This window comes from Tympanuchus pallidicinctus, unplaced genomic scaffold (genome assembly GCF_026119805.1).
Source record: "Tympanuchus pallidicinctus isolate F22 unplaced genomic scaffold, pur_lepc_1.0 scaffold22, whole genome shotgun sequence".
NCBI classification, from domain to species: Eukaryota; Metazoa; Chordata; class Aves; order Galliformes; family Phasianidae; genus Tympanuchus; species Tympanuchus pallidicinctus.
This window is the reverse complement of record NW_026294739.1, coordinates 40,135,232-40,189,323: the sequence shown is the minus strand read 5'-3', so window position 1 is coordinate 40,189,323 and position 54,092 is coordinate 40,135,232. Positions and strand designations below refer to the sequence as shown.

The following is a 54,092-nucleotide window of genomic DNA, read 5'->3' as shown; positions in this document are numbered from 1 at the left end:
CCGGCATCACCACCCCATCCCGGCATCATCACCCCATCCCGGCATCACCACTCCATCCCGGCATCACCACCCCCTCCCGTCCCAGCATCATCACCCCATCCGTTCCAGGCAGCAGCCCGTACCGACCTGCTTTACCGGGACCGGCTCCGGGTCCCGCTCATCCCTCGGAAGGAGCGCCCAGACGGAACGGAGGCACTTCCAGGCCGGGCTCAGCGGGCGGCGAACAGCTTCTCGCCCGGGGCTCCCCGCAGCCCGAGCCCACCGCCGGGCCCGCCCCGCCCGCGGCCCGCCGCCCCCATGGGCCGCCCCGAGGCCCCGCGGACGCGCGGGGGGCAACTTCCCGCCGGCCCGAGGCCCGCACAAAGGGCCCTCACCTGCGGCGGGAGGCCCCGCTCAGCCCGCTCCCTACCCGCGGGCGGGGCCGCGGCCTGCTCGCTCCGCCCGATCCCCGCGCTCGCTTGGCGGCGGCGGCGGGCGGCGGGGCGGGGAGGGCCGGGCCGGGCGGCGGAGCGGAGCGGAGCGCAGGAGGCGGAGCGCAGGAGGCGCACGGCGCCCCCTGTCGGGCGGAGCGCGCAGCGCAGCGCCGCCATGAGCGCGACGCTCGTGGGGTACAGCAGCTCCGAGGATGAGGAGGAAGGAGGGGGGGGGACGCGGGGCAGGTGGGTGCCGTGCTGCCGTGCGGCGCCGAGCCCGGCGCGGGGGGAAACCGACGCGCTTCTTTCTGTCTTGCAGCCGCCGCCTGCCCGTCCCCGAGTGCGTGCTGGCCATGTTCAGCGAGGAGGAGCGGGAGGAGAAGCGGGACGACAGCTCTCGGCACGGCGGCCGCGTGCGGTGCTTCCCACACGAGCGGGGCAGCTGGGCCACGCACGTGTACCTGCCCTGTGCGTGAGCCGGGGCGCGGGGCCGGGCCTGGGGCTGCGGGGCGGCGTGCGGGGCATCGCTGACGCCTCGCCGTGGGAGGGCGGTGCGGCCAGGCGCCGCTGCCCGGAGCTGTGGGTGCCCCGGCGCTGGAGGTGCCCCAGGACGCGGGCGGGCTCTGGGGGGCCGGCTGCCTACGGCAGGGCTTGGAGCTCAACACGCTGTACGGTCCCCTGCAACCTCTGCCGTTCTTTGTGCCCCACAGACCAGGCCCAGGAGGAGTTCCTGGAGCTGCTGGAGCTGCTGGCGTCCCACGCTCGCACCTACGTCCCGTCCCTCACTGCCATGGAGGAGTTCCACGTCAGCCTGTCGCAGAGCGTGGTGCTGCGCTACCACTGGATCAACCCGTTCATGCAGAGCCTCAAGGAGCGCCTGGCCTCCTTCCACAGGTGGGGACAGCTGAGTCCCTGGGCAGCTGCTGTGGGCCTCTCATCCCACTCTTTAACAGGGCCTGTTGTGATAGAATCATAGAACCATAGAACGGCCTGGATTGCAAAGCACCACAGTGCTCATCCGGTTCCAACCCCCTGCTGTGTGCAGGTCACCAACCAGCAGCCCAGGCTGCCCAGAGCCACATCCAGCCTGGCCTTGAATGCCTGCAGGGATGGGGCATCCACAGCCTCCTTGGGCAACCTGTGCCAGTGCCTCACCGCCCTCTGGGTGAAAAACTTCCTCCTAACATCCAACTTAAACCTGCCCTGTCTCAGTTTAGGATGAGAGGAAATGGTTTCAAACTAAAACAAGGGAGATGTAGACTGGATATAAGAAAGAAGTTCTTTACACTAAGATTGGTGAGGCAGTGGCACAGTGGTGCCCCATCCCAAGGTCAGGCTGGAGGGGCTTTGAGCACTGATGGAGCTGTGGGTTGTCCCTCCTCATTGCAGGAAGTGGGACCAGATGGCCTTTAGGTGTCCCTTCAACTCAAACAATTCTATGATTCTATGAAATTCCATCCCTTCTCCGTCTTCTGTTTGTGTTTGGGGTTTTTTTTTCCCTGGCTGAAACAGTTTCTATCTCACTTCAGGTTCTTCTGTGTGGCTGACCGAGTGAAGGTGTACACCAACCAGAACAAAACCAGGTGAGCGAGCAAAGAGGAACAGGGCCAGGCAGGTGAGAGCGGAGAGCTGCCCGTGCCATCCCACACCATGGCAGGGAAGTCCACGGAGGGGCAGACCCTGAAGTTTCAGATCTTTGTCCAGCCCCTTCCAGCAGCGCCCTGGGGTGGGTGTGTTTTTAGTTTCTCCATCAGTTCTCTGCAAGCTGTTATTGTCTTGTGGGGACTGAACCTCGGGCTGCAGAATTTCAGCCTTCTGAAGTTAGGAGGAGGGATGTGTTCCCAACGTGGCCTGAGGCAGCCTTTCTGCTGGGGTTGGGTGATGCTGCAGCTTCACATCCGCTCTGCCAGAGAGACAGCCCTGCACATTGCTGTGCTGATCTCGTTGGCTCTGTGGTTGCACAGATCCCCGTGCCAGCTGGGAGAGTGGGTGAGGGAATGAGCAGCCTGGGGCCAGCGGAGTGGAGGCCACCTCCTTTGGCAGCACTGCCAGCTTCTGCTGATGGTGAAATTGCATTGTGAGTCTTCAAAGGGCTGGAGACAAACAGCTCTGGCAGCGCTAACTCACCTGGGCGCCAGCTCAGAAGCCTGATGGTGCTGCTTCCAGTTTAACAAAATGAAGCAATTTAAATGCCAAAGCACATTAAAGAGAAAGGTGATTAAAATTATGAAAAGCTGCTGAATCTAATGGGAATGGAAAACCACATCAGCCATGGGCAGGAGGAAGCAGGTCTTTGAGGAAGACTTGTCCACCCTCCCGTCGTGCGGTCAGACGCAGGCGTATGAGAAGTGTCACCACGACGGTCCTCATGAGGAACCTCTTTGTCACAGCACTTCCCCATCCACACTGTTCTCAGCTGGTGCTTTGCAGCCGCTTCCTCTCCATTGTACAACTCCTGTAGCAACCTCCATCCTCTCAAAGCCATACGGCTCTTGCGCAGGGCTCCGCTGAGATACTCACGTGTGTTCTGGTCTTTGTTTAGGACCTTTGTAGGTTTGGAAGTCTCTACTGGACATTTCCAGCTGCTGGAATTGGTCTCAGAGGTGGACAGGGTTATGGAGGAATATGACCTCCCCGTATTTTACAAGGTGAGACCTTTCCCTGCTGGTCTGGAGGTGCTGTCTGGTTCCCTGTGACGGGTTGGGGCCTGACTGTTCTGTGCAGTGTTCAACGTTAAATAAACAGGAGTGGAGAAATTGGGCTCTGAAATGGTTTTCCACAGGCCAATCAGTGGCATTCACAGCTGACACCCTGAACAGGATCTTGCTGAGAGTGGGACTTGCACAAGTATGACTTCTGTTTTGTGCCCTGGATGGGAGAGTAAGGATGTTAACTAACTGGTGCCCTCTGGGAGTGGGGCAGAGCTGGGGAGGACCCTCATTTCCAGCACTGTCACATTTCAGCTCTGCAACCACAGATTTGGCTTTGGGGGCTCCCTGCTTTGCAATCCTCCTGCCCATGAATGCAGAGCACTCCACAGGGCAGCACCGCACCGAATCTCCCACTGCAGTGAGCAAAGCCTCCTTTCATCCTTGTGATCCAATCCCTGCTTTATCTTCAGGACCCATCGTTCCACATCAGCATGGCCTGGTGCGTGGGGGACCTGAGTGGCAGCCTGGAGGGGCAGTGTCTGCAGGAGCTCCAGGTGTGTCCCCACATGGGCACGGGGGAGAGCCAAGCAGAGGGAGTTTGCTTCTGTGAGGCAAACTCAGCTTGGCTGAAAGAATGGAGGCTTTGGGCGGGGGGGACAGAGGGAGGTCAGCGAGTTGAGTCACCTTGCCAAAGAACAGCCACAAACCAGTCTCTGACTCGGTTCTGGGATGGAGCAGCCGACTTCCCCCTCCAGCAGCCGGCCCACCCAGCCTCCTTGTGCTCAGTCCTGTCCCTGCTTGTGTTTTTCAGGACATTGTGGACAGGTTTGAGGACTCGGCGCGCATTCTGCGTGTCCAATGGGAGCAAATCCGCTGCAAGTCAGGCAACAAGTTCTTCTCCTTCCCCTTGAGGTAGGACCTGATGGGGCTGTGCGTCTCAGAGCCCAAAGAAAGACCTGCTGTTCAACAAAGAGCCGTTCTCCAGCACAGCTCCAAACACTGGGGGCTGCCACACGCCTCCCACGCTCTTCTTGTCTGCTCAGCAGCTCTGGGAAGTTTGTGGTCTCAAGCCACGCAACTTCCAAGTCTGAGTTGCTGGCTAAAGAAATGTGTGTTTGCAGATTTCTTACAGCGGCGTGCTGTCAGCAGCCAGGATGTGCTGCCGTCAGCATTGGTGGCTCCAGTCAGAGCTGCTAATTTTGCTGATTTTAAAGAAGAAAAAAACCCAACCCTCTCTAAAAGCCGTGGATGCCTTATGTTTAGGAGAAGGGAGGTCGCGTGGGAAGCGGTTGCTGAAGGCAGCTTGTCTCGCGCAGTTGGAAGTGGCACTGTCATTGTCTGGAGGCTCAGGGCTGACAGCTGAGCTCAGTTGTAGCTCTGAAAAACAAGAAGGCAGGGATGCAGCAGGGCATCTCCCTACCGTAACGCAGCCCACAGAAACTCCTGGGTCACATCTGCGGCCCTCTCACGCTGCTGCTGCTGCCTCTGCAAATTGCAGTGTGAGATCCCGTCGCCAAGACTGAATCGTGGCGATTGCATCTTGACGGAGAGGCTTTACAACGACGACTTTGAGGTTATTTGAGTCAGAAGGCCGTGTTCGCAGGGCTGTCCCTGCCGTCGCGTTACGGCGAGCCCAAGAGAGGGCACTGTCGGCTCTCGCACCGCGGCCCGGTGGGCGTTCTCGCTCGGTCGGGGGGTGGCACGGGGGCTTCTCCATAAAGCGGCACCCACCGCGCTGGGCTGTCCCTGCGCTGCCCGTGGGCGGACTTTTGTCCTCGGGAAAAGGCCCCTTCTGTCCTTTGTTCCTGCTGCGCTGCCCTCCATCTTTCGTCCCGCGTTTATTGATGAAAGACTGCCAGAGTCCTTCCGGGCAGTAAAACGCGCCTCACAGCGTTGTTTCTGTGCTACATCTGAGCCGCTCCGCTTCTGATGCGCCGTCGGCTCCGAACGAGGCGATGCCCGCGGCGCTCCTGGGAGCGGAGTGCGCGAAGAGCATCGCCGCGCGGCGCGGCCCGCAGCCCTCACGGCCACGGGGCGCATCTCCCCGTGCCTGCCAGCCGCCCCGCAACTGCGGGTTTTACATTAACCGAACTCCCCGGGGGCAGCGGGAGGGGGAAGCGGCAAAAGCGGCGCGTCGGCTGGTTACAAACAACCCCGTCCTCGCCGCTGTTTGCTTGGAGCGCCGACCCTGACGGCCCCCTCCTCCCCCGCCGTGGCTGCGCGCACCCGGAGGGACGCAGCGCGGCCCTTTCCCGGCCCGTCCCCCTCCTCGCCGCGCGGAGGAGGCGGCGCTCGCGGCGCGGGCACCTGCCGGGAACGCGGCCTGCCTTCCCCCGCCCCGCCCCGCCGACCGCCCCGCCCCGCGCCGCCACCGCCCCGCGTCTCTCCGCCGGGGCAGCGCCGAGCCGAGCCTCGCCGAGCGGCCCTCGGAGCACATGGGCCGCGCCCCGCCGGCCTGAGCCGCACACAAAGGCGGGCGGGCGGGCGCCGAGGGGCAGCGCCGCCCATGCTCCGCTCGCAGCCCCCGCGGCGGCGGCCCGGGCCCGGGCCATGAGGGCGGCGTAGATCGGGATGGCGGGCGGCGGGGCGCGACGTGAGGGCGCCCCCTGCCGGGCGGGCGGAACCCTGGTGGCGGCCGTGCTGCTGGCGCTGCCGGCGCTGCTGGGGGCGGCGGGCGGAGAGCTGAACGCCGAGGTGAGAGCGGGGAGCGGGGAGCGGGGCTCGGGCCGGGCCGCCGTGCCCCCGGGAGAGGCTGCGGGGCCGCGCGGAACCGTCGGCCCGGTCCCCGCCCGCTGACCGCCGCGTGCCCTTAGGCATGGCTGCGGCTGTACGGGTACCTGCCGCCGGGCAGCCGGCAGATGTCCACCATGCGCTCCGCCCAGATCCTCTCCTCGGCCCTCTCCGAGATGCAGAAGTTCTACGGGATCCCCGTCACCGGCGTGCTGGACGAGGAGACCAAAACGTGAGCTCGCCCCCGTGCCTCCCCTCGCTCTGCCCCCCGGCCCTCCTCTCCCCGAAGCGGGCTCTGCCCCTGACCCACGCGCGGGGCCCCGTTCTTTCCCGGCGCGGTGGAAGCGCTCCGGCGCTGCCCTGCGGGGTTCACCAGCCCTGCCCGCTCCCAGGAGCGCGGCCGCCCCCCCCGGTGCTGTAAGCCCTCGGGGTGCCGTGCCCTGAGCCCCGTCGCCCCCCGCCAGGTGGATGAAGCGGCCCCGCTGCGGGGTCCCGGACCAGTTTGGGGTGCGGATGAAGTCCAACATGCGGCGGAAGCGGTACGCGCTGACCGGGCGGCGCTGGAGCCAGAACCACCTCACCTTCAGGTACGCGGCCTCCAGCGTCGCTTGCCCTCGGGCGCAGACCCTGCAAGCCACGGGCGCAGCCCTGAGCCGGCACCGCTCTGTGCCCGCAGCATCCAGAACTACACGGAGAAGCTGGGCCGCTACCACTCGTATGAGGCCATCCGCCAGGCGTTCCGCGTGTGGGAGCAGGCCACGCCGCTGGCCTTCCAGGAGGTGCCCTACGAAGACATCCGCCAGAAGCGAAAGAAGGAGGCTGACATCATGGTGCTCTTCGCCTCCGGCTTCCACGGGGACAGCTCCCCTTTCGATGGCGTCGGGGGGTTCTTGGCTCACGCTTATTTCCCCGGCCCGGGGATGGGGGGGGACACTCACTTTGACTCGGATGAGCCCTGGACGCTGGAAAACACGGATGTGTCGGGTGAGCTGGGGCTGAGGGCTGAGTCGGGTGGTGCTGGGGACAGCCTGAGGGCAGGATGGTGTCCCTGGCGCATGAAGAGTGTGGCCCGAGGCAGTGATAGTGTGTGGGCAGGAGTGCTGGGAGAAGAGATCGTCTGAGGGCAGCATGGATGGCTGTGGCTCCCTGCAGAACATCACAGGGTGCAGGGTGTTGGAGCAGGGAACGCCCTGTGCTAGGTGCTGTGCTGACGGTGCCTTTCCCCATAGGGAACAACCTCTTCCTGGTGGCTGTGCACGAGCTGGGGCACTCACTGGGCCTGGAGCACTCTAGCAACCCCAGTGCTATCATGGCCCCCTTCTACCAGTGGATGGACACGGAGAACTTCCAGCTCCCTGAGGACGACCTGAAGGGCATACAGCAGCTGTACGGTGAGGAGCTGCGCTGGAACGTGGGCTGGCAGGGGGACATGGGTGCTCCACCAACCTTGGCGCTGGGTGCTGGGTCTTGGAGCCTCTGAATGGGGAGGAGAAGCACTGTGGGTTGACAAGTGCTCAATCCACCCTCTCCTGTTCTGTGCAGGTACCGCGGATGGGCACCCTCAGCCCACCAAGCCCTTGCCCACTGTGACACCTCGGAGACCTGGCAGGCCGGACCACAGACCCCCCAAACCACCTCCGCCAGGGAAACCAGAGCGGCCCCCAAAACCTGGCAGCCCAGACCGACCCGACCAGTACGGCCCTGACATCTGTGACGGGAACTTTGACACAGTGGCGGTGCTGCGGGGAGAGATGTTTGTGTTCAAGGTACCAGCCAGGACACCTCCCCTCCCTTCTGAGCCTACATCCACCCCAGGTTCTCTGGGTGGAAGGGGTACTCCAGCACTTTGCCCATCCCCGGGGCTCTGACCCTGTGTATGCCTGTGCTGTGCTGATGCTTTGCTTCCCACCAGGGCAAGTGGTTCTGGCGGGTCCGGCACAATCGGGTGCTGGACAACTACCCCATGCCCATCGGGCACTTCTGGCGGGGACTGCCTGGGGACATCGATGCTGCCTATGAGAGGCACGACGGGAGATTTGTCTTCTTTAAAGGTGAGCAGGGCAGCTGGAGCTGGGGGGGATGGGGCAGGGGTGCCCCCACATCATGGCCAGACCGTGCACAGCTGGGCAACGCAGCCTCACCTGCTTTCTCCATTTCCTTCCAATCAGGCAACCGGTACTGGCTCTTCCGTGAAGCCAACCTGGAAGCTGGGTACCCCCAGCCCCTGTCCACCTACGGGCAGGGCATCCCCTACGACAGCATCGACACTGCAGTCTGGTGGGAGCCAACAGGGCACACCTTCTTCTTCCGTGGAGACAGGTGGGTGCTTGTGTTCCCCCGGCTGGAGTGGGGGCAGTGTGGGGTGCATGGAGGTGGGATGATGAGTTGTTGGCAAATGGCTTTCTGGACCAAGGGCTGATGGAAAAGCTGGAGCTGTCAGGGGGCAGCGTGTCTGTGCCCCCCCTGCTCACCATGTCCCGCTGCCTCCCACAGATACTGGCGCTTCAATGAGGACACACGCTCAGTGGACCCCGGCTACCCCAAGCCCATCTCGGTCTGGGTGGGCATCCCCCCCTCGCCCAAGGGTGCCTTCCTCAGCTCAGATGCCTGTAAGTAGAGAAGGGTGGGCAGGAGGGGTGGGCAAAGGAAATGCAGTCACCCTGCCAGCAGCTGCCTGTGACCATTGTGGGCCGCAATGGGATGCTGCAGGATGCGATGGAGGCAGAGCCTGCCGTGCTTGGCACTTTCTGCTCTCCATCGTGTGGGAGCTGTGCCTCGATGCAGCCGCTCACCCCTCTCCCCCGTCTCTCCCCCCCGTCCTTCTCCCCAGCCTCCACTTACTTCTACAGAGGCACAAAGTACTGGAAGTTTGACAACGAGCGGCTCAGGACGGAGCCGGGCTATCCCAAATCCATCCTGCGGGACTTCATGGGCTGCAATGTGGAGCTGGTCCCGGAGCCCAGCCCGCCGCGCTGGCCCGACGTGGACCGACCGCCTTTCAACCCTGACGGCGACGAAACACCACGGGATGATGGCGACGAGGAGGAGGAGCAGGAGGACGAGGAGGATTATGGCGAAGGCGGCCGCGAGAAGGGCGGTGACGTGGACGTGGTGGTGCAGATCGATGAGTACACGCGCACCATGAGTGTGGTGATGGTGCTGGTGCTGCTGGTGCTGCTGCTCTGCATCCTCGGCCTCATCTATGTCATCGTGCAGATGCAGAGGAAGGGCACACCCCGAATGCTCTTGTACTGCAAGCGCTCCTTGCAGGAGTGGGTCTGACCCCCGCCTTCCTCCCCCCTCCCCACCACCATGGTGCTAACAATGAGCCCGCCCCACCCTGCCCTCCCCAGCGGCATATTTATATGCAGAGGTTGGTCCCGTTCCCCTCGGTCCCTGTGCACTCTGCCACCCTCTGGTCTGGCTCCAGAAAGGAAGGACGCTGCATGCCCCAGCCCTGGGCTCAGGGCTTCTCAGAGCCCCTGGCCTGAGTGCAGCCAGGTGCCGCAGCACCAGGGCTGGGGTGTTGGTGAGGAGCTGGGGAGAGTCGAAGTCCCTCAGGCTGGAGGTGCCCCTCTGTCTCTTGGCATCCCCGGTCACCTTGTCTTGCGTGCCCCAGCCCGGCTGCATTCTTTGGTCTGAACTGTGGACACTGCTTGTGCGTGCAGGGCAGAGAGGTTCTGTGCTGCCCACCCATGCCCCCAGCCGGCAGCAGGTGGACATACGGAGCTGTGGGCACCTGAAGTGCGAGGCAAGTGGGGGCTGAGCGTGGCTGGCGATAGGGCTGGTGCATGTGGGAGACAAAGCGCCTAGCAATGGCGCCAAGCTTGCAAACCCCATCAGAAAAGCAGGCGAGGGGCCAAGCCCCTTCCCCAAACCCTCACAGGGCCTTTGGTTGGCGTTGGGTGTGAAGCTGCATCCATACCCCCTGCTCAGCTCAGCCCCCTCTTCCCGCTTTGTCTGCCAGCACAGGCACCTGCTGCAGCTGTCGAAGCCCTGCAGGAGCATTTCCCTTCGCAGAGCGTTGCCTCCCCCGGCCCCGCGGGCAGGGCAGTGGGCACGGGCGCCTTGTGCTTCTATTAAACGGGTCGGGTGCGTGGAGCTGTGGTGCCATCCTTTGTGCAGCGATGGGCTGGCTGCCGTTGTGCGGGTGGACGCGTACTCAGTGGGTGTCAGTGGGGTGGGGGGATGCAGCGGGAGCTGTGCACAAGGCTGGGAGGGGGGCTGTGGGGATTGGGGCTGCTGCTGGGGCCGCTGCCTCCAGGCTGCCGTTCTGGGGGGTCAGCGGAGGCAGCCCGGCAGCGGCAGCAGACAGAGCTGCCTTTCAGGGGCTCCCGCGGGAACACAGCGTGCCTTGTTCTGTGCACGGCTGAGCAGTGTGGCACGCTGGGGGCTGCGTGGTTCCCCAGCAGGGCTGGGGCTGGGTTTGGCTGTCTGCGTGCTTTACCCCCTGCCCCATGCGGCGTGGTGGCCGTCCTGGAGGAGCAAGGCCACAACTTGTGAGGGAAGGTGAAAGCTGGAGAAGCTGTAACTGCTACAGATGGGAGAAAATCTTGGGACTGGGAGAGATTAGATCCAAGAGCAGGAAATTGGCTTTATCCAGGGAAAAACGCCGCTCAGCCCACAGTGGGAAGGAAAGCTGGCAAGGCAGCAGACACGGCTCTGCCAGCAAAGCCTAGGCATGGGTCGGGCGGCTCCAGTGGGGCTCAGCATCCCCACACTTCCCTGGCCCAGGTCACCCCTCAGTGGGGGCATGGACTCCTCTGGTGGTGCTGCCAGCTCCTGGGAGCTGTGCTGCTGGGAAGGGCCCCGCCTCCCATGCAGGCTGCCACGGACTGAGCGGATGCAGAGGCCATCAGCATGACGTGCAGTGAGCGCTCGAGGGGGGAGCATGACTGGCGCAGGGCCGAGTTCCTGCAGGGACCAAGGCGGAAGCAGCCTGGCCTGACCCTATGGAGCGTGAGGGTCTGGGCTGCCGCACAGGGAACAGACCCCAATCCTTATCCTCTTTTCACCTTGTGCCCTCCATCCTGCCCAGCTCCCCAGCAGGATGAGACCAGGAGCAGTGGAGCAGGCACTGTCCCTGACCTGCTCCCCTCACTGACCCCAGCCCTGCCAACCGCAGAGGGAGGGGACTCCCCCAGTTCAGAGGGGTTGGTGCCTTGATGCCTGTGGCCAAGCAGGAGGGATGAGGCCCCCTCCACCATCTTGGGCTCAGGGCTGCTGGCACAGTGCCGAAGACAGAGCTGCAGCCAATTCCCAGCAGTTGCCCCGCGCTTCCATATCTCTAATTACATTAAAAGGGGAGGGGTACCAGCACTCACCTCCTCCCTGGCTGCCACCCACAGCACTGGAGAGCCCCATGGTAGAGGACACCCTACCCCTGACCCCATCCCTGCCTACTGGAGCTGGGCAGTGCCACCCGAGCACACGCTCTATTCCCTGGAACTCAGTGCAACACTGCAGCCCCAGGAGACGACAGCACTGGGAACAAAGAAACATTGGGAAAAGTGTCCCAGGTGAATCCACTGCCTTGATTTCCACCTGCCTGGCCCCGCCGGGTCACTGCTTGTGGGGTTTGCTCTTTATTTCCCCCATATTCGAGGGGGGCTGTGCTGGGAGGCAGTGATGGCAGCTCTCCGAGGTCAGGCCTCCTGATTTAGCTGTTATGGCTCCGGCCCAGGAAACTGAAACAAACAAACGAAACAAACCCCGCAGCAGTTCCCTTGCAACCAAACGTGTTTCTCCCACCGCTCTGGGGCCCGGTGCCAGAGCCGAGGACACCCCCAGGCAGACCCTGCAGGCAGCTCATATTCCCCAGCACGGTGGGACCCCAAGGGATGACCCCAGCCAAAGGGCGCGCAGGCGGCGGCAGGACATGCGGCTGGGAGTTGCTGTTTCCCATGGTGGATGCCTTTCCCACAGCAGCTGTGTTTCTCCTCTCTCCTGGTGGGGCTCGGTGGGGTGCAGGGCAGACACCAGAGCCCGGTGCCCAGAGTCGCTGCGGAGCCGCCCAAGGATGTGCGGCATCTCCTTCCTGGGGCAACATCTCACTCCTGCTTTGGGGCTGGGAGTGGCCTGGGGGAACCAGGGCCCTGGCCGCCCCGCTCGCTCTGCAGGGATGTCACTGCCCACCCCCAGCTTTTCCCCGGATGCTGCAGCAGAGCTGGTGCCAGGAGCCCGGGGCCATCTGGAAACACTCACTGACAGCAGCCGGGGACCCTGCCAGAGACAAAGGCTTTGGCAGAGCCCAGGCTCTTCGCTGCTGGCTCCGCACGGCCTCTGGGCACCGCGCATGAGACCCTGGGGAGCGCGGGGATGGACCCCAGCAGGAGCCCCGCTCCTCGCCCCTCCCAGCACCTTTCCGTGCCTGGGGAGCACGCGTCCTGCTCAGCTGCACCCTGCCAGGATCCACCTCCCGGGCAGCCCCAGATTCCCAAAATAGGCTGGAGGACGCCCAGAGCTCAGTGTCTTGCTGGGATGGGGCCACTGGCAGCCCCCGCTCTGCCCTGCAGACCCAGGGCTGGCACAAAGCGCAGCCCCAGCCATCCTGCATCCACATCCCCCTGCCGCAGTGGGGGCAGCACCTGTGGCTTCTGGACACATGGCAAGGCCGCACTGCCCCTTCCCAACGTGCTGGCAGCCAGTTCAGCAGACAATGGTGGTGAGCCCAGGGGCAGCACCCAGGGAAGGGCAAGGTATAAATAGCTGCAGCTGATAAGCAGAGCCTGAAGGGCGCTGAGAGTTACAAGGCAGAGAGGCAGCAGCAGCACACACAGGGAAATGAGTGCCTGTGCCCCTTTTCTCTGCCTCAGTTTCCCATGCTGTTCTAAGGGCAATGAGCTCCATCTGCAGGGAGAACCCCAGCCATGAACAGAGCATCCCTTCTCCTGGGGGTGATGCTAGCAGAGATTCACTGCTGCCCGCTCAGCACTGTGACCCTGCTCTGCTACAAGCAGAAGGGAAGGAATAGGGCCCACGTGCCCCACAGCAGGACCAGGAGGAGCCTCCGCCCTCCTCTTCCTCTGCAGGACACAGAGCAGGGCACAGACCCCTGCATGCTGCGGGGAGAGGACCCGGAAAGCAGAGAGGAAGCCAGAGAGGAAGAGCTGGGGCCAGGCCCCGCCAAGCCCCGTTGACGGCCGCCTCAAGGCCAGAGGAAACGCTGCTGGGGGAGGACAGAAGGAAGAGCCACGAGGCCATGGGGCTCCTGAAAAGCAGCTCGCTGCAGCCATGGGAGGCAATGAACTCATTGCCTGTTGTCACATCCATGGCTTTTCCCATCCTGTGCCAGGGGCAGCAGTCAGGGCGCGCAGCTGTTCCCTCATCCTAATAAAACCTTGCTTGGGTGGTCCTGCAGCACAGGGTGCCAAGGGAAGCCCTCACCCCTGGCACCATTTTCCCGCAGCGCAGAAGTGGCCAAAGTCCTCAGCACGGTCCTTCACTTTTCCTGGGCAGTGGCCAATAGCAAAACTCAAAACAAATATTTCCCTCGCCTCCAGCACCGCCCTCCCCACGCTGGAAAACAGCTGCAGAGGATTAGCATTGCCCCAGAGGTGTAACCCCCCCATCGAGAGGGCAATGTTTAGCCCGTGACATCCAGGGAGATGAAGAAACAGAGGCAAAAAGGGCAAGAAGCTGAGCTTGGCTCAGATGTTAATTCCTGGATATAGCATCCATGGTTGGATCAGAAGTAAACGGGACAGCTCTCTGCAAGGCAAGGTGTTGGGATGGCACAACACAGCCCAGCGCTGCTCAGCTCTGCTCCTGCTCACTGCCAGCACTTCTGCTCCCTCACTCAGCTCCCCAGATTCGCTCTCAGGTGCAGCAACACATGCATTTGGCATCCTTCAGCAGTCAAGATTACAAGGGAAGGAAGGCTTAGGAAGAAGGCTTGGGGTGCTCACATCATGCTCAAAGTGCTCGCTCACATGACCTTGCCCCAACCAGTAGAGGAAGGAGGGAAGCTTGCAGAGATGAGGGAAGCTCTTCTCTGGACCTCATCAGCACCCGCTCCACCCCAGGTTGAAACTTTCCAAGGGCTCCCTGTGAAGAGAGATTCCTTTCTCTCCCACCATAGAAAACAGTATGGGTTCAGGCAGGAAGGAAGGAGCAGGCCACCCACAGAAAGGTGAAGGAGCAGGAGATAGTTCAGAGCTGCTCTCTGCAGGGTCCCCCGCCCCCCTGCCCACTCCCTGCACTGAGCTGGGGCTGCCTCGCAGCGGCCATCCTGGGCTCCTGGCTGAGGCTCTGCACTCCTCCTGCTTCCACCCCTCCCACGTTGGAGCACGCTGCTGCATCCAGGTTGGCCAAAGCTGTTTGCAAAGCAGCAAAAAGCTGGGCCCTTCATCACAGGAGTTTTGCTAGTGCATGTTCACTCTAGAAAATGACTGAAACAGTTCCTGGGATATTCCTGCCCATCTGCCAGCAGCATCCTCTTCTCCTGTGGGCAGAGCATCCCCATTTCACCTGCTTTCATGTCAGTGACATAGTTAAAGTTTTGATGGGAGAGCAGGATTAAAATAGAATAGCTTTGAACTCCACTCTGTAAACTCATCACCATCTGCCTGTACAGGAAAGAGCCAGTATCTGATGATGCTCCACTTTGTGCACTGTATAAACAGGAAGATTCCCTATTTGGCTTCATCTTAAAAATGACACAGAGAGCCCACAGAGCTGTGAGGGTCTGGAAGGGAGCTGGCACAGCTCCTGGAGCCGGGCAGGAATTGGCAGCAGGGCCCAGCGCATCCCTGACAGACAGCCACAGGGATGCCTGCGTTAACACCCCAAGGTCACTCACCCAGCGCCATCCCAAATCCCTGGTGGATGAGGGACGATGAGCGGCGTGGACCCAGCAGGGCTGGCAATGGCAACTCCTGGAAATGCGCTCGTGAGTAGGGCTGGTGGGCTGGGGTGCTTCATGGGGTGCTTCACTTGCCAGGGTTTGATGGATTCCCTGGGCAGCCGAGGCTGGCCTGCTCCCCCATGCCTGGCAAGTGCTGAAATCCTGTCAGGAGAGCCTGGCCATAGACTTCATCAAGGCCAATCCTTGGCACATGATACAGCATGACTCCACTTAACGAATCTTATGCCCAGCCAAACCTTGACAAACATCTGAGCAAGATGGATGGTGCCTTCCCGTGTGGGCTTCCTTGGAACCACCAAGCTGTTTAGCTGCTACGGAAATCAGGAAGACTTCCACCAGAAAGCTTTCTACAGGTGCCATGTAGCACCAAGCAGCAGCACAGGGTCAGCACCTCCCTTTCCAATCACAAGGTGCACAAAGCAGCTGCATGGGAGGTGACACAAGAACCACAAGTGGGGCCCTCATACAGGACTGAAGATAAATGGTCATTCCAAGTCCCGAAACCAGGACTAAACACTGAACGTGCTGTCCTCCAGGGGACACCAGCTTTGTTTCACAGGACAATAACCCAACTAAACCCCAGTTCACACACAGCCCAACACCATGGACTGACCCCTGCGGTGGGCAAACACCGCCTGCACGGCTGCTGCGGCCCGGCCCCAGGGAGGAAAGGCATCAGCGCCCCCAGACTTTCTCCATTACTGGTGGAGGTTTGCAGCCTCCTCTCTGCACGCCACTCCACAACAAAGGCGAATCGGCTCGAGGCAGGGAAGGGCAGGCTCAGAACAGGAAAAGACTTCCGCTCCGCTGCTTCGCTGCTATTATGCTTCTTTGCTAAACCTCCTCTTTGATCCCCGGGGAAGGGGACAATTTGGCAGTCGGAAGGCTATTGTGAGCTTTCTGCTGTAAGTAGCTGCTAAAGGCTTGGCTGAGAGCAGGAGTTGTTTAAATACACAGCTATCAGAACTGTGCCAGTTGAACAGGCAGGTAAGACCAATTTGTCACTGCTGAGAAAATGGCTTCAAGTAGGCAGGGAATGAAAAATCCATTTCCGTGTACCAGAAGAGAACAGCATGGGTTTTGTCACAGGTCAATTAACACCAGCTCATGAACTGGAATAAGCCTCGGCACACAGATCCCATCTCCTCTACTGAAATCTTCCTGCTTTTCCTCTCTCCACACCACTGCTGTCCGCAACCCTTAAAAAGCAAGGCTGCCAAAATCAAATTCAGAGGCAAATCTTAACATCTGGGTTCCTATGGAAACTCAGCACTCTCTGGAGTGCAAACTCATATGAGCTGAAGAGCCCATCAAAGGAGGAAAATGACAGGAGCAGACTTACAAACAGTCCAATGTTTAATAACTTTCCAAGAATGAGTATTACATCCATATTTAGAGTGTATATAAAATAAGAGATGGAAAACAAGGAAAGGAAGATAAAATTGGTATCTTCAAGGGGGCACGCTTAACTGCAATTCCTGCCAAATCCTCTGTTCAGAGGGGCAGTGGCCACTTTGAGCAACACCAGATCAGAATCCACGCCACTTGCAGTGTTTAGGCTCAGCACTTTAGGAACAGTTAGTAGGAAAACTTTGATTCTGTAGGATGTGCACACCAACAACACAGTCCCAGACCTGCTATGTGGTCAACTGTGTCCTGTCCAGAAGGATACTGGATGAATCAAAGTTACCCTAGGCAAGGTGAGCTGACAGAAAACTTGGTCTCAGCATGACTTTCTCCTTCACCTGCTTTTGCCGACTCGAAACGTTTCTCGTGTCTCTTCTCAATACAGTGTTATTGCTGGACAGAGCAGGGAGAAGAAAGGAGACACTTAGTACACACACACAGCATTCAGATGGCACCAAGAAGACTGTCTGGGAAGGCACTGAGATCCCTGAACACCTCTGCGAGGCCGCTTCATCCCAGAAGGATGTGACAGATTCCTCAGAGGTGTGGCCTCCTGTTCACACTGCCTCCCACTTCCCACAAAGATCAGGACTTCCCACCTCAGATCCTTGAAACTGTATCCAGGAATATTCCCTGTTAAAACCAGGTATTTGCACAGGGAAAGCCTGGCCCTGACACAGAAGGTGCAGCTAGCTGCAAACAGCAAAGTCACGGTGCTGAGTCATGGGCAAGAGCTCCCACAAGATGCCAGAAAGCTGCTGCTCTGCCCAGCACCCTCCAGCACAAATGGGAAGGGAGAGGGGAACAGCTGCACAGCTCTCCCTGCTCCCAAGTGGGAATGGCAACTTCCATGTGCTTTGGCAGGAAAGCCACTCAGCAAGCCACCAGACAAACTGCTCATCCTGGAAACAGAGAGGGTGCTCCCTAGCTGCAGGTCAAAGCTGGAGAGAACTCTGCTCCCAGAAGAAACTCTGGATTGTAAAGACAGCAGGAGAAGGAGAAATGCTTGCCTGGCCCCAGTTCTGCTATCCGCCTTCTCCCCTCACAGCTGGCTCACCTTGGCCTTGTTCTGGACAGGCAGGTACAGCTTGAACTCAGCTGGGAGCTCATCCTCAGAGTACAGCCGGTCAGAGAAGTACACCCGCCGGATGCGACAGTTGGCGTGGATCTGTGAGTCACAACAGACAGTCAGCTCCTTTTTCCACTTGCTGTCCCCACATCCAGCTTTGCCATCACGCAGCAGTTTGGATTCCCCAGCTCAGCAGCCTGCATGAGCCCTTCCAGCCTGATCACTGCTGCTGAGTGGTCTCCCTCCTGCCGCAGCACCATCTGTTGCAGGTTTGGAGGCAAGGTGCCACAGCACACCGGCTATTCAAAGAACTAAGCAGTCAGCAAACACCCTTGTTTGTTTTGCAAGGAAGGAGACATTCTGGCTGCCCCTATAGAAGAGTTTTGGCCTCAGTCTTTCCAGGAGACCTCATGAACTTTCTGAATCTAATGGACAGCAGAGAAAAGACAACAGCCCTCTGCTTTCTTAGCTGCTCTCTCCATTGACACAGGCTGTCTCAGGAAGCATGGCCAAACTCTGCCATCTCCACAAAACAGAGATCCATCTTATTTGCTTGGTAGCAGAGTGTTCTTGGCTGTGAACCCGTTTCTACTTCTCCACTGGTATCAGCATTAGCCAGAAGGACACTCAGCCTGCTGCACTTGAAGCACTCCCTCTGTAGGGCTTCCTGAAGTTGGTAATCACACTGTCCAGGCTGCGCTGCCTCTGCTACCAGCTGAAGGAATCGCTGCAGTCCCCTCGTGGGTACGTGAGAAACCTGACATTTCCCAGGTCAGCAGTTTGCTGATCTGAGGGCAACCCCACGAGGCACTGCAGCAGTCGTACTAAGGAAAGGCACACTCAGAATAACACATGCCACTCAATACAGAAAATGTGATTTGCCAGCATAAGAACCAAGCTACGCATCCTCAGCGAGAAAAGGCACTGCAGAGGAACCAAATGTGGCTCTGCTTGGATTCCTGCCTCCCAGCAAGGCTGTGCCAACCAGCAGGAAGCCTGCCGCGTCGCTGTCTGCGTGCAGGACGTGAGTGCTTCTTACCTGAACTCTCAGAGTCTCAATGTAATTTGTCCCGTAAGCCCTGCGCGTGAAGTCCGAGAGGTTGAACTGGATTTGGTTCCAGCCGTCGTCCAGCCGCATGGGCATGGTGCAGATGAAGGGCTTCACTCGCGTTGTGCTCTGGTAGTTACTCGCCCGGAAGCGCCGCCGTACGTTCTTGTCATCCAGCACCTGGGGCAAGGAAGGCAGGCTGCTGACACCGAGGTCGGGCTGTCGGCCCCCTCACGCCCACCTCACTGGTCTCTGGACCCTGCCCTCCTCACCTGCACTTCAAAAGTGAAATACTTCTTCAGGTTCTTGATGATCATCACTAGGAAAGGCAGCTTGATGCCCAGGGTCTTCTTTGGGTCAGCAGGGCACGTGATGTACGTGGTACTGAGAAAGGCAGAAAGAGGCTTTAGGATCTCGCACGGCACAAAGCACGCAGTCCGAGTCCCCAGCCTTTCACTTGATCTAATCCCGGAGGACAGGTAGGAAGAGATGGCTGTGACCATAAGATCTCAACAACCAGCAGGGCTTCCTGTATCAAGGGGGAGAGTTTCAGACAAAGCTTCAGGGGGAACAAGCTGAAAGGCCCAAAGAAGGCTTTTCAAATCCCACTTTTCCCACCTAGGGCATGAAACACCTTCCTGAATGAAACACCTTCCTGTTTCAAGGCTACATCAGCACTGTCTCTTAACACAAGCTCTTTAAATGAACAGGTAGAGCCCTCCGGAGCATGGCAGAAGGCCTGCGTGCTGTATATGGCTGGAAAGACAAAGGTCATTAGCCCTAAAAGCACACGTCATGTCTGGCAAGTTCTATATCAACACATCGTGGGAGGAAGAGCAGTGCTGGCACAGCCTGTCTGCAGGAGAGGAGACTCCACTGCCCTTATAAGGAGCACCCTGCTCCAAACCACACCGCAGCAGCGTGGCTGTGGGGATGCCGAGCCTGCAGCCACAGGAGCCCACGTCTCCTCTTCCAGCTGACAGGGAAAATGTGATTAAGTGAAGCACCATAAGCAATTCCCCTCATAAATCTCTCTCTCCTGCCTCCTGTCTGCTGTCAGAATAGCTGTCACGTGGGCAGAGCAGCAGAGCAGGCCTAAGACATGAAAGATGCAGAAGGCAGAGGGCTGCTTCCTCAATAGCCAGCAGTTACACCTACACTCAGCTCCAGGACAAGCTCTCAGGACACACCAAGGGCCGAAGCAGCCTTCCCCTACCTGACATTTGTTCCTTCAATCTCCAGCACCAGTGACTGGATGTCATTGTCGGTGATCCGCTTGATGTGGCCATTGCGCACCTGGAAGAGAAGCAGGCAGAGAGCACAGCTGTTAATGGAGAGGGAAACGAGACACCCACAGCTCCACAAGCAAGGGGAAAAAGACCCCGAGAGGATCATCTGCATTTACTTGGCCGCTATTGCTCCGGACATCTCTGCTTCCAAGACTTTAATCCTCGCCCCAGAGCGCCAAGGCTCTAAGCAAGTGTCCGTGGCCAAGCATGCTGCACAGACTTGGATTTATCCAAACGCTCTCCAGAGAACAGGGGTGACTCAAGCTTCGTGTAAGGCGCCCAAATAAACAAACAGAAAAACGTCAGAGCAAGAGCAACCCGGAGTGCGATAAGAGGTGCAAGCATGAGCAACAGAGATGTAAGCAAATGAAGCCAGCAGCCAAAGGGTGTAGGGCTCTACTGCTGGGCACAGCTGGCCGCCTCTGTGGCAGAGCAGGACCAGGTGGGAGCTTGGTTCAGACTCTTCCATTACAGAGCACACAAGCTCAAAGCCCAGGTCTGCTCTGCTAAGGGGGACGGCCTCCCAGAGCTCAGGGAGGTCACGCAGCAACCAGCAGCCAACACAAACTCAGCTCTCTCCCTAAGCAACACAGCTGAATCCCAGGGTCTGAAGATTTATGTCTTTAATGAAGCAGCTCACATCCCATCAAATTTATCTCAATTTAAAAGGCACTTTTGCTAATTAAGCCTTCCGCTCTTCTCCATCGCTAAATCAGCAAATTGCAATGCTCCTTCCGACTTCATAAATTAATTTCCTCACCACCTATCACTGCTGCTGATATCCAGGATACATCCAGCTCCTAAAGGGATGGTTGTGATCGGGAACTCCAAAATGACTGACAAATTCATCAGTTCACCTTCAAGGTTCGTATCTCCACAGGGACCTGCCCTAGGCAACGCCGCAGGGGTTTGCAGGAAGGAAGAGGAGCCGTGCCAGCAGCCCACCGCTCTGCCCCATCTCTGCGTGAAACCCCCGTCCGCATCACCCAACCACTGCTGGGAAGTGCTGGGTGGCAGCCTGCCCTGCCAGACTGCTCGTAGCTCTGCTAATTCCAGGAAGCATTAAGCTCAAAGAGGGGATCCTTATGAGACAACCCTATCTCTCCTTTGTATTAAATGCAGCTCTCATGGCCTTACAGGTCACTTGGGAAAAACCAATCACATAAAGGCTGCAATCACTTGGTTTTTAGTTTTTCCCCAGTGACATTTTTTTTTCCCCTCTAAATCATCAGCCCAGCAGAAACCCCACGTGCCTCTATTAAAGCAGCAGCTGGCATAAAGGAAATTAAAGCCAGGAGCCCACAAGGGCAGAGCATGCTGACTTAACACTGGGAAATCACCCTGCAGCAGGTGACAGCAGCAGTAACCAAACCTCCACAGCAGCACTCCCTAGGAGTGGTTTACAGCTCTATACAGAAAAGCCCAGGTGTGGCCCCTCCAGAGAGGTCAGTAACAAAGCAGGCAGCTAAGCGTGCTTGGAACCGATCACTCAGCATTTTCTGCCTGCAACCAGGTCACCTTCCACCTGAGCTGGAAGGCTTTCCTTCTCCAGATTAAAGCTACAACAAAAAGAAGAAACTTGTCTTCCTCAGCACTATCAGGAAGAGGATGAAAGACACCAGAAAAGAGGCTGGTTGGTAGAAATGCAGGCAGGCAGAGGCCCTCCTCCCAGCCCTACCCAGCACAGCATAAACTGTGAGCTGCACCCAGCTGCAGATAACACAGGCGGGCCCACGCTCGTCACCAGCTCCTGCAGGACAGACAGAAAGAGCTGCAAGTGTAACGGCAGCCTGAGGCTTAATCCTAAGCAGGCAGACTTCTGGAGCTGTAAGACAGGGTAACGGCCTTCTCAGAAAACAGAATTCCTTCTAATGCCCTATGGATCAAGCAGGAAACTATCTGCTTGATGATTTGAAGGATGAAATGAAGGATGAATTGAAAAAGCTCATTTTGCAGTTGCGTACCCCAAAGCCCCGAGGGGGAGGCAGCTTCACAGAGAATTATTTCTGAACAGACGTTATTCCTTAAGGCTGCGGTTGCTGCTGGCAACGCTCTGGCATAACAAAGCCCAGAGGAAAGCGAGCCAGGACGGCGCGAGGCCGACCTCTGGAGGATCGCTGCTGAATCGGTGCTGGCACCAAGGGCCAAAGAAACGCTCACAGCAGGCCTGGGGACGCACGGGGCACCAGGATGCGCGGGGCTTGTCACAATGTAGTGGTGAGGCGCAGCCAAGCACGAGCTCCTTGTGCCACCTTCCTCGTCCAGAGGCGAGTGGGAAGAGGGAACCGCAGGAGCTGATGAGCTCCCGCAGACACGAGTAAGCGCATCCCCACGTTGTGCCAAGGGGCCTCGGATGCTGCTGGGGCAGGCCGAGAGCTCCGAGCAACCATACGCAAAAAGAAGCGGCCCCCAGCCCGGGGCGCACACCTCCTTCCCGGCTGCAGGGGCCGGGCTGTGCGGGCGGCCGTCGGCGCTGCAGCAGCTGCGGATGCCCCGCGGCCGTTACCGGGCGCCAATAACGCGTTCAGCCGGCCCGAGGCAGCCCCGAACAACCCCCCGCCGCAAACACGGCTGCGCAGCCCTGGGACGGCTTATCAGGGCATCGCGCTACGGAGATGCCGGAAGGGATCCGGGGACCCGCGGGATCACCGAGTCCGAGCCGCGGCTCCACACGGGGCCACCCGGACTCGGAGCCGGGTTGCGGTGCCCGCCCCGCAGCGGCCCGCGCACACGGCGCTGCTCTCGGCACCGCCCCGCTCCTCGCGGCCCTCCCGGTGACGTTCTGCCCGCCCCGCTCCGCCGCGCACCTTCTTGTCCCAGATCTGCAGCGGCTTGCTGCCGATGCTGTACAGCACCGAGAGGAACCCGCTCTGGAATGTGTTCTTGAACATGGCGGCTGCGGGAGCAGCGCGCCGCCACCACGGCCGGTGGCGGAAGAACACAGTGGTGGCGGAAGAACACAACAGAACTGGTGAACCCCTCCGCGCCGCCCCGCTGTCGTCGCCGCCGCCGCCAGGCACTTCCGGTAACCGCGGCGCCGTCACCAAGGAACTACTTTCCACGCGGACGATCTACTTCCGGGGCCGCTGCTGATCTACTTCCGGGGGCGCTGCCATGGCAACGGCGCCGCAGGCCGGGCCTGCTGCTGGCACGCGGGCCTCGCCCAGGTTGGCCGCGTCTGTGAGCAGCGTGAGCGTTCACACTGCCTCCACTCACCGTTTTAATATCGCGTTTTGCTGCAAGCGGCACGTGTGGAAAGGTGTTGTAATTTCAATCTGTCTTCATATCTCAGTGTGCGTTAAGGAAGTCGAATACCCGCTGTAGGAACACACTCTCCTCCCAGCGAGGCAGCAGCACAGCTGCACTGAGAGGTGTGGGAGGCACCGTCCCTGCAGGTGACCCAGAGCCGTGGGGATGTGGCACTGAGGGATGTGGGCAGTGGGCCCGGGGGGACCCCAGCCCTCATCCCCGAGGTACAGAGGAGCTGGGTTTTGGGGAGCATGCAGAGAAGGCCCATTACAAGAGGATTATCCAGTCCTAGACGTGAGCAGAGGTGCCTGCTCCAAAAATAGCCGTCTGCTGAAGCATTTCCTGCCTTCCGAGTTCCCAGCAATCCGATGCCTTCAGAGGAATGAGATCTTCAGGAAACTCCTGAAATGTTGCTCCTCTGAAGTTTCACACGGCTGCGTGCAGTTACCAGAGCCAAACACAGCAGCTCTCTTTAGCGTCAGCAGGTCTGTGCTTGCCTTGGAGCACATGCTCTGTGTTCGCAGCCTGGGAAACCATAACACAGACCATCATCCTCTCAGCACAGTTGATCACTGTGGAGCACAGAATCTCATTCGTGCTGCACGTCCCAGCGGAAGGGACAGCGCTTGGACTGGAAAACCAGAATCAAGTTCAGTCAGTATCTCTGTGAGCCAAAAACATTGAAATGCACGGCAAAATGAGAGCAAAGCGACGACTGCTGCAAGGAGTGTGGGACCCTGGCCCTTGTCCAGATGGCTCCACACATCTCCCATAGTCTGGATTTTCCCACGGAAGCACAGCTGGGTGAAGGTCTGTTGTAAAAGGAAACTAAAAAGGGAATTAGGAAGGAAATGCATAGCCACAACACATGGGAAGGCAACGTGTGAACGTGGCTCTGGGTGCTGAGGAAAACTGGATGAAGACTGTTGGAGAAGACAGGCAGAGAAAGATGGGCAGCTGATAAGCAGAAATGAGGGTGTGTGCAGGAGGCAGTGCCAGCATGTGCTGGAGACCTTTGGAAGAGAAGGGTCAGGTCAGTGCAGCGGTCCCATGCCACCCTGACCCAAACTCACATTCAGCAGTGCAGACTGGTCTGTCTTTCAGAGAGCCTGGTCTCAGAGGTGCCCTCGACAGCTTCTGTAACTGGGGCATGGAGGAAAAACCACATGGGCTGTAAAGGAGATGAGCAAATGAAGATAAACGACCGTGTGTGGTCGTACAGCCCAGTCAGAAGACTTGAGACAAGAGCTTCAAGTACTGCAGAGTTCAAGTTAACATCTTTCCCCTCAACACTGGCTTGGAAATGAAGGCTGCCTGCACTGAGAGGAGGAGAGCTCAGGGCAGAGAAAGAGAAGGGAGCTCCTGCTGAGAGAGCCATGAGCAAGGCCCATGGGTTGGAAGAATCAGGTACCAGCATTAGCACCCAGCCTGCCACCTTCAGAAGAGCACGTGGGTCTAAAGAGAGGTGTCCCTAAAGATGGCAAATGGCTCCTTTTCCTTTGCTCATGGTGACTGTACAACTAGCTGCTCTTGCTCTCCTCATAAAGCCCATCCTGGCAGGCCACAGGGAAAGGCTGTGCACCCTGCAGCATGGCCAGCCCTGCCCACAGCTCCCTCCTCACTGAATATTCTTCCTTAAATGTTTCTTTCCCAACTTTTATTTAACAATATAGAATTATTTCAATTATAACATAGAAATGTCCATTGTGATGCTACATCCCCTGCTGCTCCCAGACTCTGGCAGGGGCAAGCTGGCTAACCATGGTCTGCCAAAAGCTGGAAGAGTCAGAAGAGCAGAGGAACAACAAACCAATAACTGTTAGCACAGCCCTCACATTTCCACGTTTTCTGAGTCAGGAAGAGGTCAATGGGGAACCAAAGGCAGAACTTTTTACAGAAGAGCTGTGTTCATTAGAAGGTGGGTGCCATCCAGCCAGGCACTCAGCCCTGCCCGTGCTGCACAGTCTGCCCGCTGCCATTCTATGCACGCTGATAACGATTTCATTCTGCTTATGGAAAATTGGGAGCAACAGCATCGGGACCTGGGGAGAGACAGGAGGAGTGAAGTGAGCGTTTCAGGATGCTGCCTGCACACTGCTTTGCTCTCCTCCAGTTCTGGTGGTAAGGAAACACCTGGGCCCTTTACCACGCTGCCCATTCCCACCAGGCTCAGCCATGCCCTGCACCAGCGCTGCACAGCATGATCACTGTAGCCAAATCCAAGAGCAAGCCTACAAAGATTTGCTCCCTCGCCTCCTCCCTTCCTAAGGCTGACTTCTTCAGCTCCTGACTGCCCCCACAGGCAGGATGACACTTGTCCACGTCCAGAACACTGGGCTGATGAACGCAGATAGGAATCAGTCTGAGCAGCAACCAAGTGTATGCACCACGGCCTCACTGTGCTCTGGGATGAACCTGCCACAGCTTATCCTGCCCCAGGAACGGTGTAGGGACGCACAGAGATGTAGAGCAGGTTGTTGTGGTGTCTCAGGTCATCAGGACCAGGGAAAGCCATCCCCCATTTCAGACCACCTGCTAGGAGGAGCATATTTTTTTCCTCTGCTTCAATGTACTCAGAAAGCATTTCTGACAGAATTGTCACTTCCTTAATCAGAACCTCAACAGGTTTGGACATTGTCAAGCACTGTATTAATGTCTTTCACCTACAGAACTTCCTCCAGCAAACTCTGTCTTCTCCTCATGCATCTTCTGCACTGGTAAACATGAGAGCTAGAAAACAGGCAAGTTTTTCCCACTGCAGGTTGGACAAACCACAAGAAATACCCTTTTCTGACTTCAAGAGAGCAATTCAACAGTTTTTTCTTTTAAAACAGTTCTGAAATCAACGTCAAAATCCCCAAACCAACCCTACTGTTGTTAGCAGAGCATGACAGCCCCACACCCCTCAGGCCAGGCAGCCTGGAGCAGGGCAGGTGGACAGAGAGCTGGAAACACACGACAGCCAACTCCCACGTTGTACCAACAGCTCACACGTCCTCCGCAGCCCCAGGAGTGCAGTGTGAGCATCAGGGCTGAGGGCAGGAAAACCTGAAACCAGCGACTAAGGGATCCCAAAACATTCAGAGAAGGGGGTGGAAAAACCAACTTGACCTCCACGAGGAAGCAGTCCCTTCAACTCTTTGCTCTCTGGCTATCCCACAGATCAGAGGCAGCAGACGTTCAGACGTATAGATATTTATTGGTTTCAGTGAATTATACAAATGGATTGACCTGCTATCGATGCCAATAGAACTTTATTGGAATATGGAATGTAAACAGATGTTTCAAATAGAAACATTGCAACCTTATAAAAAATTAACTATTTCGACAATGCCGCAGAAGGAAATTCTGTGTTTAGGTGCTGGTGGGAAAACACTATCTCCAGCTTGTAGGTTTGAGCATCACCAGAACCACTTGATGAAACCACACACAGAACAAGTAGAGGAGGCAACTGTGAATTGTGGGGCTATAAAGCCATCCAGGGATCTGATGAAAGAACCCGCGAGACAAACCCCCCACCCCCCGCGACAGGATCGGCACCCCGGAGTTCAACAAGTGGCTGACTTCGTTAGAACACTACGTGGGATCCCGAGTCCCGGATCAGTAGTTGCACAGCCCCCTCCCCGACAGACCACGCCGCTGTTTGCTGATCCTTCCCCACCCCACGCTCTCCTCCCAGGCCCCCGTTCCGCTCCCCTGCCCTGCGGCGCTGGATTGAACCGCTCCAGAGCTGCGCTCCGGCACAAGTCTGCGTCTGGCACGAATTCTCATGGGAGCCACGTCATGAGGTACGTGGTTGCACACCTATCACAAGAAGTCTTGCAGTTCTGACTCTCCTGAGCTCGGTGGGAAAGTCTGGATAGTCCCTCCCCTCTCCTGCCACAAAAGCAGCCCTCACATTCACAAGTTTCCAAAGCAGGTCTATTGAGCTTCTCCTCAGAGGGAGCCTTTGTCAAACACACCTAGAGGGGGGAATCTCACCTTTCCCCTGCAACTCAAATCAGTGCCTTATTTTTAATGCTCCAGCCCAATCCCGAGGTGCTGCTGGGTTTGTGAGCTATGTTTTCTCGAACCTCCCCCCACCCCCCAACGCCCTGGCATTTGCAATTAAAACTGGGATTCAAAGGCCAAATTCAAGCCCAGAGTGAGCAGTAGGACTTGGAGCTCAAAGCAGAGTTGCACCTGCTGACCCCCAGCCTGAATTTGGTTCACCCAGAGTCTACAAGTCAGAAAGGCATGTTAAGAAAGAGGCATGCTAAGGACTGATGGTGGAACGGCCAATTTGTCCCCACCAGCACAGTGGGGAAGGCTGGACAGAGAAGGAAGAGAAGGATCCATAGAGATGTGAACCAGAATCAGTTGTGTTGAGCCCTGGGGATATCACTACATGTTTAACTCTTGCAAGACCATTTGCCCAGGGCTTTGGTACCACAGGGTTAGAGTTACATTAACCACAACCACCAGAGAGGAACTGAGGTTTATGACCCCCCCCCAAAGGTTAGATTTCTGCCGAGTATAAAGGGGAGGGAAAGGGGGGGGGTCCTTGGTTCATTTCCCTTCACTGTGTGACCGAAGGTTTTGCTTTTATTTGTAAACATCTTGAGTTACCCGTCGTTTTCCAGTCTTCATCGTGCTGTTGTCAGGCCACTGGAGAGCACAGCATTTTCCGAGCTGGGCTGGGACTGCTCCTTCACCACTGGATCTGCAGGAGACAGACCAGGGAGGAAGAGGAAACAGCATTTAATGAAGAGGAAGCTCCACCCCGGCAAACCCTTTCAGAGAAACCGCCTCAAAACTCACAGACCTGCTAAGTCTTTGGCAGGATGGGGAGCCAAAACTTCCCCCAGACCCTCTCTCCATCCCAGCTGGCCCCACTGTTGCACAGACTCACAGAAATAGGGGTGCTCCATCGCCTCCTTGGCCGTCAGCCTCTGTTGATGGTCGTATCGCAGGAGCTTGTCCAGGAGGTCTAGGACTTCAGGGCTGACGAGGTGTCTGTTCTCACTGTGGATGAAGTTCTCCCAGCGCTTCCGAGAATGCCTGCAAAGGGACCTGTTGTTACTACCCAGCTCTGATCAGCACAGCAGAACCACTCTGCACTTCTGGGAACAAACTGCTACGGCAGAGCCAGCCTCCCTGCTGCTTAGCAAGCATTTGCCAAAGAGAGAAAAGCCCTCTTATTTAGGCACGTGATTGCATGGATGTCCAGAGTCTGAGAAAGGCACCGTAGTGCAGAGCCTCTTCTGTCTACAGGAAGTAGACACACAGACCCTCGGGCCCAGAAGTGCTCTGTCTTGCCAGCCAGCTTCACGCAGGCTGTGCTCACTATCCATCCCATCTGCCTCTGGTCCTTTTAGGAAACATCATCGGAGATTTTGAGCCCCTCAACCCACACTCAACTCCAGTGTTCACATCTCCATTTCTAGGATGTCAACAAGCAAGAAAAGCAGGGGAAGGCTCGTGGGTCACGGAAGAGGCAAAAAGAAAGAGCCTGCCTTTCAGTGACCTGCTAGGAGGCCAGCGAGCAGCACTGCGATACAGATCAAAGCAGGCTTTGGATAAGAGTCCTCCAGATGGAAATTCAGTTCATCTCTCTCTGTGCTACAAGGAAAGAAAAGGCTGCATTTCACTTGTCCACTTACTGGCCCAGGATATCATTGAAGTGCGGGTCCAGTTCTATGTGGTACTTCTTGAGATACCCATACAGCTCATCTGTGCCCAGGACCTTTGCGATGCGAACCAGCTGGAACAAAAGGTAGGTTGAGAGAGAGCAAAAGAGTAAACCATCACAGCTCGAACAAGGAACAGATTCTGCTGAAGCAACTGCTATTAAACTTGTGTCTTCTTTCTGGTTTGAAGTCTAGGACTAGGTACTGTCCTGCAGAGACAGAGCTGCCCAAATTGTAACAGCTCTTCTTTGGGAAGCCTCACAGAAAGAATGTCTTCCTTGAACATTGCTTTTGCAACACGCACAGAAAACTGTGTCCTACATAAGGCAGTGCTGCTCAAGCCCAGATGGCTCAAGTAGGCATGCAGCAACATCCTCCCAGCCTGGTGCTCCCATTCCCAGAATCTCCCCTCTGAACACATGCAGATGAGCTGGTGACAGATGCCTCTTTAGATAAACCAGGTACCAAAGTCCTTACCTGATCGTAATTGTCCTGTCCATGGAAGAAAGGCTCCTTTCGGAAGATCATGCTTGCCAGCATACAGCCTAAACTCCACATGTCTAAGCTGTAGTCATACATCTGAGGGGAAAAAGGAGAAGCCATCACAAGAGAAAGGCATGCTCCCCACGGCCTGGCTCCCCAACAACAGCAGACAACCTCAGGCCTTTCACTTCACAGCAAGCCTCTTTCCAACCCAGGCAATGCCCTGACAGGCAAAACCAGACAACCCAACAGTGGCCAAAGTGCAAGCACAAGCAGTATCACTGGCTTGCAAGGAGGAGGCAGACTCTTACTTGGTAGTCCACAAGGAGCTCCGGTCCTTTGAAGTACCTAGAGGCCACACGGACATTGTATTCCTGAGCTGGATGGTAGAATTCTGCCAGACCCCAGTCTATGAGCCGCAGCTGAACATGTGATAAAGAGACACAGAGTCAGGAGCCTCAGTACGAGCAAGTTAGGCAAAGCTGTGTCTGCCAAAGCCTCTCAATCCCATGCTACAAGCATGGAGGCCGGGGCGGTGGCAGGGAGGCACTCTGAGGACAGGAGATGCTCTCAGCAGTGCTCTTCCCTTCCCCTTGTCACCACGCGGTGCTGGCAGGACAGACCCCAGCTTAGAGAGCTCCTCTGCCTCCCACATCCAAACACCACCACCACTGCTGGGTGACTGGCTCCGTCCCAGTGCCACAAGCCACAGCAGGCAGGACGCTGCACACTAGGGAACAGGCAAAGCCCAGCTGTTTTGTCCCGCTGTTAAGAGGGGCCAGGCCAAAGGCAGTGTTGATTTTAACTGGGGGCTGGCAGCAGGAAAGGAGATGGGAGATGGCACACCACATCTTGCAAGGCAGACTGTCTCCTCCGTGGCCACAGAGATACAGGACCAGTTGCATTACTGAAGGACAGCAGATCTAGTAAGAGATTCCCCCTCCTTACAAACCTCAGCTGGTAACCACTGCTGATTCACACAGTGAGATCCCGTGAACCAGCAACTCATTCGCTGCTGGAAATCCCAAGTCCCTCCAGACGTACACACAACGCCCAGAGAGGCACAGGCACCACAGCAGGGAGGGGAGCTCCCTGTGCTGCCCACTCCCATGGCAGTAAGCCTGGTGCAAACATTTCCTTTTATCTAACAAGCAGGTCCCAGAAGTAAGGGGGGGGCAGGCTGCACTGCAAGAGGAGCTCATCTAATCCTAGATAAAGTTACCCACACGTGCTTCATACAAGGCCACTATTCCTCTGTCTACAGTCTCTGCACCCCACCACTACACCTCCCCAGGCAGATTAACAGCCCAGATCTGTTCCCCTCAGCAAAGACACGCAGCATGGCTGGCTGGGGAGGAGAGCAACCTTAAACCATGGCCTCCAACCGTAGTGCTCCCCAACGGGACTCTGGCCACCTCCTGACATGGATGTAAATGGATGGGAGCAGATAAAAAGGGTTGAGGGGTAAGCACAGCTGGGCTGGCTATGAGTACAGAGGCAGCAGTGTTGAGCTCCACTGGAAAAGCCCTGCTTGTAAGCCCTGGTGCCATCATACCTTTTTCTGCTGGTGGTCTATCATGACGTTGTGGGGTTTGACATCCCTGTGCATGATCCCCATGCTGTGACAGTAATCCAGGGCCTGGCAGACATACACAGAGATTAGATACGGCCATGCAGCCACAGCACAGCATTAACAATTTAAGACAGTTCTTGTCAAGGAGCAAAACTGTCCAGTCCATGAAGAAGGAGGAACTGGCATTTTCAGTTCTTACACTGCACATGGCAAGCTGGCAATGAAACAGTATTGATCTCCTGTCCTACAGCATTCCTGGACCCATACTGCATGCGTGGTCTAGGGAGAGCACAATCCTGAGTGGTGTCCCACCTGGAAGCAGGCCCAGAGCTCCAACCTGGGCAGCCCTGTGCTTCCTAGGGCACAAGAGAAGAACTCTTCTTCCCAGAAGGGGACAATTCTTATGTGCATACAGTTTTATAGCCTTCCAGTGAAGCTTTCCATTGGTGCCCCAAAAAGCACTTAAGCTAGATAATCACCTCTACCCTGCTCATTTAAGCCAGAACTCACAAAAAGGCAGGTGATGGCACACAAGGAAAACTGACACCGCTCTTAAAGTCTGAAGGCACGAAAGCACAAAAGCTCTTCAGTTCCATGCACCACGCACTCCTCCCATGCAGCTGTTCCTTCAAGCAAGGAGTTTAGAATGTTTTGTTGACCACAGGGGGAAGGAAGACCCATCCATTAGGTGCACTGAAACCTCCAGAGCCACGGGAAGAGGGCACAGCCTGCAGTCATTCAATATGCAAGACATACTGCCAGGGAGTAACGCTGTCCTTGTGTCCCTGCCACAGCAGGAAGCAACAGCTTCAATCTCAGCAAGGCCACAAGGAATATACTTGCAATGTGTTGTGGCCTCACAACCAACAGGGCAGTTAGAGCCCTGGAATCTGCAGCAGTGGAGATCCTCTACAGGTTGGACAAAGTACTTTCCTCTCAGTGCTTGTACTGGCTCTGTCTGGGAGGGAGCAGCCTGTCCTCACTGCAACCCACCAGTGCTAAAGACACAGGAAGGGGAAGGCCAGCCCCACCTGGCCACCAGCAGTCACAAATGCTTCACAGGGAAAGAACAATCCCCAGGGAATCAGACACTTCAGAGGTGGCTCGCGATCCCCAGTTTGGCTCTAATGCCTGATAGCAACAAGCCAGGCAATCAGATCACTTCCAAAACCTTCTCTGGATATAAAATATGGATTCTGTGCTGGATACAAGAGAGGTAAGTGCTTAATAGTAGTGTCCCAGTAACTTGGCTACTGCCTTTCTCATTCCTGGCTTCTGTGTCAGCTGTCACATGCAATGCCACTCACCTTCAGCAGCTCATACATATAAAACCGAATATCAAAGTCTGTCAGGATCTGGTACAGTTGCTGAAATAGATTTTGGGAGGGAGAAAAAAAAAAAAAAGAGAGAAATAAAATTAAATACTCCAGATTTGTATTAGTGTCATTTCCTGCACCCCACCTGCCTCCAATAAACAACACTTTCCATGTCCCAGTCAACACTGCCATTCCCAAGGGCCATCCTGGGCTCAGATCTGCCAGGGTTACACAGTAGGAAATCCAGAAAGGAGGCAAGAGCTCCCATGAAAAGCCACTGGGATCATTCAGACCTGTCATAATTTCTTTCCAGCAGGAGACTGCCAAGCTGTCTGTCTGAGGAGACAATGAGGCAGAAACAACCAAGATCCAGGGTTTGCCTCAACCTCCACTGGGCCACCAACGCAGTCACTAACAGCTACATCTTCCTGCTGCTGCCACACCAGGTCACAGCTGATCCCTGGATTTGCCTTTTGCTCTGTATCCAACCTTGGCAGCTGTGTCAACCCAGCCCTGTCAGGCTGTGCTCTTGTCTGGTGAAAGCAAGTAGACACTGGGGCACCGAGAGGGGAGCTGGGTCAGGAAGGACATCCATGGGAGAGCAGTAGGACTGGGCCCCTCTGTCCTTTCTAACAAACAAGGATCATCTCACGTTCAGTGAAATCACCGCCTGAATCAGCATCAGAGCTGACTGCCCATCAAGGGCACCACCTGGCAGCTCCGGGAGAAATCTCACAGCAAGGGATTGAAATTCACATTCCAAGAGAGCTGTTCTGTCCCTGGATCCTCTCCAGGCGCAAGGCGAGATCCTCACGATCCTGTCATGCTTAGGGTCAAATTCAAACAAACCCAGCATCCTCAGTAGAGCTCTTGGCAGCACGCAAGCGTCACTTACACACGCTGAGCTTAAATGGCCTCCAGAGTGCAAGCTTATTTTATTCTCACGAGCTGGGATGATCCTAGCGCCTGTGAGCAACCCAGTGAAGCACACAAGCAAGGAGCAGAACCAGCATCACCACAAACTACAGCAGGGCACCATTCCCTGACTCGGCTACACGTGGCCTGTGAGGCACGACCCAGGGCCAAGCTCTGCCAGCAGGGTTCAGCTTCACCTGGCAGCATCAATGCACCTGAGGAAGGCTGCTGCAGGTAGCATCCCTCTTTACAAGTTACAGCTTATGGTGGCTGAAGGACAGATGTCTCATTTCACGTTTGAAACCAATTAGGGAAAGACCTCTAATTTCACTGATGCTTACTGACTTGTTGCACGGCTCTGCAGCACGGCTGCGTTTTAAGGCAAATGAATGTGGGTAGCTGGAGCACTCCCAGATGACAAGTAACACAACAGGTCTGCAGAGAAGCTGCATGCAACTAGCTGCCTTTCTCACACAGCACAATATACATTTATTCTAGCTGCAAATATTACTCCCATGATTGCAGAACAGGCAGGTTTAGGATGGACCCCGCCAAGGTAATTTCAGACAACAGTCAGACCTACAGAAGTATCATGTCAGCATCTTGTCTATACCAGCATGTCAAAATAGCCAAACCTGCTGGGATACAGCTTGCACTGATGGCTTGGAATTGCCTGTAGCCGTGGCTCAGTCTGGCAGTGATTGCTGAATATGGCTCTCACCAGTACTGCTGACTCCAGAAGTCAGCACAGAGACAGGTAGATCAGAAGTAGCTGGCCCAAAATGAGAAGAGGTCACTCCCACCAGGATCAGCCTGTGGGGCTCCCAGCTCCAGGGAGACCAGGATGCTGGGGCACAAGGGACAACAGAAGGATGATGACTCTGCATGCTCTCCATCTGCTTCATGTAGAGACACCTAACACAAACGTTCTCGTCTACTCTGTGCTTCCTGCTTGGCACTTTAGAGCAAAGGAAGACAGCCTTGGAAGCTCTGTGCAGGTGTCCCCAGCCCCCGTGCAGCTGCAGCTTTGCAGTCTGTCAGCCAGCTGCAGCCTGAAGAGCCCCCCAAATAGAGCAGCTCACACAAGTATGGCTAGAACAACCCGCATGTCCCACATGAAGCTGGTGAAGTTTGGGTTACAAAGAAGCCCTGAACATAAGCAGCCATCCTGCATGCCCTGGGGGACATGCCTGCATTCCCAAGACAAGTTATTCCTGCTCTACGCCGATCATGTAAGACAAAAGCATCAATACTTCCAGTCTTGGACTTGCACAGCTACAAGCACAGACATCCTTGAACAGTCAGGATCTTTCTTAGAAGCCTAGAAATGATCCGCAGCAAAATCATCCACTTGTTTCTAATGCAACAGTCAGAGCTGAGTACTGCTACTTCTGCCATGGCCATGTTGCCTTGGCAGCTGTGGAAGAGCTTTCAGCCCAGCTCTCAGCACGTGCTCTAAGCCTGGCATTTCTCAGTCAGTCCCTGATGGCCACAATCTCAAGTCATTATTTAATGCTCTATCTCACAAACACATTTCAGTTATTGAAAGGGATCTCTGGCAGCAAAGTTTTCCTCTAAGGACGCTACAGAATGGTGTAATGGCATTTAGACTGGGATACAAAAAGCGACCTCCAGCAAGATGTGCTGCTGCCTTTATGACCTGTTTCATCTCAAGTCATATATTAAAAAGTTTAAGAACAAACAACATATCAAGTTAAAAACTTCCTCAATCTGCCTTACTGAGAGTTCCTGAGTCACCAGGAGAAGGAAAGGGGCACATTCCCAACATACACAGTGCTGCAGCAGACCAGCCGATGCCAACAAAGCCCAGACAGACCAAGCCTATTTAATTAGCCCCGAAGGTCAGCACAAAGAACTCCTCTCCTGGCTGCTAACTTGGAGGTAACGCTCATCTCCCTGCCCAGAGCTGTCAGGGCAGATGCTCCTGCAAGTGACTGCTGTTCTAACCTATCTAATAAGTCTCTGATGAGATGAAGGAGCACTAAGAACACCGCCGGAATGGCTGCAGCTCTCGCTGCGCACGGTGAGATTCGCCTTGTCTGACAAACTGCAGGGAAATGAAAACAACACGTGCTGCCCCGCAGCATGCAGGCCTGCAGTGCAGACAGCCTCTAGGCAGCCGCAAGGTCTGTCCTTCCCACCAGCACCAACCCAGAGTCCCTTTCCAGGCATTTGCTGCATCTGGTGAAGCCGCACTCCAGAATATGCATGGCCCCACCTGGAGTACTGTGTCCAGGTATGGAGCCCTCAGTACAAGAAAGACATTGAGATTTTGGAAAGGGTCCAGAGGAGGGCGACTAAGATGATCAGAGGGCTGGAGCACCTCCCTTATGAGGACAGGCTGAGGGAATTGGGCTTGTTCAGCCTGGAGAAGAGAAGGCTGCGGGGTGATCTCATTGCAGCCTATCAATACCTGAAGGGAACCTACACCCAGGAGGGGAGTAAACTCTTCAGAAGGGCTGACAACAGCAGGACTAGGGGAAATGGATCCAAGTTGAAGGAGGAAAGATTTAGGTTGGATGTTAGGGGGAAGTTCTTCACAAGGAGAGCAATCAGGCCCTGGAACGGGCTGCCCAGGGAGGTTGTGGATGCCCCGTCCTTGGACGTGTTCAAGGCCAGGTTGGACGGGGTCCTGGGCAACCTGATCTGAATGTGTATGTTTGGTGGCCCTGCTAGGCAGGGGGGTTGGAACTACATGATCCTTGAGGTCCCTTCCAACCCGGGTGATTCTGTGATTCTGTGATTCTGTGATTCTTCATAACGCTAGCACAGACAGGAGCAAAAAAGCACTGTCCTATAATATGAAACAGATTTCTTAGCACTGGAGGAAGAGGTGATGCCTAGCTTTCTAACGGCAACTGCTCAATTAATTTTCCACCACTGACAATAACTTGAAGATTCACAAGATTCAAAGATATCATTCAAATAGGTGTGTTTGCTAATGGTATATTCCTTTCGTGTATCATCTTCACCCTGCCAGCCAGAAGCATTTCAGCAGCCCATGCACATATAGCTGCACTCAGACAGAAGGACTTCCAGCTTTGGAAAGGAGTGATGCCACTTGGAGCTTCCTAAAAACCAGGATGTGCTTCAGCCTTGGGCAAGCAGAGAGCTGCCAGGACTGCTCAGCCCCTTGCTACCAGGTTCACTGCAGCAGGAGACCTGCTCCAGCCTCAGCCACCTCATGGTCCTCAGGCCTGAAAAGATTCTAGCACAAACTTCTGTAATCTGCTCCACCAACTGCACTGCTGTAAACGGAGCATCACAGTATGGGCACTCATCTGGGCTGAATATATAGCACAGCAGTGATTAGTGAATTGAGAGGGGAGTTAGAAGTTCTATCCTGTTGAACTTACAGGAGGAGATTCAACACACAAAGCCCTCTACTGTTTCTCATATGCAGCCTATTTAGGAACTTCACGAGCTTCTCATTTATGTGAAGGAAAGAAGGTGAAGCTGACACGGGGAACAGACCCAAACTCCTCTCACAGCTCTTGAGCAGTATCTGACAACCCAAGAACTGAGCAACTTCAACAGAAATGGGAGGCCTGCCCCCTCCACACCCAGGCAGACTCACCTTAAAATCCGTGTTATTGATGTACTCAAACACCAGAGCAGGGGTCTTTGACTGCAAGATTGAGAGAAAGAGCATGTCATGGTTTAAAACAGCATTGCCCCAACACCCCCAGTCAGATAATGCACCAGACAAAGCAAAAAGGTGTCAGCAGGGGCTCAAGTCTCACAGTCAGCAGCAGGAAGATGGTCAGCCAGGACTGCCAACAAACACTACAGAGCATCATTTCCTCTCCATGGCTGCTAGCAAGCTGGGAATCACAGCCTTCCGCCAGCTGCTGCTCAGAGAAAACTTCCTGCAAATGGGGTCATTGTGGCAGTGCAGACAGAGGATGTGACCTCTGGTCACTAGACAGGACAGCAAGCAGGATGAAAAGTGCTTAATTGCCCAGCAAAACGTTTATGTTCCAGGTATCAGAAGCTGGAAGGCTGAGGTTTCTGCTTTCTTATAGCAAATTTGGAGGGTACAAAATTTCTCTCTGGTCAGCCAAGGGAAATTCCCAGTAGAACAGCCTGGGGACCATGGAGAGACACAAGAACCTCATCTGGTGCATTATCAACCAAAAGGAAGGCAAGCCCACCACCCACACCACACCACTGGCACCTACCACTGGATCCTTGACAGTGTCAATGAGATTAATGATGTTGGTGCCACCACGCAGATTCTCCAGAATCTTAACCTCACGTTTTATCTTCTTTTTCTTCACTGGCTTAAATAGACAAAAGCAATTAGAAGTGAGAGTCCTTTCAGACATTCACACTGACTTGTTCTGCCAATATTCTGACTGTCCCCCACAACTTCCCCTCCTCCTGCTCTCCCTATGGAACATTTTTAACTTCAAAAGGAAGACAGACACCTCGAACGAGTGAGGATTTCCCTTTTTTAAGTACAAGGTTCCTATCCATCAGGGGAAGTCAAGCCATTCAAGACAAACATCACTGTGACTCCAGCTTTGACTGTGGTTCAGAGCACAGTGGACTGCACATGGCAGTTGTGTGCTATGCGTTCAGAGACAGCGGACAAACAAGGGCAGCTTCATACCTGATGTATGAAGTCTTTAACACGAAACATTTATGCTGTTAATTCTTATTGCCAAGTGCACTTCTCTGAAGTACTTTAATGCACTGAAGCGACAACACGAGGCTTTCCAACACCACAATCTCCAGTAAGCTCAGACACTGCTGGGCCTCGCTCTGTGAAAGAGTGTTTCACAGCCATCCCGAGAGCAGGGACCCAGCTGCAAGGCATGCCTTTGCATCTGTGTATTGTGATGATTCTCCAAGCATACAGACATTTTAAACAGTTTTTGACTCCTACTCAAGCCCATGCAGCCTCAGGAATTCCCTTTGCAAAGTAAGCGTTTCTCTGGACATCGCGGTGCACGGAGTGACAAAGAACAGCTGCTCCCAAGGCTGGGAGAGCTTTCACACTCTGCTGATCCAGCGGTTCGTTTCAACGCAAAGGAATGACCATTTCTGTAACCCATCCACTCCCAAGACAACTTGAGCTGTGCCTGCTTGAAAGGAAAGGTAGCTTGCAGCAGCTTCGAAGTGAGACTTTATTTAAGCCCTGGCCAGAGACCAGGATGGGCATCGCTGGCTGCACACCGCTGCTGGCTCCAGCAGTCCTCATTCCCTGCAAAGCTCCTCCTGCACCTCTGCTACCCTAACAGAAAGCTACGGAGACATCTTAGAAAGATGACTAAACTTCTTGCACTGGGAAACTCTCTATTTCAGTCACTCAGCTTTCTGAAGCGTTCACCATCCAGCATGGTGGCCATTCAGCAAGGAGGGCAGTAAGGAGAGGTCAGAGTCGCCTTGCCCAAGTGACAAGAAGTCAGCACCTTCACAGTGACCTTCTGTCCAAGGCACGAGGAGCCCTGAGAACTCAGCAGCCTCCCCCCTGCTGCAGCCTCCCACACTGTGGTGGTGGCTGCAGAGCGATGTGGCAGCTCATGTCCACTTTAGACAACCCTTGGTTTCAGACCACTAAAAGGAACGTACATGGGAGAAGGAACCAAAGCTTTTTATACAGTCAGAAAATATGGCATTTATGTAAGTGGCAAAATATGCTGTCTGTCGAGGCTCTCCAGGTAGCTGCAGCCTTCAGATTCAAATCCTCCTCTCCTCCTCCAAGTTGAAAGGCAGGAGCTAGGCCTTCCAGCCAAAAGATGAGAATCTCAGTCCAAAGCAAAGTGCCAAAAATAACACCTATGCTATGTACAGGGAGCGTCAGCACCTCATAAAGCCGCTGTGGAAAATGGCAGCAAGGCCACGCAGCTGCCAGTGCTGGAGCAATGCACAGCAGGTTCTGCTGGGGAGGGGGCAAGGAAACAGCGCAGGGCAATCCTGAGACACAGCCAGCCTAAGGCCAGACAGACAAGGGAAGGCAGCCTGAGCAGGGCTGGAAGGCAGCAGGAATGAGGGCTTTGTCTCTGAACCTGAGCTGGAGATGCTTCATTACAGACTAATTTCATCGACGTCAGCGTGGCGACAGACACCACCCTTACATCGCCCACATCTACTGATCTTACCAGAAGGCCAAGGTGGAATTAGAGGACATAATTCAGTTATTTGCTCGTCCAGCAAAGACAGATGCACACACAAGCTGTTTTCCAAGGACCTTGACGGAGGGAGCAGCCCGGCTGCCAGCACACTCCTGCACGCATCCCTCAGAGCCGCTCTGCTGTGCCATCGGCCAAGGGAACCCACTGCCTGCTTTGAAAGACCTTCTCTGTTGCACTGAAGTTATTTCAAGGGCCTTCTGCATCAGTTACATAGGGACAACATCCCTCAGAGATTTCCATTCCTCCTTCCATAGCAACCACCACTCCTCTAGGGAAAGAAGACATCTTCTCCCCAGCCTACCACTACTGTGCGCTTCCACCTTTTTCAGGGCTGGAGGACTGCAGCAGCAGCTTGGTCTGGGCTGCTGCACATGGCTGAACTGCTTTACCCAGCTGTGAGCTCCACTGCCCGCAGGGCCATCAGCTTTCAACCACTACAGAAATAGGGATGTGGGAGGGAGAGATGCCACTGGGCGAAGAAGTGTTGCCTCAGAGAAACAGTTACTGCCTCGAAGTTTCCCTTGCAGACAATGCAAGGGAGCAGAGGACTCCCCATTTTGGATTTGCAGGAGAAAGCGGTGGTGATTGCTGCCTCCCCAGCACAGCTTTCTCCCCACAAACCTACCCAGCAACATGCCATCCTCTACCCACATCACTGCAGCCATAACCACAAGCACCATCTGCCACCCAGGCACTCTACTGGAGCTCCATTTTCCCACAATAAGCAATTCCAAGCCTGGCCTCTTGCACTATCCAACCTGGCAACACAAAGACTTTGGTGCAAACCACTCCAGCACACTGCTGCTGCCATCCCATCCCCATCCTGCAGCGCTGCCAAAAACCCAGGCCCTCAGCAACATATCCTCCAAAGCACAGGATTAAGCCTGGGTTGCTACAACTGTCTCTCGGAGTCACTCGATCCGTCTCTCCAAGGGTGCTGACTCCAAACACACACGGATTAAATGCGAAGCTCTTATGGCCTCCAACCATCTGCTTCTCCCAGCAGGAAAAGCTCCTAAAACAGCAGCCCTTGCAGTCAGAGTATTTGAACGGCGCTGATTTAAGGCTGTTCTACCATATGAACAGCAGTGTTCCGTGCAGCTTATGCCCTGCATGGCTCAATCACATCCTGGGAGAGGTATTTCCCATGGAGCCACCCGGGTACCATTACCTGAGTTTGAGCAGCCTGCTTGGGAGACAGCACTGTAGAAAGATACAGACTCCAACTCCATCTGCTCTCCCATGGTAGAGGCATGTCAAAGCTTCCCTATGAGCTGGGATTCCCTAGTGACCAGTATGAGTCAATCCTTGTGAGACAGGCTCTAAGCAAACCCCAGTGCTCTGTGCTAGCACCTATGTCCATGAAATTCATAGGAATTCAACAGTTGCATTCAGTTGGGATTGGCCAGCCAGGGGGAGGGGGAGAAGGCTGACAGACAGCAGGATTGCATAAGGCTCGTTTCCATAGGAAACCAGGCTAAAAGACATGTCTCATTTTAACCATGTCTACACTGGGTGGGGTTTAACTGCTTCAACTGCAGCAGCACCCTCAGAACAACCTGACTGCCTAGCACAATTTCCTAGTTTCCCAGGAAATTGCTTTCTTTCTCAGCCAAGCTGGAAGTCAGATGGCTGCAGACAGTGGGGACGTACAGCCTGTGGCTGCCCAGTGCCTGAGCAGGCAGAGCAGAGGGACATGGTGACCTGCAGCCAGCAGGATGGTCCTGCTGGACCCCACACCTGCCCTGCCCCCAGCCAGGCACCCTCTGCAGGAGGATTCCCACTCTCCCAACCATGTGGTTGCTTCAACCTGCTGAAAGTTAGCTAGGGCAGGACAGGCAGTGGTGGGGGTGGGCTCAGGGTGCAGGAAGGAAATGGCACGGGGTAAGCTGTGCTCTGCAGACAGGTAAGCGCAGAAGAAAAACCCGCTCTGTAACAGAGATCAGATCCTGGGTCACATTCTGGGAGTATAAGCAAGCAAGGAGTTTAGCTGCAGCAAACATCAGCTGGGAGAACTAGTGTTGCTTGCTAAAATAAACCTTTAGATTCAACACTGCAACCATCACTTCCTGCGTTGAACAAATAGATGTGTGCCTGGCTAATCAACTGTTGGTTTGTTTCTGCAGCAAGTGGAGCACACATCTATCATTCTTCAGCTGCAGCCATCTCCACCAAGCTGGGGACCTGGCGCTTGAATTCAAGCAAAATGAGGACATTTTTTAAACCAAGTTCCACAGTTAGCGAGAAAAGCAGTAATCAGGAAGACATGTGAGATCCAAGTCGTTCGTGAAAAGCAGACAGTGCATGTGTCCTGCAAGCTGAGAAGCATCCATGCTGCTCTGCAGGAGTCACAGAAGGTGCTCTGAAAAGAACTAGCCTTAGCACAGCAGGGAAGAAGGATTAGCAGACAAAAGATATGGATCCATGAAAAACAAGAGTCATTTATCCCACCACCCAATAACAAAAAAAAAGCTCTACACATTGCCCACCAAACCTGAATAGCCCAGAATCACCACAGCACTGCAATGAAGCAGCAGGCAGGTCTCTGCACACAGAGCCCAGGACCAGCAGTATCCTTAGACAGGCTTTAAACGTTTGAATGGAGGCTCCAGAAGCTCATTTGTTCCTAGCAAGTACTGAAAAGATCACAATAATCAGCCTATAAAGCCCCATGGCAATTGCTCAATAGGAAAATTGCCTTTGGAGCAGGACTGCTTATTTTGTCAGACATCAGCTGGGAAACCAAATAATCATTTTCAAAAGAGCGATGAAAATGAAGGAGCCCACTTGCGCGTTAACACTCTGTGAGATGTTTGCATTTCACAACTCCAGTCCCAGAATTTAAACTTTCCTCTCTGGAGCTGCTCATCAATTTTACAAGAGGCAAAACCAAACAATAAACAAACCCACCCTGAAACTACTACAGCACTTCTGCTTTTGGATTCAAGCTTAGGTAGAACACATCAGCAAGGATTTTGAGGATGCCTTTCCTCCCACAAAGCGCATCCCTGGAACAGCCCTCTAGGGCTCACCCTCCTCCTCACAGGAGCTGCTGTTCTGCTGCTCACCAGCTCCTTGCATCCAAACACAGCTGTGGGAGTTACCAGTACTGCTCCAGGGGGTCCCAGCTCCAGACAGGGCTGGGCTCGTGCTACTGACTGTGCCAAGCTTGGTGTGGGCAGCTGGCGTTGGGAACAGCAGAGCTGAGTGCTGCTCTCTTGCAAAAAGGCTCATTTCAGTCCTGCCAGAGGAGGAAGTGGGCCGGGAAGAGTTGATTCAGTGAGTACAAATGCAGAAGAAGTGAGAGGCACAGAGAGCTCCCAGGAGCAGGATTGGAGCAGCGATGGAAGGGCAGTGATGCAGGCAAAAGCTCCAGCCCTGAGGGTCAATCGTTGCCCTGTGCAATCCTTTCTGCACGCAGCACAGCAGGCCTTTCAGCCCCCACCCAGAGCACACCAATATACAAGGGCTCTGAAGCTTCCAGAGATAGCAGAAAAATCAGCAGAACCAAAGGGCTATCTCCCTCAGATGGCTCTCCAGCTGCCAGAGCAGCAATTTGAGCTCAGCACAAAAGGATGCTGCTGCAGCCCCAGGTGTGAGTGGTGGCTCTGGAGGCTCACAGAGCACAGAACAGGGAAGAAAAACAAACAAACCAGAACGCATCTGTGAAACTGCAGACATGGTTGAAAGTTCCAGTTTGTGGACTCAGCACGGGGGGACTAAAGCCACCAAAGGGAAAGGGGCTTTTCCTGCACTGCCTCCAATCCCTCTCCTTGTAATTATGCCCTTTCCCTCACCTGTTTCACCTTTTCTGATAGCAGCCAACTATGGAGACAAATCCATAGTTGGGCTTACTGGGTCTCAGGCAAATGAGCTGTACATAAACACATACGTGTGTGCAGTGGAACAACCCCTGTACAGAGCTGGCAGTGTGGATGTCATCATCCCCACCCTGGAAACACACTCACTGCAAGGGAATGGCTGTAAAGGGCCAGCTCCAGGTGACTTAACAACAGCATTCCCACCACAGCCACCCACAGTACAGAGCTCACAGAAAACAAAGATGTCTTAAGCTTCTTTCATAAATGCAGAGGAATGCCAGGTGCCAACAACCCGGAAGCCAAATATGAGCATCAAATCAATACGAGCAAGACACAAAAGCACACACACCCCCTCTTCCTGGCTCGGCGCTCCCCTAAGCGCCCAGAAGCGTGCCCACAGCTGCACCATGGTCAGCCAGATCAAAAAGCCCACAGGAGCCCACTGCACCAGCTGCAGAGCACGGGGCACAGCTGCAGGCTGCCTCCATGCCCTATGGCTGTGAGGGGCACACAGCTGTGTATGGCACTGAGTGCTCTGTGCTGTGCCAAGATGACTCTATTGTTGCAGAATCTTTACTCTCTGAACGGGCTGAAAAGCTGAGCAGTTGCCCTCTGCCTTGCTTTTGGAGGATGCTGTCAGGGCATCTGTAGGGTACATCAGGGCTGCTGTCTGCTGCTTAGCAAGCACTGTCATACACAGCACAACCTGACATCCAGCAGCAGCAGGAGGAATCTGTTGGCTCTGTTTGCTTTTTTCTTAAAGAGCTACAGAAGTTTCCTGGAAATCAGTGGCACTAAGAACATCCCATTCTCAAAGTGAGGCACTCAACCCAAGAAATGGTAACATTACAGTCATCTGTATGATCTTAATGGTGCTCCTTTGCTGATGTATGCTATTACTACAACCGGGGGCATGATCACAACCCATTTTCCTACAGGATTCCACCTGGATCTGCACTTCAGGTAGCATCATGTGAAGGCAATGCCAGGGAAACGGGGCACCATGCTTGATGCAAGACCAAGAGGCCTGGGGCACTGTGATACCTATCAAAGCCATCAGCTCCCCAGCCTTGTCCAAGGCTGAAGACGTCACAGGGCACTTGAATAAACAGAGCAATTAGCCTCCAGGAGAGGAAGAGCAGCTCATCTTGTTCGCACAGCACCATGCTGGGACCCATGCTTTAGTCTCAGCTTTGTTGAGGCTAAGGGACTTGCCCAAAGTCACACAGGAAATCTGTGGCTCATTTCTGCATCTGAGAAAGGGTGGTAAAATTTCCTGACCTCTCTGGAGGAAGGTACAAGATGTTCAGGTACAACAACTGAAGAAGGGGAGCAAAAAGGCCTCATGTTAGCTGGAGCTCATTAAGAACCAGTCACTTCACAAAGCAAGGCTGGGAAGATAGCAGTCACTTCAGATGAGGCACAGACGCTAAGAGCACCCTTAACACATAACAGAAATTGTTCTCTCCATGAGCCTTAAATAGCAAAGAACAACTATGCTGAACCGCCATGTCCACCAGCAACACTTTCTTCCCTTGTCTCACCCCTCCTGGAGCCCAGAACTTTGTAATTTGGTTGCATTTCCCACCTCAGAGAACCCAGCCGGAATTACAAGCAGCAGACACGCCCAGCCTATTTGCTAAGACCGAAGATACATGTAATTACATTTGCAATTAAGTTTTAGTCTCACTACAGGAAACCAGAGGCACTTTCCACAGATCACAGTGATGTTATTGCCACACTTTTCAAGTTTTCATAACCTATACAACAGTGCTCTGCAACTCACTTCTCACTGACCCACTTTCCACTAAGAAAGTTCATCTATTTATCTGGACTTTCTGCTTTCCCTTGCTCACTCGCCGGAATGCTGCCTGCATGCTAATAGAAGTGGGGGGAGCCAGGGAACTAGTGGCAACACCATCAACTCCAGATCAGGGCCAAGCTCGTCCCCTGCTTACCAGGAGCATGGTGGCAATACATTCAGGCCGAGGGAGAAGCAGCACCCAGCCACCCTCAGATGACTCTGGCTGGCTGACTCACAGCTCTGTGCTGATGGGCTCCCTGGGGATGACAGAGTTTGGCAGCACTGCTCCAGGGGAGGCTGCTAAGAAGGAACGAGGAATATTTCTGATGACTTTCCCTGCAGCCTCTCTGCCTCATGGTGCCTCTTTTCGTGCAGAGCAAGGCCTGGACTCTCAACATACCACACCCAAAGAGACAACCAGGGGCTCCACAGCAGCATGAAGTGCAGTTTTCCTGCATAACTATGAGCCATCTTGCCATCAAGTCCAGCTCTGCACTGGCTACTTTCTCAGAGCAGAAACCTCATGAAAACGAAAACAAACACATAAAGCACCCAAAGCAGAGGAGGCCGCCGCAGCACACCAGAAGAGTTCAGCAAGAACATGTGAGCCTTGCCATGAGGCTCAGCTCTGGGGCTGTCCCTGAGGCTCAACTGAACACTACTTCAGCTGCTACCAAGGCAGGGCTGCCATTCAGTCCTCCCAGAAGCAGTCAGGATGGGAGATCGCTCCTTGCCTAGGAGCTGCATACAGCAGGGCAAGCTCCCTTAAAGCTGAGAAAGATCCCAAGGAAGCAGGAACTGCAAGTGAGTGTGGAAGCAGGGAAGCCATCACAAAGCCAACCAGCGAGCCATGCTATCAGAGTGCAGCAGCAAACACCTCAGGGCTTCAGCCCTGCAGACCCTTGTCCCAGGAATCTGTCAGCCTCGCTGGCTGCAGAGGTAGGTTAAGCTCAGACCCCCCTGCGATGTTGCAGATCAGCACATGCCTGAATCCTTCATACATCCTGACCAGAAACTGGTTCCACGTGCTCCTGGCAAAAAAGTGACACATGTTGCTGGTCCAACAAATGACAGCCACAAGTGTGAGCCAAGCCAAAACCAAAAGCACCTCAACTGTAACCTTCGGGGCTTTTTTGTTGTTTCTTTTTTAAACACCTCCCATCTCAGATCATTGATACAGACTGCTGCTAGGATGGCTACCACAGTTCTCTGTGACTCCACTATTCCACAGTAAGGTTTGTCTTACAGCAGATAACTCCACACCATCCTAAAACACAACCTGATACAGCTGCAGAAAGGTCCCCACAGCCCAACCCACGGGGATGAACACACCAGAAAACACCCCACTGATCCCACTGAGCAACAAATGGTCTGTGTTCATCCCCTCAGATTTTCACGGTATTTCTGGCCTCTCCAAGGTGACATTTCCCCCATGTAACAGATCCTCTGCAACACTGAATACAAACTTTTACATGCTTCATGAGCACCTCAGGGTCAGACTGTGAGGAGCGTGCGGCCGGGCTGTGAGGCGGCTGCGTGCCAGCTGTCTGCAGGCTGACAGAAGGATTCCCCTGCAGGCTCCGCATTCCTGTTGGCATGGCCTTCTTGGGCTGTTTGCAACAGGCACGGCCAGCCACCAGTTGCCCAATGCAGGCAGCACACAGCGCTGTAACAACACCAGAGCTCTGCACGTTCCTCCTCCAGGGGAGCCTTCAGCCAGGAGCAAGCAGCGGGTGGGAGCTCCAAAACCCAAACCACCGTCCAGCGCCCAAACATCCATCACAGTAAGATGAGACAGAGCCAAGAGGCCTCGGTGCTCCGGCCCTGCCCTGACACTCACCTTGAGGATCTTGACGACGACCCTCTCGTTGTTGGTGATGTTGATGGCCTCGAAGACCTCGCTGTACTTGCCGCGCCCCAGCTTGCGCACCAGCTGGTAGTCGTCCTGGTTGCTGCGGGCACGGAGAACACAGAGAGCAGGGCGGCTGAGGGCCTCCAGCCTTGCCCGGGGCCGCCCCTCCCGGCCCGTCCCGCCGCTTCCCCCGCCCCTCCCGCTCCCCACAGAGAGACCCCGGGGCGCGACCCCTTCCCGGGGCTTCACGTGGGCCGCGGAGGGCCGGCGGCCGGGGCAGGGGACCCCGCGGGGCGCTTTACCCCCAGCTCGGGACGTGCGCTTCGTAGTCCCAGTACTCGCGGCTCCTCAGGCTGTTCACCTCGGCGTACACCCGCGCCCGGCTGCCGGCGGCCGGGCCGGGCATGGCGGCGCCGGGCGGCGGCTGCAGGAGGAGGAGGAGGGCGCGGGGCCGGCGCGGGAGGCCGGCGAGGCGGGGCGCGGCGCGCAGGAGGGCGGCGGCGGGCGGCGGCAGGGCCAGGCCGGGCGGGGCGGGGCCGGCCCGGGGCGGCGGGCGCGGAGCTGAGCCGAGGCCGGGGCCCGGTGCCGGCGGCTGCAGCCTGGGCCGGCCCCGAGCGCCGCGCAGCCGACCCGGAAACGGCGCCGCGCGTCCGCGCCGCCGCCGCCGCGAGAGGCGTCCGCCACGGCGCCCCCCGGCGGCGCGGAGGTCCGCCTGCCGCGCCCCCGCCGCCGGGCGGCTGACGTCACGCCCGGCCCGGCCCGTCTCCCGCGGGGATCGCGGCGGAGCCGCCTGTGAGCTCCGAGGGCGGCCGAGACGGCCGTCTGCCGAGGGAATCCCGCACGGCGCCGCGCTCAGCCCGGCCCCGAGCCAAACCGCAGACCGAGCACCGCTGGGCCGCGGAGCCGCTTGCGGAGTTGGAGCGGTGACTAACGATGGAAATGTGCCTGTGCGCTCCTGCGTGCGCGTCGGCGCGTACGCGCTGGGGAGCAAAGCTAACGCGGTGTCAGTGCCGCGAGCGCACGCCAGGCCGAGGGCAGGAGCGGAGCCCCCGGGGCTTTGCACTGCTGCCGTTGGGGCGTGCTGCCGTGTTGCGGGCTCACGCAGCACCGGGCGCGGTGCATTTCCCCTGCTTGGGTTGGTAAAAACTTCCACTCTGCAAAATGAGTGGGAACGAGAGAAACCCGTGGGCGCCAGCAAGCAGAGAAACAAACGAAACCGATCAACGGCCGTCGGAAGCTCCGCGAGCCGTCCTGCCCTCTCCTCCCTCCGCTGCCCCCCGTGCAGCCGTTGCCAGGACGCGCCATGGCGGAGCAGGAGCTGGCCGCGCTGCCCCTGCCGCAGCTCCGGGACCGCCTGGAGCAGAAGCGGTACCGGCTGGGGCCGGGCTGGGGGCGGCGGGGAGAGGGGATGCACGGGGTGGTAACTGGAGCCGGGCAGGGGCTGGGGCTGGGACGGGACAAGAACAGGGAGAGGGGCAGAGGCAGGGAGAGGGGCAGAGAAGGACCGGGACAGAGATAAGACAGGGGTAAGGACACGGATGGGACAAGGGCAGGGACAGGATCGTGGGCAGGACGAGGACGGGGGCAGAACAGGAGGACAGGGGCAGGACGGAGACAGGAATTGGACAGGAGCAGGAATAGGACAGAGGCAGGAGCGGGGATGGGGGCAGGACACAGAGGCCAAGCCGCCCCTGGCCACCTGAGGATCCCTCCTGCAGGCCCCTGGCCCAGGTTCTGGCAGCCCCTTGTGTCCAGGTTGGAACAGGGGCAGCTCTGAAGGTGCTCTTTTCTGTGTCCGGGCTCTTGGAAGGGAGACCTGCAGCCTCCCTCATTTTGGGGGATCTGCTTTGCATTGGATTGTTCTCCTTTGCCCACTGCTCCTGTCACAGTACACATCCATCACTTTGCAGCCATGCCAACGACTTGCTGAAAGCCAAGGTGGAGTTGTTTCAGAACCAGTACCACAAGATGAAGCTGAGCAGCACGGACCTCCCATAGCACAGCTCCCCACCAGAGCTGGTACCCATACTGGTATGGAGTGGGGCAGATTGGGAAGAGTGACTTAACCCCAATCCCAACTTGAAAACAGGTGTGCTGGGCCTCTAGGTGTAGGTGTGGGCTCACTCACTCTTCTGCATGCCAGGCTGAGTGATTTGAAGGAGAAACTGAACACACAGGGGGGATGATGCCGGGATGCTTTGATTGTCCTCATCCCAGCTCATCCAGACCTTTGTGCATGCACACCCAGATCCCTCTTGCCAAGTGCACGTTGTTCCTCTGCTATCTAAACACTAACTTACTTTCTTTGGGAATACATGAAAATGCAGCAGCAGTTGGCCAGTGCTGGTTTGGCATCTGCGTTGTTGCTCAATTGTTGCAGACACGTGGCAGGTCCAGATCCAGGCTGCGCAGTTCATCGGCCTACTTTGGAGCCCTGACAGTGGAGCAGAAATGTGAGCTGGCTGAGCGGGAGCTGCTGGACGTGAAAAGTGACATTCAGAAGATGGAGGAGGATTCGGAGGAGACCTTGCATGACCTCGAGGTACAGCTCTTAGGATAGCGAGGCATCCTGCAGCACTGTGGATTTTCACACCTCTTTGACTGTGACTTCGTTACTACAGGCAGTCATACAAGAAGCAGATGCTTGGTGGGCTGATGTTAAGAAAGTTGTCAATGACTTTGAGGAAGACATTGTCAAAACCATCTCCAATGAGAAAGGGAGCATCACAGCTTCTGAGAAGCTGTTGAGATACCTGGAGGAGAAGAACCACCAGAGGGTCAGTGCAGCATGGCAGAAGTTGAGCCCGGTCCATCTGAAAATTCAGGTTCCTGTACCCCTACATGAGCTGCTTCATATTCTCAGACTATCTTAGCAACTAACCCTGTGAGCACAGGTGAGGCAGAGCAGCGGTGTGAGGGCTGCAGTGCAGGAGGAAAAAAGGGAACACACAGTAAAGCATGGGGCCTGGTGCTCTGCCTCCTCCCAGGCCCTGCTGTCACTCTCTAATCTGTTTTTTTTTCTTCAGGATCTGATGAGACAGAAGCTGCGCTTAGAAAGCAATTTTCTCAGGAGCTACAAGAAGAAGCTGCAGCAGCAGCTCAGGCAGGTGCATGCTGCCTGGACACCCAGTATGGGACATTTTCTGACATTTCTCTTTAAGCCTCAGATAACCGTGCGCTTTAAGTCTGCTTTCCCCATCAAGCGAAGCTCTTTTATTTGAGTCTGAGCTTCGGTCAGTACTCTGCAGCTCTGTTTTTCCTGGGCTTGCAGAAGGAGCAGGTGGGAGACAAGTTCCATGAGGTCCATGCAGAGCTGCTGCAGGTTAAGAAAGCACAGTATGAGGAGGAGATTGATGAGAAGAACAAGGAGCTGCAGCAGCTAAAGCTGGCCTTAGAGAAGATCCAGATCCTCAACTTCTGGAAGGTGAGTGAAGATCCCAGTGCCCCTACTTGTCCTTCCTGCTATTCCCCGTGGTCACACATGAGCTGACCAGCAGCTCTTGCAGCCTTCCCTTCCTCAGTCCAAGTATGCCAGTGGCTCTGCAGGGACCTGCTGCCAGTGTCCTGCTCTTGTGTTCCAGAAAAAGCTGCACAATGCCATGGAAACATCTGCAGTTCTGATGAAAGACATCTCCCAGAGGAAAGAGATGCTGGAGAAGATCGAAAGAAATACCACTCTTGTGAAGGAGGTAAGAGAACAATTTGGGAATCACTGAGGCTTCACCTGAGAGGACTTTTTTTAGGCCATAGCTATCTGCATGCCTTGGTGGGACTGAGAATAAGTCCTGGAGCTCCTGCTGCTGTGGGTGGGGATGGGCAGCTTTGCTCCTTTGTGGATTTTACCCCTCCAGGGTCCATCCACTGCCTTTTTGAAGTTCTCTTTCCTTGAGGTTTTCACCAGCAGTGTCCTTCCTAGTGAGAAGTAGCACAGATGTCACAGTCTGGGGACATGGATGCTGGGCCACCTCTGGGCAGCTCCACTATGGGATGGAGGCATGGGTGGGTACATCGCATCGTGTCCCTCCTTTATCCTGCCCTGTCCTTGCCCTCTGTCACTTTTCCTCCTGCAGCAACAAGCCAAAGAGGAAAGACTCATTGGGTGGCTGCAGAAGCAGCTGTCAGACTACAGCACCCCTCCTGTGATGAATTACGTGCAGACAATGATTGCTGTTGCTGACCTGGAAAAGAGTATCAAGGCTTGGGAGAGGAAGGTGGCAATTGCTGAGGTGAGGGAGATGGGACCAGGAGTGGGCTGGGTGCTGTCTCCTGCTGTGCTGCTGCAGGCAGCGCTGGAGGCTCTTCCTGTTGCCTGCTCCCTACTCCCAGAACAGAGAGTGAATTTTAACAGCTGAGCTTGGAGGTGAGGATGCAGCATGTAACTCGACAGGCTGCTCCATCAGGCTGGGCTCATGCTGGAACCCGAAGGGTGTGTAAGAAGGGGACACACGGTGCCCGGGACGTGTCTGGTTGCAGCACCCCAGCCAGCCGATGGCTCCCCAGTGCTGGTGCTTCTCTTTGATGATCTCAAACATTTCTTCCTCATCTGTATCTTGACTGTTCCCTGGTAAGGAATGGCTCTATCTGGCCAAGAGCCAACAAACATGAGTTCATGACAAAGCTGCAAGAACAGTATCTTTGTCTCTGGCCCTGGCACAACTCCTGCAGCCTGGGAGGAGATGTGGAGAGCATTGACGAGCACTGTCAAAGCCCGTGGGCTGCAGTGTGCATTGAGTGCAGGTGGGAACAGGGTGGGTGCAGGGGAATGCCATACAGCAGCTTTCTCCCCAGCACATCACTGCTGCCTGAACTCATTTAGATCTTCTCCTTTCCCCCCTTGCAGATGACCTTGCAAAGCCACCACAGAGCATGGAACCAAGTCAAGATTTCTGGTAACCTGCACCTGCCTTGTGTGATGCTTCAGGGCAAGCAGCGGAAGCTGCAGGGGGAGCCAGCCTTGTGGGGAAAAGTGCTATCAAATGGGTAACTGTAGCACCCTGAGAGGTGCAGGGGGCTGAAAACACTTGTGCATGAAATGATAAATTAACCACAGCTCTGTTGTGAGTCTACCTCTTCAGTCAGTCCCAGCACAGCTTCCAAGTGCAGTTGCTCTTGGAGACAGGAAGCATCTCCTCACTGTGGGAGAAGTAAATCCCAAGTCGCCCATCCTTAGATGAGTTTGGGGATTCACTTTTCATGCTTGAGGTTGAAATCGCCTTCCTGAAATACCACTGCTGCCTGTGTAGAGGTCTCTTCTCATTCTGTGAGTGGAGGCTGCAGCTCAGCTTGTGCCCTGACAATCTACTCCTGCCCTCTCAGTTGTGGCCAAGATCCCTGCTGCAGTGGGAAACCAGGGCATGCAGGAATGGCCTATAGCACCTCATGCCACTGTCACTGAGAATGGCCTTCAGGAGCCATATCTCAGTTCCTTTAGTCTGGCACCTCACAGGGTTTCCAGGGTCACCTTTTAGGAGAAAAAGCCAGGTTGTGTTACAGCAGCCCCACTGCTCTCCCATCTCATGGAATTCAGTGGAATCCACAATTTCTTATTCTTCGCTCTGTATCCAGATGGAGTTTTTCATCCTTCATAGATTCTTCCATACAAAAGACAAGGTTGCTTCAGACTTGGGGTTGTATTGCACACTGTGTGTTGTGTAGAAGGAAGATAGGTGGCAGCTGGGTTCTGAGCAGGGCAGAGAAGTAGTGTCTACACAGAGTCCTTCAAGCAGGAGATGACGTATAAGCCATGGAAGTATGGCAACAATGTCAGAGGGGCACCCAGGGCCAGGCTGATCCACAGCAGTGTGTTACGGTAGCAGCCATCAAAAAGCAGTTTTGGCAGGCAGGAGAGTGAGGTCTGTCTGGAAAAGCAAACAGCAGTCACTAACAGGGGTCTGCTCGTGTGGTTGTACCATTCTCTAAGGGGCAAGCATGCCCTTGGCTAACGGACAGATCCATACTGCATTTGTTTTTCTATTATAAGGATGAGAACTCAATTTATTTCTAATGTGTGCCCTTGCCAAAGGGCTCTGTGTTTATGTGCTTCATAAAAGAACAATTAAAAACCCCATTAATACTAAAATCTTAGTGGGCTTGCATAGAAAGGAGAAAGAATGGGTCGTCCGCATAGAGCCAAAAGTAGCTAAATTTAGAGGCGTATCATAGGAATGGAAAGACTTTGAAATTATTTTCAAAGGCCTGAAAGAGATGAGATAGGAAGGATTATAGAATGCCACAGGTTTTGTGTTCAGAAGCCATCGCTGTTGGATAGACCATTACATGAAGGCAGTCTGCTCTCGGACAATACTCAAAAGCTTTCAGACCAGCAGCAGGCTCAGTGCAGCTCGGGTGACAGAGCCTGACCTCACTGGGCTGGTTATGAAACCTTCTGGGCTCTGGTCTCATCTGCTGAGAAAGATTTGATGGGAAGGACAAGTATAAATGGCTCAAGGATCTGGTTGCTGTTTTCTCACCTCTGGAGAATCAAGGAGATGTTTTCCTGATGGACTTACATACAAGGGGTTCTGCATGCAGGGCTTTTTTTTGTAATTTTTTGGTGACACAAATGAAGGATGCTCTTCACTGTACGTTAAGAATTCCATTGCCAAACAGCACTTCATTGTGAAAGCAGCATTTGCAGTCCTGCCTGTCTTACTTAGGCCAGAAGGTCAAAATAGATGGTTTTAACTATTATCTTAAACTACAGACCAAGGGCACTGAAAACAAGCAACTCATTTGTTTTCTCCTTTTTGGATGCTGTGAAAATAACTAAAGCCATTTAGAATCTTTAAATTTGTTTGGCTTCCTATTTAGGTAGCCTTGGGAGCCTAATTTTATGTATTGCTTTTCCAAGCTTGGCAGATGAGGCAGACAGCAGGTCTACATTTGTGGCTTTGCAGTCACAGGCGGAGTGTCACAGATATTTTCTCTCCTGAGCACATAAAAGGCTCAGCATTGACTGTGGCCAGGTAGTAAAACAGCAGCAGTAATGACTCGTGTCCCACTTAGTGGCTTCCTATGGGCGGACAGTTGACGTCTCTCTCCTGGAGGCTTTTGGACTAAAGAACATGATCATTCCTTGCTGAATCTGCACATGAAACACTGTAAGAACAGCCTCGCAGAGGCACTGGTGAAAAGAAAGATATTCTGCCTATTTGTAGATGTCAATAAGATCCAGCTTCCAGGGGATCTCAGCAGTGTTTTGGAAACTTCCTCCTTCCCAGACAGGGCCTGGGAATGCTAACAGCCTGGGCTTCCTGGGCCTTGCCCACGTTCTGGGGGAAGGGGAAGCACTAGTGACGTACTGACTCATGCCCTCTATTTCCTGCAGTGGAACATCCCGACTGCATCCCTCCCTCGAGAAGAGCCAAGGTTCAGCTTAGTGGGACCAGAGTGCTATTTCTGAAGAGCCTTTTCCCAGCAGCACAAACTACATGCCTACAGAAAGTTTGAAGCTTTTAATTTAATAAAGTCATTTCATGTCTGTCTGCATCCCGATACTCTTTTGAGACTAAGCTAAAATATAAAGCTTGCTCGTTCATGACTTCAAATGTCAAGGTTTAATTACATACAACGCCTCAGAATTAAACTTCAAACCAGAGAAATTTTTTGAACCATTCAGAAGACAGATATGTCCAAACCAGGGGCTGGAAGTGCTGCAGAGCCCAGCTGCTGCCCGTGGGTCTGCGTTCCCCAAGGTGACGAGAGGGGAGGGCTGGCTGCGGGCTCCAGGTGAGCCTCACCTGTGCATGGCACCAAAATTCCCTTTTAAAGCTGTGC

At 55.3% G+C, this 54,092-nt stretch overlaps 6 protein-coding genes across 8 annotated transcripts in view; 3 read left to right on the top strand and 3 right to left on the bottom strand.

The window, feature by feature from the left end:
- Nucleotides 1-286, bottom strand: part of ZNF319 (zinc finger protein 319) — a 4,146-nt gene extending 3,860 nt beyond the window's left edge. The window contains exon 1 of the mRNA XM_052686304.1: nt 127-286. The gene's annotated coding sequence lies outside the window, so the exon portion shown is untranslated. The remainder of the gene's footprint in view (nt 1-126) is intronic.
- Nucleotides 287-547: 261 nt separating this feature from the next.
- On the top strand, nt 548-4,305 carry USB1 (U6 snRNA biogenesis phosphodiesterase 1). Of its 2 annotated transcripts, XM_052686460.1 has the most exons (8): nt 548-659; nt 733-881; nt 1,124-1,307; nt 1,943-1,996; nt 2,956-3,061; nt 3,535-3,618; nt 3,876-3,889; nt 3,981-4,305. In XM_052686460.1, exons 1-8 carry the CDS (start codon nt 589-591, stop codon nt 3,985-3,987), a joined length of 669 nt encoding a protein of 222 aa, XP_052542420.1. In that variant the 5' UTR covers nt 548-588; the 3' UTR covers nt 3,988-4,305. The 2 variants fall into 2 exon arrangements, with proteins under 2 accessions (XP_052542420.1, XP_052542419.1); XM_052686459.1 differs by having other exon boundaries at nt 3,876-4,305.
- Nucleotides 4,306-5,616: 1,311 nt separating this feature from the next.
- On the top strand, nt 5,617-9,895 carry MMP15 (matrix metallopeptidase 15). Its single transcript, XM_052686303.1, has 10 exons — nt 5,617-5,758; nt 5,878-6,026; nt 6,259-6,381; nt 6,471-6,778; nt 7,024-7,185; nt 7,337-7,560; nt 7,707-7,845; nt 7,963-8,113; nt 8,288-8,403; nt 8,625-9,895. Exons 1-10 carry the CDS (start codon nt 5,636-5,638, stop codon nt 9,074-9,076), a joined length of 1,947 nt encoding a protein of 648 aa, XP_052542263.1. The 5' UTR covers nt 5,617-5,635; the 3' UTR covers nt 9,077-9,895.
- A 6,103-nt stretch (nt 9,896-15,998) lies between these two features.
- CFAP20 (cilia and flagella associated protein 20) lies at nt 15,999-22,494 on the bottom strand. The gene is made up of 6 exons (XM_052686426.1): nt 22,281-22,494; nt 19,401-19,480; nt 18,457-18,568; nt 18,176-18,364; nt 17,125-17,235; nt 15,999-16,460 (listed from the first exon to the last, which is right to left on the bottom strand). Exons 1-6 carry the CDS (start codon nt 22,362-22,364, stop codon nt 16,455-16,457), a joined length of 582 nt encoding a protein of 193 aa, XP_052542386.1. The 5' UTR covers nt 22,365-22,494; the 3' UTR covers nt 15,999-16,454.
- A 3,407-nt stretch (nt 22,495-25,901) lies between these two features.
- Nucleotides 25,902-46,759, bottom strand: CSNK2A2 (casein kinase 2 alpha 2). Of its 2 annotated transcripts, XM_052686634.1 has the most exons (11): nt 46,619-46,759; nt 46,305-46,416; nt 36,881-36,982; nt 36,277-36,327; nt 31,755-31,814; nt 30,430-30,513; nt 29,186-29,296; nt 28,869-28,970; nt 28,365-28,465; nt 27,614-27,762; nt 25,902-27,424 (listed from the first exon to the last, which is right to left on the bottom strand). In XM_052686634.1, exons 1-11 carry the CDS (start codon nt 46,720-46,722, stop codon nt 27,348-27,350), a joined length of 1,053 nt encoding a protein of 350 aa, XP_052542594.1. In that variant the 5' UTR covers nt 46,723-46,759; the 3' UTR covers nt 25,902-27,347. The 2 variants fall into 2 exon arrangements, with proteins under 2 accessions (XP_052542594.1, XP_052542595.1); XM_052686635.1 differs by lacking the exon at nt 29,186-29,296.
- Nucleotides 46,760-48,380: 1,621 nt separating this feature from the next.
- CCDC113 (coiled-coil domain containing 113) lies at nt 48,381-53,810 on the top strand. Its single transcript, XM_052686633.1, has 8 exons — nt 48,381-48,858; nt 48,938-49,093; nt 49,343-49,423; nt 49,588-49,740; nt 49,898-50,005; nt 50,387-50,542; nt 51,157-51,296; nt 53,644-53,810. Exons 1-8 carry the CDS (start codon nt 48,499-48,501, stop codon nt 53,693-53,695), a joined length of 1,206 nt encoding a protein of 401 aa, XP_052542593.1. The 5' UTR covers nt 48,381-48,498; the 3' UTR covers nt 53,696-53,810.
- The last annotated feature ends 282 nt before the right edge of the window (nt 53,811-54,092 follow it).

Coding starts and splice junctions, on each gene's coding strand:
- CSNK2A2 (XM_052686634.1), bottom strand. CDS start 46,722: ATGCCCGGCCCGGCCGCCGGCAGCCGGGCGCGGGTGTACGCCGAGGTG. Junction 36,983..46,304: donor TCGTCGTCAAGATCCTCAAG/GTGAGTGTCAGG, acceptor TGTCTATTTAAG/CCAGTGAAGAAAAAGAAGAT. Junction 27,763..28,364: donor TTCAATGATATCCTGGGCCA/GTAAGTGGACAA, acceptor GTCCCTTTGCAG/GCATTCTCGGAAGCGCTGGG.
- CCDC113 (XM_052686633.1), top strand. CDS start 48,499: ATGATGCCGGGATGCTTTGATTGTCCTCATCCCAGCTCATCCAGACCT. Junction 48,859..48,937: donor AGACCTTGCATGACCTCGAG/GTACAGCTCTTA, acceptor TCGTTACTACAG/GCAGTCATACAAGAAGCAGA. Junction 51,297..53,643: donor GGAAAAGTGCTATCAAATGG/GTAACTGTAGCA, acceptor TATTTCCTGCAG/TGGAACATCCCGACTGCATC.
- USB1 (XM_052686459.1), top strand. CDS start 589: ATGAGCGCGACGCTCGTGGGGTACAGCAGCTCCGAGGATGAGGAGGAA. Junction 1,308..1,942: donor CGCCTGGCCTCCTTCCACAG/GTGGGGACAGCT, acceptor ATCTCACTTCAG/GTTCTTCTGTGTGGCTGACC. Junction 3,619..3,875: donor AGTGTCTGCAGGAGCTCCAG/GTGTGTCCCCAC, acceptor TGTGTTTTTCAG/GACATTGTGGACAGGTTTGA.
- CFAP20 (XM_052686426.1), bottom strand. CDS start 22,364: ATGTTCAAGAACACATTCCAGAGCGGGTTCCTCTCGGTGCTGTACAGC. Junction 18,569..19,400: donor ATTGAAGGAACAAATGTCAG/GTAGGGGAAGGC, acceptor TGCCTTTCTCAG/TACCACGTACATCACGTGCC. Junction 17,236..18,175: donor TTGAGACTCTGAGAGTTCAG/GTAAGAAGCACT, acceptor TGTGACTCACAG/ATCCACGCCAACTGTCGCAT.
- MMP15 (XM_052686303.1), top strand. CDS start 5,636: ATGGCGGGCGGCGGGGCGCGACGTGAGGGCGCCCCCTGCCGGGCGGGC. Junction 7,186..7,336: donor GGGCATACAGCAGCTGTACG/GTGAGGAGCTGC, acceptor TGTTCTGTGCAG/GTACCGCGGATGGGCACCCT. Junction 7,561..7,706: donor GAGAGATGTTTGTGTTCAAG/GTACCAGCCAGG, acceptor GCTTCCCACCAG/GGCAAGTGGTTCTGGCGGGT.